The 72,089-nt window shown below is 37.6% G+C and overlaps 1 protein-coding gene and 1 pseudogene across 1 annotated transcript in view; both read right to left on the reverse strand.

The window, feature by feature from the left end:
• Positions 1-17,652: 17,652 nt before the first annotated feature.
• On the reverse strand, positions 17,653-50,616 carry LOC103009840 (hyaluronan synthase 2-like; annotated as a pseudogene).
• Positions 50,617-69,410: 18,794 nt separating this feature from the next.
• HAS2 (hyaluronan synthase 2) overlaps positions 69,411-72,089 on the reverse strand; it is a 26,290-nt gene continuing 23,611 nt past the window's right edge. The window contains exon 4 of the mRNA XM_028168202.2: positions 69,411-71,052. Within this exon, the coding sequence (XP_028024003.2) occupies positions 70,123-71,052 (930 nt within the window). The 3' untranslated portion in view covers positions 69,411-70,122. The remainder of the gene's footprint in view (positions 71,053-72,089) is intronic.

Raw genomic sequence — 72,089 nt, forward strand, 5'->3', positions numbered from 1 at the left:
AGAAAGAGAAAGAAAGAAAAAGAAAGGAAGAAAGTTTGCTGTAATTTTTATTGGAATTGTGTTGAATTAATAGGTTAATTTGGAGAGAATTAGTGTCTTATCAATACAGAATTTTCCAATCTATGCATATAGTGTCACTATTTATTTTAGGCTTTTAAGATTTCTTTTAAGTGGGTCTTGCACATATTTTATTAAAATTATCCCTAAGTATTTCATGATTTAAAATTTTTCAAATTTTTCATTGCTAATATGTGTAAATACAGTTAATTTTTGTATATTGACCTTGTATTCTGGAACCTTTGCTGAATTTACTTATTAGTTGTAGTAACAGTTTTGTAGATTCCTTAGGCTACATAATAATTTCATCTTCAGTAAAGACGGTCTTAACTTATTTTCCTCAACTCAGGTTTTATAGACTGATACTATTTTTCTAATATTATTTTTATTTATTCTTTAAAATATAAAATCTTGTTCAGGATATATATATATGAAATTTTTAAAATTAGTTTCTCTCAGAATGTGATGATCTTTTTCAAACTGTTTATTCAGGTCTTTATCAGTGAAGGAAATTTTTTTCAGGTGCATCGTTGATTATCTCAACTCATCTAACATCATTCTATTACCCTAGTGTTAATAACTGTAATTCTTAGACTGGGTCTGTGTTCTTTGTCTTTTATGGCATCTTCACTCATCATTTTCGTCATTTTTTTTCTTCCCCAAGATTTCTTATATTTGTACTTCTCATCACTGATCTATTCTGGTCAGAACCTCTCTACCAAATAAAACTTCCCGATTTTTGTTTTACTCTCTACTGTTTCTATTGTGTGTTTTAATGCAACTATCTTTATTTTAATTGAATATTTCACCTTCTTCCTTTATTATCTAAGTGTAGTGTCTTTTTTCTCATTCTCTTTTTTCTTTTTCTCAGATATTATCTCTGTAGAAATTTTGCTTCTATTTCATAAGGAATCTCTCACATCCTGTTGTAAGATGTTATTTTAAAGTTTCTTTTTGCTTTCTATATCAAATATATTTTAGAGGTAGGTCTTTCTTCTGAGCCTTGAGAAAAATGTATTTCCTCACTTTTCATGTATTTACTGGGCCCATGGTTTCTGATGTTGGGACTGCTTTTTGTTTTTTTATTTATTTTTTATTAATTTTGAAAGGAGAGCTCTATCCAGACATGATATTTGCCAACAAATCTCTGTGTGAATTGCCCTTGGCTTCTCTCAGTGCTCATTTGGCTGTTAGTTCAAACTTGTGTTCAGATTAATAGCTGGGGTGAAGAGGAGGGTTAAGGGGGATAGTTCGATAGGCTTTATATTTGACCTCATTTCCAGGCATGAATTCCTCTGCTTTAACTCTGCTGACTTGAAATGAAATTCTGTCTAATCCCTAGTGCCTGATTTTTTATCACTCTGCCTAAATTCCCCAGTATGTTATCTTCCCGAGATAGGGATCTTCCCATGTCTGCATTGCCCTGTTCCCGACTAGCTAACTTCCAAAATTGCTTTATTATAGAGACATAACTCCCAGGAGTCAATGTTCATGGCTTTCTATAAAAGGAAGATAAGGATGGTTTATGTTTACAGGTTTGTGTCTGGTAGTTTGGGGGTAAAAGAGAAGCATAAAGAAAAACACTCTGACCCCCAAATATAGGACTGAACATTAGAGAAGCAATTGCCTGTTTTTTTGGGTTTTTTTCATCATAGTTTAAACAGAACTTGAAGTCAGCTCTGTTTGACTACAATGTTCAAGTTCAATACAGTAGACACTGCTTCTAAAAGCTGATTCATTTTCTTAAAAAAGTAGAAACAGAAACTTTTCTGCCCCATTTATACTACCAGATGCACAAAAGAAAAAGACACATTCCTAGCCCTCAAATATACAAACATCCATATATAAAATAACAACACAACTTGTGTGGTAAATTTTAGAGTAGAGATAAGGTAAAAGGTTACATTTTTTAATACAAGTATTAAACCACCCATTTCCATAGTACAGTAAACTCCTCTTTGTACAGTACACTCTAAAGAAGTGGGTATTTGGGATAAACAAGAGTTGCAGTACATTAGGTGTGGTCTGATTCATGCCCAGACAGCAGGAATATCACTCCCCTTGGTCTGGTCACTACAGTCCTGTTAATTCAGCCCCAGATCAAATTATCCTCTTGGCAGCCTCAACACACTGGTGACTCACGTTGGGCTGGCAGCCGACTCAAATCACTAATCCCTCTCACACGTGCAGCTGTTTAGTTACATCTCCCCCCATCCTGGCTTGGTGCAGTGCTTCTCAGAGGCTGAATGCTGTGTTTTCATATTCCCTAAAATCGTCTCATTTAGAAGTATGGAAATTTCACACACTGCATAATCAGCATGACATAGGGATGAAACAAGCTCAAACAGTTATTAATTTGCTTTTCAAGGTGTAAGCACTAGGTAAATTAGAAAGAGATGCCCAAAAAAATCAGGAATAATGTCAGTTTCCCCCAGCTTCTCATGTCTAATAAGATAACAGTTTTCTTCTGTCCTCCTCCTGGAATGAAAGGATTATGTAAATTTTCTGCATCCATATTTTCTCTGTAAAGTTTCCAGCTATGGAACTTTGAGGAATTCACAAACACAAGGCGGAGAGGTACTCTACTTCCTCTAGGTTGGTCACCTACTCCCCCTCAAATATAATTTTAGATGCCCTCTTCTCCCAAAAAGACTGAGCTACACTAAGGGGGAACTAACACTTTCTAAGCATCTGCTCAATTTATTTAGGTTTAGGCACTTTATTTATATATGATATTTATATCATTGTCATGACAACCTGGTAAGATACACATGACTCTGTTTTATGGTGACACAATTAGAGGTACAAGGAGAATAAGGATATTGTCCTAAGTTACACAGAATATAAATGAAGGAGGCAGGATTTGACCATCAAATTATCTGGATTTAAGGCTTAGTTTATTCAACAAACCATGGAGATATTCCCAGGCAATGCAAATAAAGCAGCCAAGTGTAGGAGAAAAGCTCTAGGGTGAAAAAAGTGAAAGGACATTTACTCTGAAGGAAAGATTAATGAGGTAGTGTGCTTACTTTGGTCTTAGTTTCTAAACCAATGCCAAACTCATAATACATCCTCAGTAAATAATAGACATTATAAATTAGCCAGGAAATGGTCAGGTATTTTTAATTTTGCTTGTCAATCCAGTCACTTTCAATTAATTAGCAGAAATGTATAAAGTTCTTACTTTATATTCAATACCTCCTGGGGTATCATGGGGCATGGGGTAAAATAAGACAATATGATTTTAGTGAAACCCAATATGCATGACCAATATTCTCCAATTTAATCAAGTAGCAAAATGTATAATACTGATTCTTGATGCTATGGATATTTAGAGATAGAGCACTTGAAGGATTTTGCGGGGGAAGGTATCATGGAACACATAGTGCTCACATGATGTGAGTTTTTGAAGGTTAGTGCATTTCATAAAAGGAAAACACCATGAGGAAGGAAGGCATAGGTGCAGAATGTCTTGGGAAAAGGAGAAACAGAGACATAGGAGTGATAGGAAATGATTATAAGTTAGGGTAATGTTAACTGCTGTAACAAACAAATGTATAATGCATGGAGGCTCTTACTGGAAGCTTTTTAGAACCAGATACATAAGTGGTGTTTAACATATTTCCCTTCACATTCCATTGACCAGAACTCAAATATGTGATCACACGTAACAGCAACGGATTTTGGGGAATGTTGTCTATCTGTATACACAAAAGTGTTCGGGTTAATAGCTAGCTAGTCTCTGCAGCAGAAATGAGCTAATGAGCTAAATGAACTAATTTTAAACACACACACACACACACACACACACACACACACACACACACACACACATTGAGACCTGATCTCTTTGCTTCAGTTTTTTTAATTGTACCACGGAGCTAAAACTCTTGATAGCATGCTCATAGGCTTGATTTTAGGAGGAGCAAATGAGAGAATTAATATAAAATTGCTTTGAAAACACTAATAATTTCTAAAAATTTTTCTGGTTTGGGGGTTGCTGTCTTCTCAGATGCCAGCAAATTGTTATGCTGTAGCCATATTTCTTTGTAGCTACAAGAAGATGGAGGACATAGCAGTAAATTCAAGAATCAATTGTATCAAGGATTTTGCACTGGGAAAAGTAGGAAATTATCCTTTTAAGACTACTTCCCATAGATCCAAGAATTTGCCAGCCATATGTTGGGTACTAGTTAAATATTTGTTGAATATATGAATACTGTCTTATTCTCTTAGAACCCAGAAAACCTGTATCAGTGTCATATGTATAGGAGAGAATTCTGTGAGTGAAGATGTAAGACAAAAGGAAGGAAGGGTGAGAGAGAGAGAAAAATAGAAAGAGGAAATGTAGAAGGATTGGAGAATGCTGCCTTGCTTTACCCCTGTAATTTTTGTATATATCATAGTATTTTACCTTGATTATTTAAAAAAAAATGTACTGAGAACAGACTTTGAATGTATAGATGAATAGAAAAATATCTATAATGACTCTCCAAAAGCCATCATCTAGATTTAACATCGTGATATGAGAAAGAAAGGTAGGGCAATGGGGCAATTGTCTAAATTAAAAATGACTTAAAAGACTGAACAATCAAATGCAATGAATGGAAACTTATTGGATCATAGTGTGAATAAAACATCCATGAAACACATTCTGAGACAATGAGGAAAAAGTAAATATGAACTAGGATGGTGTTAGATGATATTGATAAAATTCTAGTAAGTTTTAATGGGTGAGATAATAATCTCATTTAGGAAGAAAATGTCCTTACTTTTTCAAAATAAATACTAAGGTGTTTAATGGTAAAATATCATGATGTCTAATATTCCTTTTAAAAAATTCAGCAAAATAATGAAGTAAATATGACAAAATATTACCACTTGTTCATTGGCTTGCTGAAGGGGCTGGGGCAGTTGTCCTGAACATCTTGGTCTTCAAAGCATGGGATAAAGGGATAAAAACCAGGTAAATTACAAAGCAGAGCTTGGGACAAACTTTACCAGAAAAAAGTGAAAATGAGAAAGTGAAAAAAGGTAGCAGTGAAAGTTCGACTAGTTCAATGTAATCTAATGGATATTTACTGACCAGTAAAGCACTTATTTTATACAAAGCACTGTTAATCATTCTGGAGTATTCAAGGGTTAGTAAAGAAGTCCCTTTTATCAAGAAGACAAATGATGTCCTGAAAAAGTCACAAAGTGGGAGTTCCCTGGCAGTCCAATGGTTAGGACTCAGATCCTGCAAGCCTCGCAGTGGGGGAAAAAAAAAAATTTGGAGAAAATATTTGCAAATCGCTTACCAGACAAAGGATTTATATCCAACTCTCAAAACTCAAAAATAAGAAAACACACCCCCCATCCCCAGAAAAATAAAAAGTTACAAAGTGCAGTAGGAAGCATCAGGAAAGGTCTCCTAGGACAGGGGAGTGGAGGGCGAGGAAGGGCATAGAGGTGGAGAGATCACCTTAAGTAAACATGTTCACTCATTCATTCATTCATTCATTCACTGAATACTTGTTTAGCCCTGGGAATGCGAGATAAATAAATCAGGCCAATTAAAAAGATTCATAAGGTGTCATATAATCTGTAACCCAGGGCAGATTTTTCTTCTATCTGAAATTGAGTCAAGTTTTATTCTCAGAATGACCTCTGTATTCATATTACACTAAGGCTGCTGTAACAAGGTAGCAAAAGCTGAGTGGCTTAAAACAACAGAAATGTATTCTCGCTCAGTTTTGGAGGCTAGAAGTCTGAAATCAAAGTCTTGGTAAGACCACGCTCTCTCTAATGCCTCTGGGGGAGAATGCTTCACCCCTCTTTCTAGTGTCTCAGCTGGCTGGCCATTCTCAGGATTCTCTGACTTGTAGATTTCAGTCTCTGCCTCTGCTCTCACATGGTCACCTCTCCCTGGGTCCCTCTCCTCTTCCAATGAGGACACCAGTTACATTGGATAAAGGACTCACTTGACTCCAGAATGAACTCATCTTAATTACATTGGCAACGATCCTATTTCCAGATAAGGTCGCATTCTGAGGGTTAGGACTTCAATATATCTTTTGGGGAACAAAATTCAACCCATAAACACCTGTAATCCTAAAATCAATTACTTCTATAGAAGGTGTGCATTGGGTTTCACTCACTTAGAAGTACAACAGTTACTCCTCAGAAACAATTTTCTCAACCTATGATGAACTCCAGGTCTCTGGAGGGACTTGTCAGGCCACGACTCTGAGATGAGATGCATGGGAATTGTAGGTAGTCCCTGACTTTTTGTGGTCAGTGTGGTCTTCTCTTAATTTATATTATTTAAATATAAGAACACATTTTAGGGTGTTATGATGGACCCAACTTACATAGTAACATACCTGAGTCGATGCTTTAAAGAGCAGTCCTCTAGAGCTTCATTTAACAACAAATTTGTGCATCTGTTTCACGAGAACTTATCACCACTCCGAGGTTTCTTGGCAACTGAGCTATTTTTACCTGCAGAGAACTAAAGAGGAGCTGAAGGGTATTTAAAACAACAAATTCCCAACTGTTTGGAAATTTGAGTCTATGTCCTTGTGTAATATCTTCCTGGACAGCTGCCTCTGTTCTAACAGCTCTGGAACCCTGCCTTCGACTGACCAGACCCTTTGAAGCCTGCTGTGCAGGGTCTTTGGAAGTCATCAGGCAACTCACGCCTCGTATCTACAAGATGCTCATTATATGTTTATCAGTGAGCGATGCTGCGAAGAGACAGGGCTGCTTCTTACCTTGGAGACTCTCTGCAGTTTATTTCAATTATGTTTCACACACAGTTACTGATTACCGCCACAGCTGCATTGCACTACGGGCCTGGATTAAACTCTAGCTCAGGGATCCTCTGCTTGTGGTACTCAGAAGGTGTCTTAGCCTCTTTAATGCTCAAATGTCTTCACTGGTAAAATTGTAAAATGATACCCATCCAGCAAATTTGTTGGGGGAATCACCTGATTATAGGGCCTGAGTATAAGTCAAATCTGGGGAAGGGGAATAGAAAAGTTCTTGCTTTGACTCTTTTCCTTTTTCTCTCCTTCCCTTTCTTGTTACTGTCACTCAATGACTGTAGGGCCATAAGTAGGGTTTTATTTTTAAAGAGGTGGGAGCTTTCTTCCATTTCCATCCATTCAAGATGATGAGAAACTCCACTGTCATGCATACCTGTGCTCAAGAAGCTGACCTGGGCTTGGGAAGGATAGATGTATATTTTCTCAAACTGCGTCATTATCACCATCATCACATTCTCATAACCACCATATTGTCATCACCCTCATCAATAATTACAGCTAGCACTTATCAAGTGTTTTTACTATGGTCCAGGCCTTGTCCTAAAGCCTGCATCATTTATGTAGAGCTCACTTAAAGATCACCATACCCTTTTGAGTTAAGCACTATTCATTTCTACCAAAGTTGGAGAAGGAGTACAGCATAGTAATTGGGCCATTAGTCACTAGAGTTAAACTTTAAAGTACAGTTAGTATGCTGATAACTTCCAAATTTATGTTCCCAGCTTTGATTTGTTTTCCAAATGCCAGGTGCCTATAAATACCTCTGCTTGGATGCCTAATAGAAACCTCAAAATCAACATGCTTGATCTTCTCTCCAAAGTCAAATCTACCCACAATCTTCCCCGTCTCCACTGATAACACTGCCATCCTTCTGGTTACTCATAATCTCAGATGATCCTCGATTCCTCTCTTTCTCTCACAATCCTCATCCAGGATGCCAGGAAATACTATTGATTCTAACTTCAAAGTGTATTCAAAATCTTGTTTCCACGACTCCTATACAAACATCCCAGTCTGACATACATCACTTATTAGGTGGATTACTGCAACACCCTCCAAACTTGTTATCCTGCTTCCCTTCTTGCACTTCTGTGGTCTATTCTCTAGAAAACAACCAGAGTGGTTCCCAGGGCTTAGGGAATTGGTGTGTGTGTATGAGATAGAAGAGTGTGGTTATGAAAGGTCAACACAAGGATTCTCGTCACGATGGAACCGTTCTGTATCTTGACTGGGGTGGTGGACACATGAACTCACACATGTGGTAGAATTCTGTAGAACTAAATACACACAACACACACACACACATAAGTACAAGAAAAACTGGGGATAAGATAAATGGGTTGTATCAATGTCAATTTCCTTATTGTGTTATTGTACTATAGTTTTGCAAGTTGTTACCATTAGGAGAAGAGGAAAACTGCATAAAGTGTATAGGATTTCTCTGTATTGTTTATTTTTTCTTTTTTAATTGAGAGAACATGACTAGGCAAGTTGTTTTTTCTTCCAGTTTTATTGAGATATAATTGGCGTACAGCACTGTATATGTTTGAGGTGTACAGCATGATGATTTGACTTACATACATCAGTAAATATTTACCAAAGTAAGTTTAGTGAGCATCCATCATCTCATGTAGATACACAAGAAAAGAAAAAAATTCCTTCTGATGAGAACACTTAAGATTCATTTTCTTAACAACTTTCAAATACAACATGCAGCAATGTTAGTTATACTAATCATGTTCTACATTACAACCCTAGTACTTATTAATCTTATAACTGGAAGTTTGTATCTTTTGACCACCTTCATCTAATTCCCCCTCCTCACTATGACAACCACAAATCTGATCTCTTTTTCCATGAGTTTGTTTGTTTGTGAAGTATAATTGACTTACAACATTACGTTAGTTCCTGATACACAACATAGTGATTTGATATTTTTAAACATTACAAAATGACCACCATGAATAGTCTAGTTACCATCTGTCATATACAAAGATATTACACTGTTATTGACTATATTCCTCATGCTGTACATTTCATCCCCATGACTCATACTTGTGACTTTGTAACTGGAAGTTTGTACCTCTTCATTTCTCTCAACTATTTCACTCATCCCCTTCTTCTCCTCTCTGGCTACCACTTAATTGTTCTCTGTACCTATGACTGTTTCTGTCTTGTTACGTTTGTTCATTTGTTTTGTTTTGTAGATTACACAAATAAATGAGACTGTATGGTATTTTACTTTCTCTGTCTGACATATTTCACTTAGCATAATACCCTCCAGGCCCTTTCATGTTATTGCAAATGGCAAGATTTAATTCTTTTTTATGTCTGAACAATATTCCATTGTATATAAATACTACATCTTCTTTATCCGTTCACCTGTCAATGGACATTTAGATTGCTTCCATATTTATTGTAAATAATGCTACAATGATCATAGGGGTGCATATATCTTTTCAAATTAGCATTTTTGTTTTCGTCAGGAAAATATCCAGAAGTAGAGTGGCTGGATGGTATGGTAGTTCTATTTTTAATTTTGTGAGGAACCTCCATACTCCATACTTTCTATAGTAGATGCATCAATTTACATTCCCATCAACAGTGTACAAAATTCCCTTTTCTCTACATCCCCACCAACACTTACTATTGATATTTGTTGTCTTTTTGATGATGGCCGTTCTGACAGGTGTGAGGTGATAACACAGGTTGAGTTTCTTAATTTGCATTTCTCTGATAATTAGTGATATTGAACATCTTTTCACGTGTCTGTTGGCCATCTGTATGTCTGCTTTAGAAAAATGTCTATTCAGGTCTCCTGCTCATTTTTTAATTGATTGTTTGCCTTTTTGAGGTTGAGTTGTATGAGTCTTTGTGCATTTTGGATATTAACCTCTTATTAGATATATCATTTGCAAATGTCTTTTCCCATTCAGTATTCTGTTGGGCCATTCCATTTCTAGAACCTCTGAGGGATAGGCTGAGGTTTTAGTTGAAACTGCATCTTAGCTCAGTTCCTTCCTCTGTCCATTCCTGCTTTCCTCAGTGTCTTCCAAGTAGTTTTTCCTAAAAGCATTCTCCTATAAACCATCTGCAAAAAAAAAAAAAAAAAAAAAAAAGTCTCAAAGTCTGTTTGCTAAGGAACTGAATGTAAGTCATACTATAAATACTCAGCACGATTCTAGGTGCTTATCTCTAGACTGTAGGAAAAATTTACAACAACAAAAGACCTCAGTCTTGGACTATGCTAGAAAGTCCAAAACTCTTTTTTTAATTTTCATGAGTTGCCACTTACACTCTTGGAGTCATTCAAAAGGAGCAGCAGAGGCCCAGGTGGCAAGGGCGGCTGTAACGAGCATGTCCATTGTGCAAGTGACAGTGGAAATGGTGACCGCAAGAAACGTCAGCAAGAGCAAAGCAATGGAAGTGACGGTAACATGACAGCTGCAACAGAGCAAGAGAACAGCTTCAGAGGTAGCCTGGGGGAGTGTCTCCAGCTTACAGGGCAGCATCACACCTCCTCGTGGAAGAAAGGGACTTGGGCAGGCACTGCAGACACTAGGTGTGCAGTAAGAAGAGGAGTTAGTGAAAAATAGAGGGAGTTGGTATTCTAGCAGTCATGTTCATGAGGGTTCACCACGATGCTCATTATTATTGACTTGTGGATTTACCATTAGAGTCTGGGACAATGTGTGTGACTGACATTTGTGAAATAGTCTGCTCTGCCTCTCTCCCCTTATGTATTCTGCCCACCATGGTTACCAGGCAGAGGAAGGTGACCCTGCTTCGTAAGGTGTATCTACTCAGACGAGGGGGTAATGAGCTGAGGTGAGCCAGTCACAATTTCTTCCTCGGTGTCTTTAAAATAAACTTCTTTTTAAGTTAAATTAGCTCTACATTGTTTTCTCTAACTGGAATCCAGAGGAGTTCTGATAACGTGTTGGGTTAGGGATACAGAAGGAACGCAGTATTCGTGGAGCATTACTGCGTGCCAGGCCTTCAAATAACTAAATTTATCAGCTGATTATAGTCTAAGATAAAAGCAAGACACTTAATACTGAAAATATTCGTATTTGGAAACTATGGTAAATGGACATTAATAAATCATTCCAGTTCAGATCAATTCAATTTGGTTACTAAGGGAAGTAAACTTTCCAGATTGTCATCCTCATCACTAGGTGCACTTCAAACCTTCAACAAAGCTCTTTACTGGGCTTTATTTGTGATCCAAATGAGTGATTTTAAATACCCACTCTTCAAACTTTTCAGAATTGAAATATATTTTTAGCTTTTTGTAAAGTCAAACCTTGAGTCACAGTTTAGTAGTCAGTCAGTACTGTTGAAGAGCTCTGTCCAAATTTAGCCAAAAGGTATTCATGTGACCTAAGCTGGACCAGTCAGAATCTCCCTTGGGAGCATTTGAATTTTGAGTGCAGAGCACCACTAAGGCAGAAACAGGGCTGATGCCCACTCCTTGGGGGAGGAGGGCCTGGGAAAGAGTAGGAATCAGGATGAGAATTCTCCTTTTATTATCCAGAGCTACTATGTCTCTACCTTTTTCTTTGCCTGGTTCTCTGGTTTTTCATCATGAGTAACTTCAGTACATTCCTATTCTGCTTTAATTAGCTGGTCTAGTTCTGTGTATTTGAGAAAAGGATTATTTAAAGATGAGGAAATCTTATAATTCTTATAATTCATCTTATAATTCACATCTTTAGCCCCAAAGCTATGCTTTTCACTGTTCTAATCCTGGATGCATCAGTCTTTTATATTCTCTAAACTACATATTGTTAGATATACAGACATCTTCGTAGTCCGATAATCAAAGTAACATGAATGGATTCTATTATTTTAATACCTTGCAAAAATGTATGTATAGAGGTATGATTTCACTTAATGTTGTTAATATTTATACAAGAAAACAATTGTAAAGAGGTTATTAGAGATTGAAAAAGATTTGAAGAGAATCAATTTGTTTTGAACTCTGCCTTCATGTACTATTGGACTTTGATGAAATTTCTTGTACTTCTGAGTCCCAATTCCCTCATCTATGAAATAGGATTATTAATACATCATTTATAGACTTGTTTAGTGTTAAATTAAACCATGTATTCAAACTGCTTGTTATTTGGTAGGAACTCAACCATAGTAACTTGTTACTTACTAACTGTAATAAATAACAAGATCAATTATTCGCTCACTTGATCAACAAATACAAATTCCTCAGGCAATAAGCATTGCATGTTGGTAACATATGTTTACAAAGATGAGTAAGATATTGTCCTCTTCCTTGTGCAGATCACAGCCTATTAGAGAGAGGAAAAGATAGACTTTTAAATAGTTAATTTAGTATATAAGGACATTATTACTGAAAAATATGTGTATTTTGGAAATAAAGGATTGAGTCACCAACTCATATTTTGTGACTGTAAGAAGGGCTTCTCAGAGGAGGTTGTGATTTCAGCTGGAGCTTGTAGGATGTTGAGACAAACTGAATAAAGTTTAAAATTAACCAAGTACTTTGAGAGATTGGGATTGACATATATACACTAATATGTATAAAACAGATAACTAATAAGAACCTGCTATATATAAAAAAATTAATAAATTAAATTAAATTAAAAAAATTAATCAAGTACATGGATAGGAACTAGTTGAATTGAAGTGATTATCTAGTAATTTTTATTCCACTGTACCATTCACATCTGTCAACTTAGATTAAACAAGAAAAAAATAGTAATAATTTTATCAGTAGGTTTAGGGTAAAAAAAGGAAAAAGTCCAAATGATAGAAGAAAAGAGAAGGTGAGGCTAAAACTGTAAGGGCTCATATTTATTAGATTCCAAAAGTTCAGCTGGGTTAGAAAAACTCTAAAGAAAAATTTCCCTGTTTACATACAGATTCTCACCCAGTCATAGTTCTGTAGACTGCCTGTTATCTGGTCTATGAAGAAAATGACTTAAACATGGAAAGGAAGGATAGATAATACCTATGGCATCATTGGATTTGTCTCTTGCCAAATAGTATCATTCCCATGTAGACGCTTTCTTAACTGGACTTTGTCCAGGTTGGGCTTCCATCCATGCAGTGGGATATTAGCTCTGTGTGCCTAGAAATAATGCTCTGAACAATTTGGAAGGTTGCCACCTAATGGGGTCACAGCAACATAAGAAGCTTCAGTCATGGTCCTGGAAGATCAACGGAAGCTTTCAGCCCTCTTTACACTCCCTAATATCTAGTTATGTTTCTTCCCCCCAAAATTTCCTGAGGGAAGACTTCCTGTCCCCAAATCACCAACCATTGCCTAGATTCTTGGCTATACTGGGTGAGACTACTCCTGGGTGGGGCTAAAAATTAGGCAAGTAATAAAATATTAGGCCTCTTGGAGGAGGTGACCTAAATGACAGGAAGAAACCAACCGTGCCAAGTTCATAGAGAAGAGTCCCTTAGGCAAAATAAAGAGCAACAGGTAATGATCCTGAAGTGGGAACAGGCTTGTCTTGGCTGGGAAACAGAAAGACTGCCAGTGTGTAGTGTTAAGGAAAAAAGAAGTTCAACAGGAAGTCATGGAAACAGACAGAAGGCAGATCGTGTAGGACTTTGTGGAGCAGGGCGTCCTGAGATAGAAGACATTTGAAGGCTTCTAAGCACATGAGTGACACGCTCTCACAGTGGCTGTTTCCTGGAGAAATACAGAGGAGCAAGTGCGGAAGAAAGATAGATAGATAGGTGTCTCTGGCAATAGACACAGGATGATGGCAGCGTAGCTAGGGTGGTAGCAATGAGGATGAAGACAAGTGTCCACAGTGACTCAGGCCCTAATCTGACCTGTGCCATGGGAAAATCTGAATGTCTCCTTCCAATGCTCAGAGCTAACAATGAGAACTCAAATCGGAAGAATTTCTCTGAATTTCTGACATCCTATGAGGTTTGTAGAGGGAAGTTCTTAGACATTTATAAACGAAGAAATTGGGGTGTCCACTCACAGTCAACCAGAACACGGACAGTGGTGCCAGGACTCAAATCCATCGGATGACAATGCCATACTCTTCCTACTGGCCCACCGACCACACTTTAGATGTTCCGAAGCATTTATTTTGTCAGATGCAGAATTGTCTGTACTGAGTTCTTCTGGAGGTCAGAACAGACAGTTATAGCAGTTGTCCTGCTTTGCGTCTAAAGGAGAAGAAGGCCACCTATTTCTAGAGAAAATCTTAAGGCTGTAGCAAAGCCCCAAATTGGGTGACTTAAAATGCATTTTTGAGAAGTAAAAGTCCTTGGTATTTAAGTAAATATTCCAGGCCTGGTCCAGTAGTTTGCTGAGTAAAGCGATTTTAGGATAGAAGTAAGGAACAAAGGAAGGGAAAAAGAAGGAACATTAAGGAAGTTAGTTGTTTAAGAAGGAGGGGAGAAGAAAAGAAAACTTTATTGAACCCCTATTATGTGGCAAGTATTTTCCCTAGGTACTTTTCATATACTGTCTTGATTACACAATAACTGAGAGGTGAAAGTCATTAGGTCCAAACTTTTTCTGGCCTCATGTTCTTTCAAAGTGGGTAATACAGCAACAATTTGTTTGGGGGGCAAGAATTTTAGAATATCCATTTTTGACATGTTATTATATCTTTTATTAGTGCTAAAAATTTCAGATACTGTGATGACTATTCAGGGTGACTTTTTGTTTAAAATCAAAATATCAAAAACGCATAAGCCTGAGCGCTTGTAATTTACAACTCCTTTTGGTGGGAATGGATTCAAGTACAGTCTCAATATGTCCAATTTAAGAATAGAGTAGCTGCCTGGAAATTGCATATTTGAGGTTTTCTGCATGATAAAGCGAGCCCGAAACACCTGGGTAAAAGAGAACAAAAGGCTAGATCCAGGGTTTACAGACAACTGTGAAGCCTTGACCAAGGTGCTAAAACCAACTGAATTGCAGTTTACTCCTTTGCGATAAGGATCCTGGACTCTCTCCACTCTCCTTCTTTCTTAATACCTTACTTCAGTCCAGCAAAGATTTGAGGAAGCTGACTTGCTCTAAATGAACTTGAAGTTTTCTTTCTGCACTAATTCTGCTAATAGCTTCCTAAAACTGGCCAATCAGCTTTGATTCCAAAAGATCCTTCTTCCAGGATTTTTAACTCCTTAAAGCTTTCACCTATGTTTAGTTTTGCTTGTTTTGCTTTTTAATTAAAGAGACATATCGGGCTTCCCTGGTGGCGCAGTGGTTGAGAATCTGCCTGCCAATGCAGGGGACACGGGTTCGAGCCCTGGTCTGGGAAGATCCCACATGCCGCGGAGCAACTGAGCCCGTGAGCCACAATTACTGAGCCTGCGCGTCTGGAGCCTGTGCTCCGCAACAAGAGAGGCCGTGATAATGAGAGGCCCGCGCACCACGATGAAGAGTGGCCCCCACTTGCCGCAACTGGAGAAAGCCCTCGCGCAGAAACGAAGACCCAACACAGCCGAAAATAAATAAATAAATAAATGAAAACTAGTAAATTGGCCACATAAGATCTTAAAAAAAAAAAAAAGGAGACATATCATGCGTTATCTGGAGACACAGGGTGTCTAGTTATATGACATACTGTTATTGCCTCTGTTCTTCTGAGAGTGAACATGCATACTAGGATTTTATCCTGATTTAGTTAAATTTTATTGCATTTGATTTTATGACTCAACAATCAACAATCCAAGACAGAGAAGAAAATGCAATCTTTCCCTTCGTTTATACAGCAATTGTGCCTCTTTTGAGTCATTGCTGTCATACACTGCCAAAGTTGTTTCAGAGATCAGGCTCACCCACTCACTGTACTTTTCCCAACATATCAGGATTAAACTCCTTGCTGCCCTGAATAGCAGAGCTAAAATAAGTCACTTAGGCTTGTCTTAGCTACAGTGTGGAGAGCTTTCTGACAGCAAATGGGTAAACCAAACTCTTTTGAGAAGACCCTGTTTCTATAGCTCAGGGGGGAGACAAAAGATCCTGCGAGCTCCTCCCTCTTTCCCCGTGGTCTTCACATCTGTAGCTGATTACTCAAGTTATAAACAGGTTAAGCTCTGAGTGTTGTTTCTTGATCATGAGTGAAAACAAATCCAACTTGTGGTGTCAGACATGATATAGCAGCATTGTCTAAACTATGTACTGCAGGGTAATAGTGTTAATCCAGATATTAACCAACATCCTTGTGGAAAGGATACCATAGCTATCAAAGTGTAAATATTTCTGTATAAAAAGGGCCTGTCTTGCTGATTCATAAAGCTCATCAGCAGGCTGAAGGTTTGTGAGAATTTCTTCAGTGAAGAAACTTGATATCCTCAGTGTTTCCTAAACACGCCTAAGGATAACACCCTTTTATTTCATGGAAGATCTCTCATCATCTCAGGGCACTGGAAAAGCAAGCACTTACTCCATTAAGAGTTTTCCTTCTAAGCACGGAGCCTGGTATATAGTAAACTCCTAATAAATATTTGTAGAAAATCAAATAAGTACATGAATGAGTGAAATCCTATAAAGTGAGGATATTTATTTATATGCTCACACTTGTGCTGTCAATAACTTTTTTCTGATAGAAACACATTTAACATCACCTAACCCATGTTTATTGAGTTCCTGCTAGCTAAGTGGCTCTATGCTAGGAGTTGAGAACTGCAGAATTTAGAACAACAATATCACATGAGGACGAAAGATAGTAAGTATATGGTGCTACAGAATATAGGTGGCAGGGGTGCAGGGAAGATTTCAGGAGAAGGCGGTATCTGAGTTGAGTCATAAACAACAAATGAGAGTTAGCCATGGAAAGAGGTGACTCCACAAATATATCTGATGTGCATGTATAGGAAAGTCCTCACGTGTGCCGTATTTAAGCAACTATTAATTATATATTAATACACATATATATTTTGTGTTTTGAAGACAAAACTTATTATCAGAAATGCTTTTTTTCAATAGCAGGACTAGCTTTATATTCTAGAAAAACAGGTAACATACGAACAAGTGTCAAAAATACTTATCCAAGTTGTATCAAGGAAAACATGAAGCACAAACCAAAATAGGAAATGCAACATTTAACATTTAATTATTAAGTTAAGAATATGATTTTTGTCTGCGTTTGTGAATCCTCATTATAGGAATTCTAGTGAATTGTCATGTCACCTTTCTCATGACTAAAAAAGAGCCTCCTACCATAAATGTTCCTTTCCTTAAACTGATGAAACTCCACCATCTCTATCTCTCTTTCTGCCATAAGTTATAACTCTATCTGGGGATAAAGGGATTCTTTATAAATGAAAAGATTGGAGCTTGATTTTTTTTTAATAGAAATCAGACTCTGGCTCTTTCTTAAGCTGTACTGGGAGTTTCATTCCCTCACCCGTTTATTCAGTCCACAAGATTTTATTGAGTTCCTACCACATGACAAGCTATCCTAAGCTCAGAGGATGGGATATTTATACAACCTCACACAGTTCCTTCTTCCATTGAGTTTATCCTATAATAAGAGAGACAGATATCAAGCAAGGAATCATAGAGGTGGAAATTAAAAATAAGCACGATGACTTTCAATAGGAGAATATACTAGAGAAACAATCATGGAAGGAGTGCCTGAGAAAATAATGACTAAAGTGAGGCTAAAGGATAGGTTGAGTTAATTTGGGAAATTCCCTAGCGGTCCAGCAGTTAGGACTCCGTGCGACCACTGCAGGAGGCCTGGATTGGACCCTGGTTGGGGAATTAGGATCCCACAAGCCTCATGGCCAAAAACAAACAAACAAAAAAAAGAGTTAATTAAACAAAAGTAATAGTGGGAAGGAAGTTTGATTGGGAAGAAGTTTTGGAAATGCCCGCAGAAGGGTAGGAGCATGGCTTGATGGAGAAACTCAAAGAATTCCTTGAAGGCAGGCATAATCTCTTATTTTTGAAATCCCAGCAAAGCCTGGCACATAATCACACTCAAAATCTGTTTGTGGAATGAATGTCTTAACTTGGTAGACAATGACAAGGTAACTCTCTTTCTTGTGACAGAGGTATCAGCTCACTGCCCAAATCTAAAAGAAAGTTCAGACTTCATATCACAAAGCTTTTTCTGTAAGCAAAGTATGAAAAATGCCACAGATTTTCCTTAAAGAAAATTCATTACTTGAGTCCATCCTTTCTTCCTTCTTCTTTCATGCATTCATCTGCTTATTCACCAAATTGTATTGAATACCTAACTCTACTGGTCACCATGAAGGATTCAAAAATGATGAAAATGTAGCGTCAGCTTCAAAAACTTTTAGTGTACCAGGATATTATCATGTGCACTGATATTCATAACATAATACAGAAGAAAAAAACCAGAGCTGCAAGGCAGAGATAGAATGAAGTATTATGAGAGTGAAGAGGAGCGAGAGATAACTTTAAGTTGAGATATTTGGGGAAGAAAATGGTAGTAGAATTATACCTTGAATGAAGGATATAGAAGAATTTTTACAAGTAGATATGGGGAGTGGGAGGGGAAAAGCCATTTCAGGTTGAGAACAAAATGGGTAGAGAAAAAGGGTAAAGTGTGTGCAAGAGGAAGCAAAAAAAAAAAAATCTAGTTTGTGTTTTTAACATAGTTCTGCACAGTACCAGCTACAAGGCAAGGTGGGCCATGTCAAAAGTCAAACTGGAAAATTGAAGCTCTGGATTAGCCAGGTTAAGTGTACCTGGTGCAACAATTTTTATGCGCCAGTTCTTGACATTAAACCTTGATATAAATTCTACGTAGTAAACATATTTATGTAGGCCAAGAGCAGGAGAGATGAAAAAATTATGTGTGTAATTCAGAAAAAAACTCCTCCCTAGAAAGTAAAAGAGGACAATTAAAGCTGAATCTGCCAATTTTTGATCTACATTCTTTATATTTATTATAATTTAGCCAACTCAACCATGTAAACCTCATACTAACATGTAAAGTGAACTGGAAAGCTGAAAAAAAAGGCAGGAAAAATATGTTCAATTCATAGACAGGATTAGGTAAATTCAGATCACAGAACAAAATGATGTACTGAATTGTATTTATCCAAATTATACAAATGAATTTTTTTCACTTTCCAGGTTACCTAACTTGGGAAAACACTGCCAGAATCCCCCCAAATTATTCCTTTTTGATATTAATATGTCATCCAGTGCTGGATGCCTAGTGTTTTCTTTCAATGACTAGCATTCCTTCTTTTTAATCTTATGAAAAAATTGTACTTTTCTACTCCCTGGACTTGCTTCTCAATGATTTCTTTTTTGTACACAAAAGTATGTATTCTACTCCTGAAGCGTGACAGGCTTTTTGGCCTTTTCTAGAAGAAATGAAAAAAAGTTAAAATATTGAAAATTTAAGCAGTTTTTCAAAGAAATAAACTACAAATTTTTAAAAGGTACAGAGAGAGAAAACATTTTATTCTTTCTATAATGAGCAGCATCAATCAAGCTCCACATTCTGGGTAGGAATTTTAAGTATGATTTTTATTCATAATGTATTTTATTTTTTAAAAAGGAAGCACAGGTGTATTTTGAGGGAGAGGTAAAATATAGAAAATGCAAAATTTGTTTTAACAATTGGTATACAATATTTTGAAACAGTGTAATTATTTAAAAATACAGCATATGGGGGCTTCCCTGGTGGCGCAGTGGTTGAGACTCTGCCTGCCAATGCAGGGGACACGGGTTCGAGCCCTGGTCTGGGAAGATCCCACATGCCGCGGAGCAACTGGGCCCGTGAGCCACAATTACTGAGCCTGCACATCTGGAGCCTGTGCTCCACAACAAGAGAGGCCGCGATAGTGAGAGGCCCGCGCACCGTGATGAAGAGTGGCCCCCGCTTGCCACAACTGGAGAAAGCCCTCGCACAGAAACGAAGACCCAACACAGCCATAAAATAAAAAATAAAAAAATTAATTAATTAAAAAAAAAAATACAGCATAGCCAACAGCCTGTAAAGTTTCTTTTGGCATTTCATTTGGTAAAGTTAAGTAGAAAGTCTTTCTTAAATAAAAACTAGCTGTCAACACAGTCCATAAGTTAGATTGTATATGTTTTTTGTTTTTTTTGTTTTAATTTTATATTGGAGCGTAGTTGATTGACAATGTTGTGTCAGCTTCTGGTGTACAGCAAAGTGATTCAATTATACATACACATGTATCTATTCTTTTTCAAATTCTTTTCCTATTTAGGTTATTACAGAATATTGAGTAGCATTTCCTGTGCTATATATACAGTAGGTCCTTGTTGGTTATCTATTTTATTTTATTTTATTTTTAATATTGCTACTTTTTTAAAAATTTTATTTTATTTATTTTATTTTTTGTTGCATTGGGTATTTGTTGCTGAGCGCAGGCTTTAATTGCAGCAAGTGGGGGCCACGCTTCGTGGCGATGCGTGGTCTTCTCATTGTGGTAGCTTCTCTTGTTGTGAAGCACGGGCTCTAGGCATGCGGGCTTCAGTAGTTGTGGCACGCAGGCTCAGTAGTTGTGGCTCGCGGGCTCTAGAGCACAGGCTCAGTACTCGTGGCACACGGGCTTAGTTGCCCCACGGTATGTGGGATCTTCCGGGACCAGGGATTGAACCCATGTCCCCTGCATTGGCAGGCGGATTCTTAACCACTGTGCCTCCAGGGAAAGTCCATCTACTTTAAATGTAAGGGTTGTATATGTTGAAAGAACTTTTCCTCGAGTTTCCAAAATCCTTTTCTTCCATGATAACCCACATAAAGCATGGCTAGTGAGGTATACAGGGCAGAACACTGTTAGACGGATGTGCTGTAGGGATAATTGCATAACCAGAATTCTTTTGACTTTTACAGAAATAACAGGGTAAATCTGAGCTTCCTCTTGTTGAGGAGGCATAATAATTTGGCAGAATCAAAATAAACCCATAGAAATGTCTTTGTAAAAGTCCCAGCAGCAGTGATATGTCTCCTTTGTTGCCATAATCTGATGCCACAATTCTGTACAATCAGCACAGCTCCTAGAGGAAGAAGGTTTTGTGTATGTCTGCAAACCTCAATGCAAGATTATATATCAAGCATCATGTCGTACTGTTGTTTCTTCTTCCTCCTGCCACATTTTTTGATGAAAACCACATACAGTGTCAAAACCACTACCCAACAGCATACATAGATGGATGATGAAATAGTTAGAACTTTCTTTTTGGATTCTGAGAATGGCTTTTTAGATTCCTCATAAATGGTGAAAATCAAGCCACCCAGAAGGATTACAGACCAAACCAATACTGGAATGAGTCCCATGAAATTAACAACAATGCTTTTCCTTCCAGATGTGCCCCATCAGGTTTGTTTATGGTTAAAATTGCAAACATCTTAGCAGGAGGTAAACTTGACATGTATAACACTGAGTAGAAGGACATGAAGAGCATGGCAATATTTCCTCTAAGGCAGGTAGCAAAGGATGATTTTATGAGAGCTACTAACTTGACGGTTAACAAGAAGAGACGGATGTTCCAAACGTTACCCCTGTAGAAGAACTGGATTACTGTGGCAATGAGAAAGAAAGGGAAGAACCCAGTGATGACTGCTTCATAGGTCATCCACAAGTGATGTTTATGAAACCACATGGCATTGTACAGCCACTCTCGGAAGTAGGACTTGCTCCAACGGGTCTGCTGGTTTAACCATCTGAGATATTCTATAGGTGTTTCGGTAAGGCACTTGGATCGAGCTGTGTATTTTGTTGCATAGCCAGACTCAGCACCCGGTTCGTTAGATGCCTGTCATCTCCAAAAGTACATTGTCTGCCCAGAAATGTCTGATTGTACCAGTCTTCCACAAATTCATGCAGTAAGGAGTTTCTGTACATTCCCAGAGGTCCACCAATGCACTGGACACATCCAAAATAAGACCGACAGACCTTTTCTATGTTAAAAGCCATCTAGTATCTTACACTGTTGAGGAAGGAGATCCAGAAATCATACTTGTTTAAAATCTGCAAGAAAAATAAAAGTAACTAAAAATAATTAAATAAAGGTAAAACTCAGCTAAAAATTCCAAAAAAAATCTGCACCATCTTGAGGTCGTTACCTAGTGTTTTGTTATTTTATTTGCCTATTTTGGCTTTCTTCCTATTTTTGACATGGTCATATTTTATTTTCTCTGATTCTGTATTACTGGATTGATTTGATAAGTGGAGTGCATGTATTGGGACTCATTGATAATAAATATTTTTTTCTACTTCATCATCCTCTGTAATTTTTTGCTATGATTTTTGTTCCTGTTCTTGTTGTTATGTTATAATATTGAGGGTTTTTTTAGGCTTAATTCTCAGCTCCTAAGTTCTCTCCCACTCTTTCTTACTATCTAATATTTGAAAAATTTTAAGTCCTATTCTCTCCCACTCTGGTTAATTTCCAACTCATGCAATTCTGCTAATTTTCCTTCTCCTTCCTCCTTACTGTTTTGCAATGCCAATGATAAAAAGATTTGCTCTGGCTTCTACCCAAAACTTGAATCCTGAAATAAGGCTCTATACAAAGGCTGTTGAAAATTACAGTTTTTTCTTGGCAATATTTCATAATTATCTCCTCTGTCTCAACTTTGTTCAGTTTTCATCTGAATTTTGCATGCTTCCTTTTTATCACCAGGCTACTTCTGTGTCCATCTAGTGTGTTTTCTTTCCCTTCAGTATTACCATGCATATACATATGGGTTATACAGCAATGCAATGCAATTTAAAACTTTAAATTTAAAGTTATATTTCCATATGCTTCTCATCTTTTGCTAAAAGCTAATTGCGCTTTTGCAAAGGAGTCATTTTAAACCTCACATATTTTCACATATTTGTTTTCCCGTCCCATACATTTCAATATTAATACTGATAACAATTAATAACAATATTAATATTTGTTTCACTAATTGTTTCCACACTGATAGCAAATAATAGGAAATAAATAATTGGAAAACCATAGGTTTTAAATACATAGGTATGAGATGTAGAATCCATTCCCTGCCATCCTTCCATTTTTTAACCCTTGTATTAAATGAGTTCCAACATCATTTTATCAGAACATTAAGTTACGGCTCAAGAAGAGATGGTGGAAACCATACACACTTACATTATATTTCAGATGACTTATCAGCCACCACATACATGGGTTATGACCCAGGATTAAGCAAAGAAATCATAAATTATTTTAATTTAAACAAGAGAAGACACAGTAAAGTGTGTTCGAGGCACGTTCTAATGTGTCTCCAGCACCAAAAACAATACGTGGCACAAAGCTCGGTGTGTAGTAAACATATGTTCAAGGAGTCAACGAGTGAGGGTGCTACTAAAAGTGACGCATGCAAAAAGTGAAGCCATATGCACCTGGACATCTCCTCTGACACCTCCAATGCTGGGGTCTTCTTCTAAGACTTTTACCATCTCCGCAGTTGAGGCAGGGTCAAGCATGGTGTCTGAATCACAAACCTGCAAAGAAGAAAGTAAAAAGTCAATTAAAGAATAGAAGACAATAAGTGTGCTCAATATAGTCAAAATTGGACATATATATGATATCTTCAGCCTTATTGTCGCAAGGCCCCAATAAGCAAGTGTCACAGGGATGACAGAGTTTGTTATATCGTGGCAAATACAAAAAAACTTGTTTTTCAGCAAACTCAATATTTAAATTCATGACATTGCTTTATAGAACAGCTGAAATGATGGGTTAGGTACGGCTCGGAAGGTGACCAGCTTTTCCTGGTTTGCCATGGTTGCTCCCAGTTTTGGCAATGAAAGTCTCATGTCTTAGGAAGCATCCTAGGTTTCCAGGACCTGGAAAATATCTTGGGTTGGTCACTCGAGATGTCTTTTTTTTAATTGCTCTAAATAAGGCTATTAGGCAACTTGTCCCACAGGTCTGAAAGATATCGAAAACTTCTATGACAGTATTGAAAGGGAGGCAGGTTTAACAGTGATTTTTCTCCAGTTTTAACATGGTGAATAGAAGACAGGAAGGCAATTCTCTTAAAATTGGTTGTATAATTCTAAAGCAAGATGTCCATATGACCTTGACTTAGCAAATGACACTCTGTCAGAAAGGAAACTTGCATGACCTTCAGATCATTTTTTATCCTAGAGTATTAAGTATTCATCTAGCCCTTTGTACATAAAAGTAGCTGTAAATAACTTAAGCAGTTGTAGAAATTCTAATTGTTGTTCTTAAAAACAATCTTGATATGGGTCAAAGAACACAATTTTGAAACCAAGAAAATTATTGGGGTTTTTCTATGTCATGAACCCCTAACAGACATTTCTGTTTGCACTTTTGTAGACGTTAGAATCTAGTCCTGTTAATCGTATTGGAGGTTTTGTTACATAGCTGTAAACTGGATTAAGTCCAGAATTCTTCTAGTTTCCTCAAATATATGGCTAAGACTCTCAAACGAATGTTGCCAACTTTTTCCCACTCATCTGCTTTGGAATCACTAAGAACAAAGACTGCCCTTGAATATCTCTGGAGGGACTATACCAGGTCTTCCTCACTACTCAGATGGCAGCCAAACTTCAAGAACTTGAACCTTAGGTCTACATCTCCCCGTAAAGAAAGGCTCCTTCAGACTCTAGGAACTTCACACTAGCTTGAAACCTCAAAATCAAATTGATGAGGAAGAGAAGTAGCTGACATCAACATAATTTTCTTCTGCCAGAAGAAAGATGCCAGATCAAAACTTCATAGTTTAACCAAATGTGAAACACTCTTTTTCTCTTCCTTTCTTTTCAATACTCTGGCATTAGCTTGGAAGGATAATGCAGTCAGTCACCCATCTCCCAAGACATTGCTAAGGGGGATAACCTTAACACTTCTGGGGAAATTGAAACTCAGTTACCCAAGATCAGTGAGCAAAACACTTGGCTTAAAAAGATGACTCCTTTGATGAGGTCTTTTCTTGGACTTATTTGGGTTTTTTTTTTTTTATGGCTGTGTTGGGTCTTCGCCTCCGTGCGAGGGCTTTCTCCAGCTGCGGCAAGCGGGGACCACTCTTCATCGTGGTGCGCAGGCCTCTCACCATCGCGGCCTCTCCCTGCGGAGCACAGGCTCCAGACGCGCAGGCTCAGCAATTGTGGCTCACGGGCCCAGCCGCTCCGCGGCATGTGGGATCTTCCCAGACCAGGGCTCGAACCTGTGTCCCCTGCATTGGCAGGCAGACTCTCAACCACTGTGCCACCAGGGAAGCCCGACTTATTTGGTTTTGATTGGTTTGGGTCTTGAGGACCATGGCTCTAAAGTGCTCTTCAGACATTGGGAATTATCCTGCTTATAATAGTCACCGCACTCTCCCTGGTGTGTTGTATTCTCTCAAAAGCTTTAAATACATGTTCACAGTCACTAAGTGCCAAGCAAATGTTCCTAAAAATATCTCCTAATTTTTTTAAAGAACAATTCCTTAAATTTTGATCACATTTCTGTTAAGGTGAGAGTCTGATCTAAATGTGGAAATTGTTAAGAAGAAACAACAGGCCCAAAATGGAGTCAGTTGTGCTTGGCCCCATGTCAGCAAACCAAGACTTAATATTGAACCTAATTATAATTTAAGCCTCTGCAAGGAATGTGACTTTCAAGCAGTCAATATGGAATTACCTGGTCAGCACTAGTGAGGAAATCTGCCTGATAGAACCCCTAGCTTCTCCCAAAAGAAGGTAACCTTGCCTGAAACAATCCACTTTTTGCTAGAAACTTCCTTTTTCCAGTCCTTTCTGCCAGAAAACAAAACAAAACAAAACAAAACAAAAACAAAAAAACCAAAACCCTTCCATTATGTACAGCTTCTCAGACCTCCTATCTGCTAAGATGGGATGCTGCCTGACTCATGAATCATTAAATAAAGCCAATTATTGGACCTTCAAATTTACTCAGTTGAATTGTGTTTTGTTCTTTAATATTATTCTTTTCTGGGAATGTAGCAAGGCCATGGTAGATATAAATTGATCAGAGCTAACAAATAATGGACCAGTTTCACATCCCCATCCAAACAATAAATTGACATGGTTGGCAGATATGGGGGTATTATCTGTAATTCCCATTTTTTTGCCAACAAGTCTGGCAGTCCTAGATGGAATTTAATCAAGACTTAGCCTAATTATTTATATCACAGGCAATTATTTTTACAGTTTTTTCAATACTTTATAAAAATAGTAGGGATTTGATATACCAGTTTTGAAAAAAAAAAAAAAAACTAAGAAAATAATTTGTAGAAGCATAAACTCTCACAGTTGAAGGAGAATTTATACATATGTAGCATGACCCGCTCACATAATAAGTTAAGGAATCCCAGCATTTTAAAAACTGCGTCTGTGTCAGTTTTACTAATTGGTGTTTTTTTCTAAAAAGATTATATATGAATAAAAATGTTGGTGAAAACAGCAATTTAAATGCATTATTGGAACATATGACTTAAGGAGTATATAGGGTATCCGGTTATAAAAAGTGAACTCATCACCTCTCTAGATTTAACTAATTATAGCAATTTTAGGGTTAACTTCTGAATTTTTAATTTTATATTGCTTATTTAGAAGCATAATAAATATATTATCTAAATAAAACCCATTTATTGTTTTCTTGGCCTTCTATATTGGCCCAGCATGGTCTCACTTTTCTAGGGGAAAAAATTTAGACAAAAACTAGGCATAAGTTTTTCATTGTAGAAAATAAGATTTTTCTAATACTTCAGTTTATACTCAAGGGTCCCAAGCCTCAGAAACCTAAACAAATTCCTACAATAGCGATGTTTTGCCTCTCTCTTGCCTTGTCTGTCACTGTTTTGTATACAGCTATAAGCCTGGCAGGCCAGTAACTAGGGTAGTAGAAAGTGAAGGCATAATTTCAAATCCACTTTTCAACCTCTCAGCATCCAGAGTTTATGGCCACACCCACCTCTATTGACTCAAGCTGGGAAAGGTAAAACCAGAAAGCTAAAATAAGACTAAAAACAACAGGAAGGGGGCAACCAAGGATTAATGTTCAAATAACTCCGCCTGCTTGTGAGATAAGCAAGCCAAGGGAACTGCCTCTCTGAAATGACTAAACTTGAACCAAACTTCTGAGGTTCTGCATATTTAAATTGGTCCTGCCCCTCCCAGTTTCCAACAGCAAAGTGCCAGAAGTTCTCTGAGAGAGATTGTTCACATGGTGAGTTTAACTGTCAGAAGGGAATGCTCTCAGAAATCTCCTGGGAGGGGTTTGTTATAGTGGGATCAAAGAGTTTTCTAAAGAAGTTCAATTTCTGGATGTTCTTTAGTGACAGAATGCCAACTAGAAAACCACCGTCTACGACAGTCTGTGAAAGCATGTATGTTCATGGATATAACAGTGTTAATTTGTTTGTGTGTAAAGGGTATAACTCTAGCCCTTCTTAAAATCAGTCTAGTAGAAACAGGATTTCTAGCTGTCTCCTCACCAATTAATGAGAAGTGTGCAATTTCACGAATGTAGGCTGTTTAGCTCTGGGCTAGAAACTGTGGGAGAAATACACCAGTTCACAAGGAGCTTAACCTCACACTGGGAAAAACCACAGGACTGATTTGCACACAGGAAACAATTGGAGAACAAATCAAAATGTCTTTCTGTCCACACTGAATGTATCACTGTAATTTGTTGAAACTACATGATCACCAGTCGTAAGATTTCTCACTAGGAGATATGGAAATGAGGCAAAGTCACCAAATTTTGACTAAAATGAGTGGAAAATGTCAAGACAAGAAGACATTTTTGGGAGGAACCAGCCACCTCAGTCTTAACCACAGAATCATCAGCTAAATTGCTTAAGACCATGGCTCCCACTCCTTCACTGTTCTAGCCAAGAGACAGTGACGCCCCTTTCTCCGAATCTAAAACAGGAGTTGGCAAACTAAGGTCTACGGACAAGTCTGCCTTCGCACCAATTTCTATATGGCCTGGGGGTTAAAAATAGCGTTTACCTTTTTAAATAGCTGAAAAAAATTGAAAAAGAATTTTTTGTGACACATGGAAATTACATGAAATTCAAATTTCAGTGGCCATAAATAAAGTTTTATTGGAACTCAGTCATGCACATTCAGTTTCATATTATCTATGGCTGCTTTCACACTAAAACAGCAAAGTTGAATAGCTACAACACAGACCATATAGCCTGCAAAGCTTAATGATTTCTATCAGGCCTTTTACAAGCAAGTATGCCAACCCTGAGCCTAAAAGAATTGGTTGGGGGGCCAGGGGGTGGGTCTCTTTCATAAAAAAACAAAGAACAAACTAAAAGAACAAGTTGAGATAAAGCATGTTCTAAGTCCCAATTTAACTCTACTAGAGGTTTTTAGGATTGCCTCTATCTCCTATTCTTATAATAGGCCAAGATTTGACTATTATAGCAAATCAAGAGGCCACAATGAAATCTTGAGTTCTGTACCTTACTACTTTTATGACCTTGAACAAACTGTTACCATCATCATGATACCACAGTGACACACTGTATGTAAAAGTACTTGGTAAATTACAAAGGCTCACAGAAAAGTCATATATGCCATTAGTATAGGGTAATAATCTTTCATTGTTTATACTTGCTGAGTAAACCCACTCATTACCATGAACAGTGACTCAGTAAAGAGAATCACTGAAAGGAACATGAGCATGGATTACATATCAAGAATATCTTATCACAATGAACAAGTTCAAATGTATCCAAAACATCTATAGCAGTTAGATATATAAATTGCTATAATTCTGTTAAATAAGCTGTTAGACTGTAAGTCCATTCCAGTTTATCTCACTGATCTTAAAGTTAATCTACCTCACAACAATTTAAATAAAAATATCCTGTAGAAATATTGTTATTTATTCTACCATATGTTTTTCAGCTTCTAAGACCCAAGTCTAAAATGCTGAGTATCCATGTTTCACCTTTTTTTAAACATATTTCCTTTCAGATTGACTGGTGGATTCTCCACCTCTGCCTGCCCCGAACTACTTCAAAGGGCACTGAGAGCTACGCAGCAAGAGGAAACCTTAAGTATTCTGGCTGCCTTCTATGAGGAAACAGGTTGAAAATAAATCAAGACCCTTTCTGTTGCTACTGCCTTCATCCTTTGCCTGCTTGTAAACCTCAATCCTTTCTTCATCTTGACCCTTCATCTTAACCTGAACCCAGCGAGACTATTTCTTTCTACCACATTTGAAATTACTCTTGATTGTGACCCCACTACCTAGCTTCCCTGCCACCACTTAACCACAAAATAAATGGAAAGTCCTCCTTGCTCTTCCTTCCCCTGGGACATTTCTCTAGTGAAAAGGGGTCAGCCAGAACAACAACAAGAAAAATTCACAAATAGTTATTTACCAGCAAACCCAATATGGTTCCAGCCCCCTGAAGTCCTAAGAGTACCAGCCCAAAGTAAACACATTACTGAAAGGAAAAGAAAGCACTATGCAAATCCTTGGAATCAGACAGATCTGAGTCCCAATCCACCATCGACCAGTTATATTCATTTGGACTAGCTTCCTAACCTTAGACTCCTTACCTCACCTTTCTAAGTCTCCATCTCTCGGGTGAAAAATATGGATAATTATATCCACATCACAGGTTTATTGTGATGGAGAATTAGGTAATGTATGTATAGCGCTTAAAAGGGCTAGCTCATAGTAAATGCTCAATAAAAGGAAGGCATATATACTAAGAAGTGATAAATCAAAACCAGAGGCACAAACTAAGGACACTAATCCAATGAGGAAAGGAGTTCTTATCATCACTGTAAATAAAATATGACACAGAGAGCAAAAACTAATGCCTGATCCAATGTCCAACAAACATAAACATGTCAGTGTACCTGAGAAGGCAATGGAAGAATCCTTAGATTGGGCCATCTACTAAGGCAAGAATTATATTAGAGAGCAGTTTACAGCTGATTATGATTCATTTATAGCATGAATTATATCCTTGGAGTACAATGTATGAAAGTTCCTGTAGTAAAGGCTGGACCCATGGAAACTTACAAAAGTATTTGTTGCATATTGAGTCAGCATCTCTTCATTGACTTTGACCCTGCTGAATGTGATACTACTTAAAATAGAAACATAATCTTTCGTTTTGGAAGTACATAAATATATATGACACAGTTTTATCTGTTTAATATAGGCCCTAAGAACTGCATTGTTTGATGAAAAAGAGTACATATGACTGGTAATTTGTGTGGGACCATATGCATGCAGAAGATGGGGGAAACCAAAGAACTGGGACAAAAAATAACCTTCACGAAAATAGAATATTGCACACAGTTGACCAAAAGCTCAATCAAAATTCACAGCGCATGGTCATTAATTATATTAAACAGACTTCTAGGACTTTATCAATATTACATGATATTTTCATTAAAAAAATCTTTTTCTATTTATTTGCATTCTGGATAAATAGAATTTACATGTAAGCATGCAGCTAAATTTACCAGCTTCAGATTAAGCAGCAAATACATAATGGCAATGATGGGAGTGACAAATACAAAATCATAAAATCTAAGAATTTTAGAGCTAAAAAGCCCATTTGAAATTAATGAGTAAAATAATTTCAGAAAAAAAAATGTCCTCACAGGAAAAGAAAAAATAATCTTTCTTTTGGGAGAGAGATGGGGAATGGGGAGGACAATCCTCTCTTAGAGTATTTGGTTTATGGTATAAGATCTCAAATCTAGCCAATGGAAAGCCTCTACTTCTGGACACCTAAACCATTTGGCATTTCTTTATTACTCTTCTTGAAAGAGATTAGGAAGATATATTCCTTCTTTGGTAGAATGAATTACCCAAATTGTTATAAAATAATTCTTGTCTCTGGTCAACCTAGAATATCTTCAAAACATTGAATTTTTTAAAAAAGGAATCATTTGGTTATTCTCCTTTCCTTTTTAGGAAGGCTTAAACATAGTGAAGTTTATAGAAGGTGTAAAACAAAGGTGACAAGCCAGCTGGAAAAGTGAGAAACCAAATGTTGTCACCTCTAAGTCTTAAGCAATGAAACACCCTTATTCCAAATGTTTGGAATTCTTATTCTAAAAAAGGGAATCAGGAAATCCTATAATGGTGGCCCTTAAACACCAATCTAAACAACTAAGTTGAATCTAGATTCAGATTTTCCCTTTCCTAGTTCAATGTGCTCTTAATCTTATCCTATAAAATGAAGAATACAAAGAAACATAGTATATAACATTCTCAACATCGGCCCTCAGAATATTTAAGTTACTCTTAGACTTCCTATATAGAACAGGAACCAATCAAATATTATATACATTCAATTCTCATTATTCACAGTAGCTATGTTCTACCAAGTTTCTATGAACAATGAGTTAGCAAATATCAAAATTTTCTTCCAGCAGAAATATAGTGTTAGAGTCCTCCAAGCCTCCGATCACAATATTTTTGTCTAGTGATTAATGTCTAAACTTTTTTTATTTGTGTTTCTGTTTTAAAACACACACACACACACACACACACACACACACACACACACATGATTCATTAACAGTGAACTCATGTCCAACTATAACTACACTATAACTCATGCCTGAGTAAAGCTCATCTAACAAACCTATTTTCTCCATAAGGCAATTATAGTCTTCGTGTGTTACGAACCCTGGATAGCACTTTGCCGCTGCAGTTGGGGACCATTTTAAACAAAAACATGGTATTAAATAAACTAAAGGTGTTACTCGTTTACTGTCTAAAAGCTGAGACAAGAAGGCAAGCATAATCTTGTTTGACTTTAGCAGGGAACGTGCACATCGGGCAAATCAAATCTTTTGCCACTCTGCACGTGTCTGCAAATGACTACAAAAGCACTGCAACTGTTGATTTTGGGGTAGCGAATACAATTTAGTGAGTAGGTTAATTTACAAATACAGAATTCATAAATAATGTGGGTCAACTCTACTATTATGAATGATTCAGTCTTACTTTTCTCCTGCTCAATGAATCTTGGATACCTAGGATGCTACCCGATTAAGTTAATAATAAAGTTGTCTCCTATATACTTTCTTTTTAAAAAATATTCGTATTTACAATAAGTCCCCTACCTATGAACGAGTTCTGTTCCAAGAGCGTGTTCAATAAGTCCAATTTGTTCGTTAATTCCAACAAAGTTAGCCTAGGTACCCAACCAACACAATCGGCTATGTAGTACTTTACTGTAGTAGGTTTATAATACTTTTCACACAAATAATACATAAAAAACAAACAATCACAAAAAATAAAGAAAACATTTTTAATCTTACAGTACAGTACCTTGAAAAGTACAGCAGTACCAGCTACATCACTGCTGCTTTTACACTTGCTTCTGGACATCCTGGGGTTGAAATAAAGATACTGTTCTACTGTACTCTATACCGTACTGTACAGTAAAGTACACAAAAGCACAACCACTTGTAGAGGATGCACACACATGACAAGGTACGCCAGACACATGAACTAACTTATGTGATTGGACATGTGAACACATGTTTGCATCTTTGAAAGTTTGCAACTTGAAGGTTCGTATTTGGGGGACTTACTGTATTAATACAGTTGTCTCCTATATACTTTCCTTTTAGAAAATGTTCATATTTACAGTATTGTATATTTTCCACCTGGGAAATCCCTAATGCACACTTCATGAGATAATTTTTCTCTTTCATCACACAGACTGATAGCCATTTACATTGTAAAATCCATGTTCAGTGACAGGAGATATGTTAAAGCAATTAAATAATCTAGATGTCACAGGATACTTAAAGTCTTCTGATATTGTAGATTAAAAAATGATGCAAAAAGGCAAGTATAACATAATTTAAAATTTCTTCTTTTAAAGAGTTTTTTTGGTGTGGACCATTTTTAAAGTCTTTATTGAATTTGTTACAATACTGCTTCTGTTTTATTTTTTGGTTCTTTGGCCACAAGGTGTGTGGGATCTTAGGGATCACCGACCAGGGATCGAACCCACACCCCCTGCATTGGAAGGTGAAGTCTTAACCACTGGACTGCCAAGGAAGTCCCTCAAATTTTTTTTTTAAAAAGAAGGGGACTGTTTTACCTTCCGGTTGTTGTTTCATCTATATTTTTATTTTTTCTAACATACCTGTTAGTTTTCTAATCTTATTTTATTTTTTACTCTTTGTTATTGTTCTGCTCCTTTTTTTCTTTTTTTTTTTCTTTTTTTTTTTTGCCACCCTGTGCGGCTTGTGCGATCTTGGTTCATGAGCCAGGGGTCGGGCCTGAGCTTCTGCAGTGGGAGCTCCGAGTCCAAACCACTGGACTAACAGAGAACCTCAGACCCCAGGAAATATTCATCGGAGTGAGGTCTCCCAGAGGTCCTCATCTCGGCACCAAGACCCAGCTCTACCCAACAGCTTACAAACTCCAGTGCTGAAAGCTTCAGGCCAAACAACTAGTAAGACAGGAACACAATCCCACCCATCAAAAAAAAAGAAGCAACAACAAAAGTCACAGATGAAGGAGCAAGGTAAAAACCTATAAGACCTAATAAATGAAGAGGAAATAGTACCATGTGTAAAATAGGTAGCTAGTGGGAATCTGCTGTATAGCACAGGGAGTTCAGCTTTGCTCTCTGTGACGACCTAGATGGGTGGGAGGGGGGTGGGGGAGGGAGGCCCAAGAGGGAGGGGATATAGGTATACATATAGCTGATTCACTTCATTGTACAGCAGAAACTAACTCAGCATTGTAAAGCAATTATATATCAATTAAAAAATAAATTTTAAAAATTAAATTAAATTTAAAAAAAAGAAGGGGAAAGAAGAGAGATATATGCTGGAAAGTGTTATATTTGACAATCTATGTTTGAGTCAAGTATTCGCTGCAGATGATTTTAATTTTGCTTATTGTGATTTGCTACATTTTTAAAAAACACACTGCCCTAATCATGTGTTATTTTGGCAAATAAAAAAGCTAACATAAATACTAATTTGAAAAGATAAGAAAGACTTTTGCCCTACCTTGAGCCATATGTAGACAGATCAGAATCTGTCCTTCCTTGAAAAAAAAAAAAGTTTCTCCAGAAAATACTTTGATTCAAAATTAAGAAAATCTTCCTCATTCTCCTCTTTATTTCTCATTCTCCACATCTTTGTTTTGTCATTTTGTTATTTTTCTTCTTCTGTTTTTCTATCTTCTCTGTCTCTGAAAGGAGCCACTAGCATCATAGATGAATTCTCTACCACATTGCATTTATCCTAGAATAAATCTTCCCTCAGTATTCCAGGTCAGTATTAATTATTTGAGGGGCTATAAAACTGAGACAGTAGTCAGTAGAGAAGACTGGAAATGACAGCTGAGAGAGATAGAGGAAGAGGTGATAATTGATAAAGATGGGTCTGGAATAGACCAGAGGATGCCTACCCAGAGAGCCCAGGAGAGTAGATGGAAGGGTACCTTTGAAACTGTAAGCAGGAGAGAGTAAAGAAGATCTTGACAGCCTTCAGAACACGTATTTTTGATATTCTGTTTCATAGGAGGCAAGATCACAGGTAGTCAAGCAGGGAAGAGTTTGGGTAAGGCCTTGGCAGAGTGGTGAAAATATGAAATAATAGACATGAGAACAATAAGCAAAACATTTACTCAAGATCAAATCAAATGAAAAGAGTGCTGACCAGTGCTGAGGATCCAGCTGCAACTGGAAACCAATCATTCTGGCCATCTCTCTGCACAGCTAAACAGTGTTCTCTAGCCAGGTTAGCAAGTATGAGCAGATGGTCAGTTTCTTCCCCTTGCCCCCATTCTCTCTTGTGCATTAGCACCTGAACTTTGCTTCCTTCCATCCCTAACCAACTTGAACTCCACATTCAATCACTTGTAATGCTCAGGAGCCAATAACCTCAACTCCTCCCCCTTTGTCTTTCTGTGGCTTCTGCTCTGCAACTCTTGGACCTTGGGTCAGTCAGAATGGAAGATGAGAGTGTATTTTTTAATTCAGTATTTATTGAAGTATAGTTGATTTACAATGTTGTGTTGATTTCAGGTGTACAGCAAAGTAAATCTGTTATATATATATTTAAATTTTAGAAATTTCCACTGCTATAGGACGAGGATGGTTAAGTATCTGGGAATTTGATGAAGGATGACCGAATGGAATTTACTGGTCTCAGAACGCCAAAAGATATTTTTACCCTGTTTAGATGGTTGGAATGGGCTGAGAGTCTACAAAGGTTTCAGGGCCCAGTTAACAGTTGCTTCTAGGGTCAGTCTATCTGGAGGCTTCACCCTGAAGGAAGGAAATTTCTCAAGCCTGGTTAGGTCTGTAGCAGGAAGCCTATTCTAACATTTCATATTTTATATTATTTTTTCCTGGACGGGTACAATGTCAAATTGTCAAGAATACAAGCAAAATTCAAAACAAAAAAGATGGGGGATGTAGATTTGGGAAGAGCAGGTTTAAAAAAAAAAAAAAAGGAAACCCCACACAATGACTTCTTGATTAGAAATAACAAATGTAACGATGGTTTTAACTAGAATTAAAGGGAAAATATCAAAATAGATGTTCTCTCCTTTTAGGTTTCATTCTTCAAATCCTCTGCAAGTTTCCAAGTCATCCCTTCCTTTAAATATTTCATTTTATTTTCTCATCTGGGCCTGAAGTTGCAAAAGGCAAATATGTAAAAATGTCCTGAGTTAATTACAACTACCTAAATTGTGATAGTTCTAGAAATTAGAAGAACTTGGGAGTGAAACTCTATCAACTCCCTAGAAGGGAGATTAATATGCAGATGGTATCAACTTAAGAAATGCTTCAAAACTCTCCAGAGATTAACCAAATTCACTCTGTGGTGGGCATTGACATGTACTATAGTTTTGAAGTAAGGACTAGATGATCATATAAGAAAATAACAATAGTATTGTCAGCAAACTTTTTAATAATATTAACAATACCATTATTAACAACTTTTGTTAAGCCCCTTTGGATACATGATTTGAAATAATTATCTCAAACCCTTTATGAGATTAGTTTCTTGTATCCAGATAACCGAGGTTTGGGAGGTGGTCTTGCTCAAGGTCAACCACCTACTAACAACTGTGATTAGAATCTCAGTCAATTGACTTTAAAGCCAGAGTCCATTTTTATCCCATTACACAAAGAGACCCACTGGGCATCACTTCATGCCCATAAAGATCCCTAAAAAATATGATGGGTCCTCTGAAAACTAGAATTTTACTGTCAACAGAGGGCTAAGTGTGTTCAGTGGATTTTGTAAGCCAGAGACATTTCTCCCTTCTTGATACTATTATGACCAAAATCTAATAAAGTATCTGCAGAAAATTACAACTAGAAAACTTACAGGAGAGATTGGTTCAAGATGGTGGAGTAGAAGGATGTGTGCTCACTCCCTCTTGCAAGAGCACCAGAATCACAACTAACTGCTGAACAACCATCGACAGGAAGATGCTGGAACGCACCAAAAAAGATACACCATATCCAAAGACAAAGGAGAAGCTGCAGTGAGATGGTAGGAGGGGTGCAATCACAATAAAGTCAAATCCCATAACTGCTGGGTGGGTGACCCACAAACTGGAGAACACTTATACCACAGAAGTCCACCCACTGGAGTAAAGGTTCTGAGCCTGACATCAGGCTTCCCAACCTGGGAGTCTGGCAACAGGAGGAGGAATTCCCAGAGAATAAGACTTTGAAGGCTAGCAGGATTTGATTTCAAGACTTCGACAGGACTGGGGGAAACAGAGACTCCACTCTTGGAGGGCACACACAAAGTAGTGTGTGCATCAGGACCCAGGGGGAAGGAGCAGTGACCCCATAGGAGACTGAACCAGACCTACCTGCTAGTGTTGGATGGTCTCCTGCAGAGGCAGGGGGTGGCTGTGGCTCACTGCGGGGAAGGACACTGGCGGCAGAAGTTTTGGGAAGTACTCCTTGGCATGAGCCCTCCCAGAGTCTGCCATTAGCTCCACCAAAGGGCCTGTAGCCTCCAGTGCTGGGTTACTCCAGGCCAAAACACCAATAGGGAGGGAACTCAGCTCCACCCATCAGCAGAAAAGCAGATTAGTTTTACTGAGCTCTGCCCACCAGAGCAACACCCAGCTCTAACCACCACCAGTCCCTCCCATCAGGAAACTTGCACAAGCCTCTTAGACAGCCTCATCCACCAGAGGACAGACAGCAGAAGCAAGAAGAACTACAACCCTGCAGCCTGTGAAATGAAAACCACATTCACAGAAAGATACACAAAATGAAAAGGCAGAAGACTATCTACCAGATGAAGGAACAAATAAAACCCCAGAAAACCAACTAAATGAAGTGGAGATAGGCAACCTTCCAGAAAAAGAATTCAGAATAATGATAGTGAAGATGATTCAGAACCTCGGAAAAAGAATAGAGGCAAAGATTGAGAAGATGCAAGAAATGTTTAACAAAGACCTAGAAGAATTAAGGAACAAACACCTAGAAGAATTAAAGAACAAACAAACTGAGATGAACAATACAATAAGTGAAATGAAAAATGCATTAGAAGGAATCAATAGCAGAATAACTGAGGCAGAGGAACGGATAAGTGACCTGGAAGCCAAAATGGTGGAACTCACTGCTGTGGAACAGAATAAAGAAAAAAGAATGAAAGGAAATGAAGACACCTAAGAGATCACTGGGACAACATTAAATGCACCAACATTCGCATTATAGGGGTCCCAGAAGGAGAAGAGAGAGAGAAAGGACCTGAGAAAATATTTGAAGAGATTATAGTTGAAAACTTCCCTAACATGGGAAAGGACATAGCTGCCACCCAAGTCCAGAAAGTGCAAAGAGTCCCAGGCAGGATAAACCCAAGGCGAAACACGCCGAGACACATAGTAATCAAACTGACAAAAATTAAAGACAGAAAAATTATTAAAAGCAACAAGGGGAAAACGACAAATAACATACAAGGGAAATCCCATAAGGTTAACTGCTGATTTCTCAGCAGAAACTCTACAAGCCAGAGGGAGTGGCACGATATATTTAAAGTGATAAAAGGGAAGAACGTACAACCAAGATTACTCTACCCAGCAAGGATCTCATTCAGATTTGACGAAGAAATCAAAAGCTTTCCAGACAAGCAAAAGCTAAAAGAATTCAGCACCACCAAACCAGCTCTACAACAAATGCTAAAGAACTTCTCTAAGTGGGAAACACAAGAGACGATAAGGACCTACAAAAACAAACCCAAAACAATTAAGAAAATGGTAATAGCAACATACATATCGATAATCACCATAAATGTGAATGGATTAAATGCCCCAACCAAAAGACACAGGCTCGCTGGATGGATACAAAAACAAGACCCATATACATGCTGTCTACAAGAGACCCACTTTAGACCTAGAGATACATACAGACTGAAAGTGAGGGGATGGAAAAAGATATTCCATTCAAATGGAAATCAAAAGAAAGCTGGAGTAGCAATTCTCATATCAGACAAAATAGACTTTAAAATAAAGAATGTTACAAGAGACAAGGAAGGACACTACATATTGATCAAGGGCTCAATCCAAGAAGAAGATATAACAATTATAAATATTTATGCACCCAACATAGGAGCACCTCAATACATAAGGCAAATGCTAACAGCTATAAAAGAGGAAATCGACAGTAACACAGTAATAGTGGGGGAACTTAACACCTCACTTACACCAATGGACAGATCATCTACACAAATGGACAGACCATCCAGAGAGAAAATTAATAAGGAAACACAAGTTTTAAATGACACAGTAGACCTGATAGATTTAATTGATATTTATAGGACATTCCATCCGAAAACAGCAGGTTACACTTTCTTCTCAAGTGCACACGGAACATTCTTCAGGATACATCACATCTTGGGTCACAAATCAAGTCTCAGTAAATTTAAGAAAATTGAAATCATATCAAGCATCTTTTCTGACCACAATGCTATGAGATTAGAAATCAGTTACAGGGAAAAAAATGTAAAAAACACAAACACATGGAGGCTAAACAATATGTTGCTAAATAACTAAGAGATTTGATCAGAAGAAATCAAAAAAAATACCTAGAGACAAATGACAATGAAAACATGATGATCCAAAACCTATGGGATGCAGCAAAAGAAGTTCCAAGAGGGAAGTTTATAGCAATACAAGCCTACCTCAAGAGAAAAGAAAAATCTCAAATAAACAATCTAACCTTACACCTAAAGGAACTAGAGAAAGAAGAAAAAACAAAACCCAAAGTTAGTAGAAGGAAAGAAATCATAAAGATCAGAGCAGAAATAAATGAAATAGAAACAAAGAAAACAATAGCAAAGATCAATAAAACTAAAAGCTGGTTCTTTGAGAAGATAAACAAAATTGATAAACCTTTAGCCAGACTCATCAAGAAAAAGAGGGCGAGGACTCAAATCAATAAAATTAGAAATGAAAAAGAAGTTACAACGGACACCGCAGAAATACAAACTTCATAAGAGACTACTACAAGCAACTCTATGCCAATAAAATGGACAACCTGGAAGAAATGGACAAATTCTTAGAAAGGTTTAACCTTCCAACACTGAACCAGGAAGAAACAGAAAATATGAACAGACCAATCACAGGCACTGAAATTGAAGCTGTGATTAAAAATCTTCCAACAAACAAAAGTCCAGGACCAGATGGCTTCACAGGTGAATTCTATCAAACATTTAGAGAAGAGCTAACACCCATCCTTCTCAAACTCTTCCAAAAAATTGCAGAGGAAAGAACACTCCCAAAGTCATTCTACAAGGCCACCATCACCCTGATACCAAAACCAAAAAAAGATACTAAAAAAAAAGAAAATTACAGACCAATATCACTGAAGAATATAGATGAAAAATCCTCAACAAAATACTAGCAAACAGTATCCAACAACACATTAAAAGGATCATACACCATGATCAAGTGGGATTTATCCCAGGGATGCAAGGATTCATCAATATATGCAAATCAATCAATGTGATACACCATATTAACAAATGGAAGGATGAAAACCATATGATAACCTCAATAGATGCAGAAAAAGCTTTTGACAAAATTCAACACCCATTTGTGATAAAAACTCTCTAGAGGGTTTCCCTGGTGGCGCAGTGGTTGAGAGTCTGCCTGCCAATGCAGGGGACACGGGTTCAAGCCCTGGTCTGGGAGGATCCCACATGCTGTGGAGCAGCTGGGCTCGTGAGCCACAATTGCTGAGCCTGAGCATCTGGAGCCTGTGCTCCGCGACAAGAGAGGCCGCGACAGTGAGAGGCCCGCACACCGTGATGAAGAGTGGCCCCCGCTTGCCACAACTAGAGAAAGCCCTTGCACAGAAACGAAGACCCAACACAGCCATAAATAAAAATAAAAATAAAAACAAAAAACAAAAAACAAAAAACAGAAAACTCTCTAGAAAGTGGGCATAGAGAGATCTTACCTCAACATAATAAAGGCCATATATGACAAACACACAGCAAACATCGTTCTCAATGGTGAAAAACTGAAAGCATTTCCTCTAAGATCAGGAGCAAGACAAGGATGTCCACTCTCGCCACTATTATTCAACAAAGTTTTGGAAGTCCTAGCCATGGCAATCAGAGAAGAAAAAGAAATAAAAGTAATACAGATGGGAAAAGAAGAAGTAAAATTGTCACTATTTGCAGATGAAATGATACTATACATAGAAAATCCTAAAGATGCCACCAGAAAACTATTAGAGCTAATCAAAGAATTTGGTAAAATTGCAGGATACAAAATTAATGCACAGAAATCTCTTGCATTCCTATACACTAACAACAAAAGATCAGAAAGAGAAATTAAGGAAACAATCCCATTCACCATTGCAACAAAAAGAATAAAACACCTAGGAATAAACCTACCTAAGAAGACAAAAGACCTGTAAGCAGAAAACTATAAGACACTGATGAAAGAAATCAAAGATGACACAAACAGATGGGGAGATATACCATGTTCTTGGATTGAAAGAGTCAATATTGTGAAAATGACTATACTACCCAAAGCAATCTACAGATTCAGTGCAATCCCTATCAAATTACCAATGGCATTTTTTACAGAACTAGAACAAAAAATCTTAAAATTTGTATGGAGACAAAAAAGACCCTGAATAGCCAAAGCAATCTTGAAGGAAAAAAATGGAGCTGGAGGAATCAGGCTCCCAGACTCCAGACTATACTACAAAGCTACAGTAATCAAGACAATATGGTAGTGGCACAAAAACAGAAATATAGATCAATGGAACAGGATAGAAAGCCCAGGGAAACCCACGCACCTATGGTCAACTAATCCATGACAAAGGAGGCAAGGATATACAATGGGGAAAAGACAGTCCCTTCAATAAGTGGTGCTGGGAAAACTGGACAGCTACACGTACAAGAATGAAGTTAGAGCACTCCCAAACACCATGCACAAAAAAAAACTCAAAATGGATTAAAGACCAAAATGTAAGGCCAGACTCTATAAAACTCTTAGAGGAAAACATAGGAAGAACACTCTATGACATAAATCACAGCAAGATCCTTTTTGACTCACTTCCTAGAGAAATGGAAATAAAAGCAAAAATAAACAAATGGGACTTAATGAAACTTAAAAGCTCTTGCACAGTAAAGGAAACCATATACAAGACAAAAAGACAACCCCCAGAGTGGGAGAAAATATTTGCAAACAATCAATGGACAAAGGATTAATCTCCAAAATATATAAACAGCTCATGCAGCTCAATATTAAAAAATCAAACAACCCAATCAAAAAATGGGCAGAAGGCCTAAATAGACATTTCTGCAAAGAAGACATACAGATGGCCAAGAGGCACATGAAAATATGCTCTACATCACTAATTATTAGAGAAATGCAAATCAAAACTACAATGAGGTATCACCTCACACTGGTTAGAATGGGCATCATCAGAAAATCTACAAACAACAAATGCTGGAGAGGGTGTGTAGAAAAAGGAACCCTCTTGCACTGTTGGTGGGAATGTAAACTGATACAGCCACTATGGAGAAGAGTATGGAGGTTCCATAAAAAACTAAAAATAGAATTACCATATGACCCAGCAATCCCACTACTGGGCATATACCCACAGAAAACCATAGTTCAAAAAGACACATGCACCCCAATGTTCATTGCAGCACTATTTACAATAGCCAGGTCATGGAAGCAACCTAAATGCCCATCGACAGATAAATGGCTAAAGAAGATGTGGCACATATATACAATGGAATATTACTAGGCTATAAAAAGGAGCAAAATTGGGTCATTTGTAGAGATGTGGGTGGACCTAGAGACTGTCATACCGAGTGAAGTAAGTCAGAAAGGGAAAAACAAATGTCATATATTAACACATATATGTGGAATCTAGAAAAATGGTACAAGAGGGAAGAGGTATGGGAACATATGTATATGTATAACTGATTCACTTTTTTACAAAGCAGAAACTAATACACCATTGTAAAGAAATTATACTCCAATAAAGATGTTAAAAAAAAAGAAAAGAAAAATGGTACAGATGAACGGGTTTGCAAGGCAGAAACAGAGACACAGATGTAGAGAACAAATGTATGGAAACCAAGGGGGGAAAGCAGGGAAGGGGTGGTGGAATGAATTGGGAGATTGGGATTGACATATATACACTAATATGTATAAAATAGATAACTAGTAAGAACCTGCTGTGTAAAAAAATAAAATAAAATAAAATTCAAAAAAAAAAAGGAAGAAAACTCACAGGAACCCTACTAACATTCTAAAAAAGAAAGCCTCAATGACAGCTAGGAGAGGAGAAACCCAAGAGTGTGCAGGCAGGGAATTAGTGAGAGACACAGCCTGTCTGATTTTCATGCAAGCAAACGACATCACAAATGTTTTCAAAGTTCAAGTTGCAGTGAATGAGGTAATGCTGTTTGGAAAGTGAAATAAACATGACTTAGGTTTTGCTCTGGAAAGTTGATCTCCCCCACCCTTTTTCATTTTCCTATTCTTTTTCTCTGTGTCTAAATTTTAAATTCCTTATCCTGTTAAATCAAAATTGTTTTCTCCATTCTCATTTTGCCTAGTCTCTGTGAAACACTTCCTTGGGCCTGCAGATTTTCTCAAGACACTTCTGCTGGGACAGACGCTATTTTTTTGCAAGGCTGGTGATTTTAAGATTGTGGAAAATAATGTTGGACTTGACTTAGCACATCCAAGGTGGCAGAAAAGGTAAGATAGGGGAAGAGAAGGAAGGACGAGTCTCCTGTTCAAAATAATCTTGATTTCCAACCAATAACACTGCACAAGTTAAGCATTTTCATTGTCTTAACCATTTCATACGATTTTTTTCCTCTCTTTTGGAATGTGCTTTCAACAGTCATGCTCTTTTCAGATGAACTGAAAGAAGTACTGTGTCAAAGGACAAGTCATAGCATATGACTGGAGAGCTACAAAAGATGCCTTATTTAAATGTATGTTTGTCCTGGCAGATGTGGAAACCTACCTGTACGTAATCCACACTTCGTCCCAGTGCCCTGAAGGCCCTGTACATGACTTCTCTTTTTCCACCCCATTTTTGCATGATGCAAAAATGTCTGTTGGACAAAGCCAACCGTGTGACAAGTTGTGAGCTTTCTTTATGTGACTCACCCATCTCACCAGGACCCTCACGTGGAAGTTGTTCTTCCAGATATAAGTGGCTGATTTGTCCCTGCCCATGACTTTACTGAAGATGTCCATCATGTAAAGGTTATCTTCCGAGTTTCCATCTATGACCATGACAACTTTAATTCCAGGGTAGGTTAGCCTTTTCACGGATTGCAAACATTTCCATAAGTAGTCTGGATCTTCTTGATACGCAGCAATGCAAAGAGCAACAGTTTTGTTCAAGTTAACGGGGATATTTCAGTATTTTTTTCATTCTTCAGTGCTCCAAAAAGGCAAACAGGTTTTGAATAAGGACGTGTGGTTCCAGATATTCTCAGGAAACTTAGAAACTTCTCACAATGCATCTGTAAAATAATCACATGATGCACTTGGTTAACCACTCTTGTCCCAGGCTTGCTACATACATGGTATCACAGGGAGAGCATTGGACTAGAGGCACTCCAGGAGTTCTAACCCTGAGTTTCTTTCCTTTTTTGTTTTTTAAACTTTCTATTTTATATTGGAGTATAGCCAATGTTGTGATAGTTTCAGGTGCATAGCAAAGTGACTCAGCCATACATATACATGTATCCATTCTCCCCCAAACTCTCCTCCCATCCAGGCTGCCACATAACATCTAGCAGAGTTCCCTGTGCTGTACAGTAGGTCCTTGTTGGTTATCAGTTTAAAATATGGCAGTGTGTACATGTAGATCCCAAACTCCCTAATTATCCCTTCCACCCATCCTTCCTCCCTGGTAACCATAAGTTTGTTCTCTAAGCCTGTGAGTCTCTTTCTGTTTTGTAAATAAGTTCATTTCTTTTTAGATTCTGCGTGTAAGGGATATCATACAATATTTCTCTTTGTCTGACTTACTTCACTCAGTATGACAATCTCTAGATGCATCTATGTTGCTGTAAATGGCATTATTTCTTTCTTTTAAAAGGCTGAGTAAATTCCATTGTATATGTATACCTTATCTTCTTTATCCATTCCTCTGTCGATGGACATTTATAACCCGGAGTTTCTCACCTAAGTAGCTGTGTGACTTTCTGCACCTCAATTTACTCATCTGCAAAACAGGTATAAGGATGCCCTTTCAGCACGCCTCAGAGGACTCTTTCAAACATCAGATGAGATGATGGTGCAACATACCACTGAAAATCATAATGTGTTAAACAAATATATGGATGCAGTATTTTTAGTCTATTAGATTATCTTTCTAAGGATGCACTCTATGTATGGGGTCATAGATAAGTGTATAACCTGAACTTCCTAACAAGTAAGACACTTTCTTCCTGTACCATGGTGTTCCCCCACCCCCAATACTGACCAGTGAAAAATCCACAGGTTTTGCTAAATTTCCCATGTGTAATTCCATCTCACCTCTTATTCAAATACCTCAGCTCACACTTTTTCCATGCACCCAGCTGAGGTTAAAAATCAGCATAATTGGATTCTAGGACTAGCTCTTCCATCAACTACCTATATGACCTTAAGCCAGTCACTTTATCTCTCTGGGCCTCAGTTTTGTTTTGTTTTGTTTTTAATTTGTTAAATGAGGGAGTTTAGCCTTGATTATTCCCAGAGGCTCTGTTGACATTAAAAATACTTTAAGCCTAGATATCCTGCACAGACTTTTATCAAACCCCTGCGATTCTGAATTGCATTTCTTTGTTTGATGGCTGTATCCCCCAAACCACTTGAGGGGTCTATGAATGAGCCATGTGTCCTTGGACAATTAATATCCCTGAACATCAAATATTTTGGGGTATAATTAACTTTGTTCATTTTAATGATTTTAACCAGGGCTGAGTGTCTAGAAGAAGGATGGATGGAGGCTGCACTGTGGGAAGTCTCCTCATCACAGTCACCTGAACAAGGAGGGATACAAAGAGCAAACTGATATTGGCATCTACTCTCTCAGCCTCATTTCCGCATCTGCAAAATGGGAATGATACCTTTTTGCAGGCTTACTGTAACCAGGTACTTGTGTGTGTGTGTGTGTGTGTGTGTATATATATATATATACACACACACACACACACACACAAGTGCTAGCCCATTGAAACTGATACATGTAAGTTCCAATGGGCTATTAATGGGTTCAATGTCTTAACATAAAGGAAGAGTAACTTAAGTTATGAAGTGTACTTGTCTCTCTTCCTCATTATGTTCTAAAATCCAATGAAGACTGGATCAGTGTCTTTTTTACTTGTAGACAATATTTAAACACACAAAAGAACAAAGAACAATAAAGGATGTTGAAAGAATGCTTGTTTAGTGAATACATTGCTCAAGATCACGTCTGATAAATAGCAGAACTGGCTCCGGAACACAGGTTTTCTTTATACCTAACCTAAACTCGTGTTGGATGGGAGGAGGGGGGACGAGGCCTCAGATCATATGTAGAATGGAATGATTAGAATTGAGAATATTAACTTAGGCAGGTGACACTAGCAAGGCATATGGAAATGTACTTCTTTGTAACAAGACATATACTGCTTGTGGCCATTTGCCTGCTAATGGTGGATTAAAAAGTATGGTAAACAAAAGGTTAAAAAGCAGTGATTCCCAAATGTTGATGTACATCCAAATCACCAGGGAATCTGTAAATACTACTGATGTGTGGCTCCCGAAACATTCTGAGTTCATTGGCATGGGGTGCTACAAGGGCTTCAGGAGTTTTTAAATCTCCTTAAGTAATTCTAATCGCAACAAAGTTTGGCAATCACTGGGTTAAAGTCTATGAAAACTTTCATGATCTCATTTGCATTGTTATACATCCCTCAGGTGTATTGCCTCTGCTACTGTCCTCAACTAGAAATCCTAAGACAAGTACCCAAATGAAGCGTCCCAGCAGTCTTCACATTAGAGCATATGACCCTCCCCTTCTCCCTTTCTGACCTCCTCTCCCTCTCTGGCTTTGAAGCTGGCCTTTGTCTTTCCAGTCCCACCGCACTTACTCTAGCAGAGACCTGGACCCGAGCTTGCAGGGTTAGGAAATACACCTTTCAAAGACCTTGTCACCTGAGCTGTCTCTGGATCCAGAACTTTACGTTTCAGATTTCTCTTCATTTGCACCAGCTGTATTGATCAAAGACTTGCTAAGATGTCCATTCTCCCAAGTGCCCTATTGGCTCCTGAATTTTGCCATCCTAAACTTCATCCTAAAGTTCACTGTGGCAAAGGGGAAATTACAGGAAGACTTGGCATGGAATCCTAGCTCTACATGGATCCTCCATCAGCTCTTGGACACTATCTCTACACACCATTTCCCGTGTAGCCGTATGCACCACAGTGCCAAGTCTCTACGTGGAACCTTCCCTGATCTCTCTCAATCAGATGTGATTTCTCCTCAATTTGAGGCCCCATAAAACTTGACTAACCCAGCTGCGGCATAGTCCAGCTGAAGAGTGTTATATTCAAGAATTCCTGTATTAAATTTCATCCACTCTCCTTACTAACACTGTGACTTTGAGTGGGTTACTTAACCTTTCTGAGGCAAGATTCTTTTTTTTTTATTTAATAAAGTTTTCTTTGTGTGTGGGGTGCAGTTAGATATAATGTATGTCAAGTATCTAACTCAATGCCTGATACATATTAGACGTGTAATAAATAATAGCTATTATTTTACTTTTTATGGGCCAGATCATATTTTTCCTTATACTATGGTTATTTAAGAACTTCTTTGAGAATGCTTTTTGTATTATGGATTCCACCAATATGTGAGTTGCATCTTATTCCTTTTTAAATCATCTGCGGTATAGACATGTGCATTTAAGAAACATTCTTTTCTAAATATTTTCTTACTTAAATTGAAGAAATATTTAAGAATGTGACTTTGTTGTATTTATTTTGACTCATATATCAGTGACATTTTTCTAGATTGTGGGTAAGGCAGTATATATATGAGCTCCACATAGATGACCCTCAAAATATTATTGAATAATTTAAGGTATGTGCAGTGGGATGTTACTTAGTCTATGCAGATTGCTGCTACAGAGAGGAAAGGATTAAAACCAAGCTGGGGTGATGGAAATGATTTTCCTGCAGGGAGCTGTCCCCCCATTCAGCTGTCATACCACCTGCCACTGGTTCTGTCCTTACAGCCCCTCAGTGAAACAGCCTGGATGTGCATGGATCAAAAAAAGAACCCCGAAAGGGACAGTGGGGTTTATATTCTACTCTCCAATTATATTAACTGATAGCTCCCACATTATATAAAAGTCAAGCAGTTCATAATGTAACATGTTGCTTGTTCTTAGGATTAAAAATGTAACTGTAATATAGCTTTGCCAAAGGGGATCTCCACATTGATTCAGAGGTAAGGCTTTCCCAAAGTGCTAATAATAGAAAATAAATAAATCAGTGGAAAGTATGTGTTTAAAAATTGAAGAAATATTGCTTTAAAAGAAAATTTACCTGGTAAGGAAACCAAGTATGAAAAAATATTTATGAAACTTAATTTTGTGGGGCTATTCTATAGATTTTAAAAAATGATGTTTCAAAATGACATACTTTCTAGTAAGTCTCTTATTCATTTGTTGAGCAATTCCTGTTTTCCAAAGATAAATACCGTCTTTGCTTTAGGGAGAGTGACATTCAAATTTGATGCTAGTCACCAATTTAAGACCTTGAATTTTTATAAGCACCATAATTTTGTCTGATAGTATAAGGATTCAGATCTAGGTACAATACAAGCAACTCTGGTAATAAACATTTGTCAATACATCTACAATACATTTTTCTAATCACCCAACTCAGATATTGTATAAATAAGAAAAAGAGAATGATACCAGAATTACAATGCTATGATTCAGAAATATCTACCTAGAATTCTGAATTTGTCCCAAATTCTCATGCATACACTGCATAATATACGTACTAAAATAGGTAATTTAAAGAGTTAAACTTTTATTAAAAATATAAAAGAATAGGCAAATACTAGGAAAACTCTTGATTTAGTGTGATAGTTATTTTAAAAAGAAAATAAAACAGTATCTCAACTGTTTGAGTAACCTTATTTAGCCTCTAGAAAAATGTAGTAAAAACTAATGTAAAGAATGAGTGAATTTGCACACTGGAATGAAAGGGAAAAGTTTATAATTTAAGAGTTCTTTTCAACGCTATTCTGCAAAATTTTAAATTGTATCTACAAATCGTTTGATGGGTATAACTATGTGTTCTAGCCAGTTCTATATAAATACACATTTTAATTTTAATTCTTTCATCATTGGCATGTTTGAATGTGTGCTGACCCTTAAAAATTTTGTTAAAATGACCTTTAAAAAATATCATCATCCTGTTTAAAATCTCCAAAGGTACATTATCATATGCCTTCGCTGCAATGAGAAATCTACAGGGAAAACAAACAAAAAAAGCCAAACAAATAACAACAACAACAAAAACAACCTTGAAATCTACAAAGGGCAGTGAAGTTGTTCTGCCTCTTTTCAGTCACCTCCCTTCTTCGACTACCAACCCCTTTGCTTTACTCTAAAGCTGAGCTGAAAGTCAACATATAGTCAGGCGTCCAGTTCGGGGGCAGCCCTCGGTGGCCCATCAGGATTTCCAGATCTATTGCATCACACTTCCTCCCTGGCTGTGACATCAAAGGCAATCCCGGTCCAGCCAAGAGGACTGGAGGAGTGTAGCCTTTCTGAGCAGCTGTGCCGGAGACACCCGGCAGCAAAGGTCTTCAAGGGTGGGCAATTAATTGGGCAAAGAGAGGCCCAAAGGGCTCCACTACATGCACCTTCTGGGAGCAGGGCTGTAGCAGCTCTCGATCGGTGAGTCCAAACACACTTAAGTCTGTGCAATAGGACCCGGGTCTTGTAAACCCTCCTCCCCAGACACCACGTCTCAGCTCCCAGCCCCTCTTTCCAGCCTTAATTATCCTTTCAAAGCCATTTTCCCTTCGTTGCCCTTCTACAGCCAGAGGAAAAGCTTCTCTCGCCTCTCCATCCTCGCCCTCACACAGACCCTCCTTTTGGACACGCCCACCCCCCCACTCGTGCACACGGACCCATTTCGGAGCCCTCGCTCGCGCTGAGCGGGAAGCAGCAGACAAATTCCACCCAAGGTGTTGATTCAAGTTCGTTCCCACCCAGACTCTGGCTCGCCTACCATGGTGGGGGAAGGGAGGCCGTGACTCTGAGATGAGGTGGAGAGGAACCGTTACCTACACCCTAACTTTACCTGGTCAGTGTGGTCTTCTCTTAATTTATATTATTTAAATATAAGAACACATTTTAGGGTGATGTGATGGACCCATCTTGTATTGGGCAACATGAGTTGAAGCTTTAAAGAGCAGTCCTCTAGAGCTTCATTTAACAACAAATTTGTGCATCTGTTTCACAAGAACTTATCACCGCTCCGAGGTTTCTTGGCAACTGAGCTATTTTTACCTGCAGAGAACTAAAGAGGAGCTGGAGGGTATTTAAAACAACACACTCCCAACTGTTTGGAAATATGAGTCTGTGTCCTTGTGTAATATCTTCCTGGACAGCTGCCTCTATTCTAACAGCTCTGGAACCCTGCTTTCGACTGACCAGACCCTTTCTGAAGCCTGCTGTGCAGGGTCTGTGGAAGTCATCAGGCAACTCAGGCCTCGTATCTACAAGATGCTCATTATATGTTTATCAGTGAGCAATACTACGAAGAGACAGGGATGCTTCTTACCTTGGAGACTCTCTGCAGTTTATTTCAATTATTTTTCACACACAGTTACTGATTACCGCCACAGCTGCATTGCACTACGGGCCTGGATTAAACTCTGGCTCAGGGATTCTCTGCTTGCGGTACTCAAAAGGTTTCTTAGCGTCTTTAATACTCAAATGTCTTCATTGGTAAAATCGTAAAATGATACCCAGCCAGCAAATTTGCTGGGGGAATCAGCTAGTACAGGGACTAGCTATACTAAGTCAAATTTGGGGAAGCAGTTCTTGCTTTGACTCTTTCCTTTTTCTCTATCCCTTCTCTTTCACCGTCACCCGATGACTGTGGAGTCCTAAGTAGGGTTATATTTTTAAAGAGTTGAGAGCTTCATTCCATTTCCATCAGTTCAAGGTGATGAGAAACTCCACTGTCCCGGATACCCGTGCTCAAGAAGCTGACCTGGGCTTGGGAAGGATAGATGTATATTTTCTCAAACTGCATCATTATCGCCATCATCACATTCTCATAACCCCTATATTGTCATCACCCTCATCAATAATAATTATAGCTAGAACTTAATCAAGTGTTTACTGTGGTCCAGGCCCTATCCTAACCTGTTTATGTAGAACTCATTTAAGCATCACCATACCCCTTTCCGTAAGGCACTACTCGTTTCTATCAAAGTCGGAGAAGCAGTACAGCATAGTAACTGGGCCATTAGTCACTAGAGTTAAACTTGCTGGGCTTCATCCTTGTCCACTGAGTGCTAGGCTGTGACCTGGGACATGTTATTAATCACTCTGTGCTCTATTATTCTTAACAAAATGGGATGATGAATATGATGTGTACCCGCTTCATAAGAATATTATAAAGATTACAAGAGTTGAAATCATATATAATGCTTTGAACATATTTCAGAGAATAAGAATTACACAAATGTTTACAGATTTTAGATGCAGAAACAGACTCGGGGTTTAACTGACTAGACTAGGTTTATGCAATTTTTAAACACTGGTGCCAAGATTTGGCCATAGGCAATCTGATTCTGCAGCTTCCATCCAAAACTTCTGTACTCCTCATCTAAACAGAGTTTAATCACTAAACCCGTCAACCACTGGAGAACTGGCAAAATGTCATCTAAACCTAAGGGCCTGGGACTGACACATCCCCACAGGCTGGAGTGGAAGTGAAATACAACTTGGTTTGGAGATTTCCATGATACTCTCTAAACAGGGTAGAGACACATTGATTTAAAACTCTTCAAATCCTGGAGATTGAATTGCAGACAAGGTCAAGAGCAGGGATATGGGAAGCTGTCATTTGCCTTTTGAAGCCTCAGCTCAGATGGAGATTGAAAGGACAGACAAAAATCCCTCCTTGCCTTCCCTCTCCTCTTGGGTTCAGTAGACAAAGACTCAGAACAGCCTGTTCTGAGTGTGTGTAGAGAGCAGAGGTTGGACACCCAGGGAGGCTTAAGTTACTAAACTGAATGTGGAATCTAGTCTCTCTGTTGGAGATAGCCAATGGTCTGGCTGCCCGGCCTGGGTAATTAGCCTGGGTGATGAAATCAACAGCTTTGTCAAGCAGAGTTTCTCATAATCCCAAACTAAGTACTCACCTGGCAGCTCTTCCTAGGGTGCATTTAACAACAGCTGTGATAGAGAAGTTTGAGTACAAAGTGCTAACCCCATATTTTATAAGAACAAACACACACTTTTTTCCTCTTTGTTGTTTTTTTATTATGTCCTTTGAGCCAAGCTTTTCTGAACTTCAAGAGTATTTCTTGTGGTTGTTTTTTTAATCCCTTTTATTTATTTATTTTTGCTCAAATCTGGCACCCCAAGTATTGCATGGCAGAGTTGATTCAGAAGCAATCTCCAAGCCTTCTACTTGGGGGTCCAACCAGCCCTAAATGAAAACCATCAGGGCCAGCACTGGGGGAGCCTAAAGTTGGAACACAAGACTTGTAATGGAGACAGGTTGCCAGAGACCCTCTTCTTTGTTATAAAGAGCTCAGGATACTCAATTAGGTATTCCAGAATGCCGTGTTCTCTTCTGAGCCTCTAAAAAGCATAGTACACTGCATATAGCTCCTTGATTTATTTTTAAATTTGGGACTTCGATCTTTTTCCAAAAATGAAGACAGAGAGTTAGGCATCATTAAGAAACCCTTTCACCTAAGCAGTAATCTTGGAACACATGAAAGTCCTGCCTGTAGGAGTTAAGTCAGCAGTGTCAGTCCCTCCCTCAGAGCACGTCTCATCGTTTCACTGGCTCCCTTTCCACAGCTCCTAGGCTGAGACCAGACTGGCTGTGGCTCTTTATTTAGAGCATGGGCTTGTGCTGAGTTTGTTCACTGCTTCTTGAGTTCTGACCTTTGATATCCAACTCACCTTCAGGGTGAGCAAGCCGTGACCTGGGTTCAAAAAACACCCTGGCACACTTTCACTTTCCGAATCTCATGTACGAATAAAGGATTTCATACTTTACTTCATTCATTTGATTTTTTATTCCCAAGATCTTCATAAAATCGATAAAGACCTATGATTGTAAAATATTCTTTGCAATCACCTTTCCTCATCTAAGAACTAAATACACATAAAACACATATACATGAGTATAAAAAAAAAACCTGTGGAAATCTAAATAAGATAAATGGGTTGTATCAATGTCAATTTCCTTATTTTTTTTCTCCCAAGTCTTTTATTGAATTTGTTACAATATTGCTTCTGTTTTATGTTTTGGGTTTTTGGCATGTGGGATCTTAGCTCCCCAACCAAGGGATCGAACCCACACCCCCTGTATTGTAAGGGGGAGTCTTAACCACTGGACCACCAGGGAAGTCCCCTGTACTATAGTTTTGCAAGTTGTTACCACTGGGGAATGAGGAATACTGGGTAAAAAGAATAAGATCTCTCTCTACTCTTTTTTCTTTTTCCTTTTTTAATTGAGTAAAAACAAACTAGCCAATCGAGTTTTTTTCTCTTGCAGTTTTATTGAGATTATTTGACATACAGCACTATATAAGGTTAAGGTGTACAGCATAACAATTAGAATTACATACATAATGAAATAATTAACACATTAAGTTTAGTGAACATCCATCATTTCCTGCAGATGCAAAATAGAAGAAAATGAAAAAAAATTTTTTCCTTGTGAAGGGAACTCTTAAGATTCACTCTCTTAACAATTTTCATATATAACATACAGCAGTGTTCATTAGATTAACCATGTTCTACATAACATTCTCTTGTACTTATTTATCTCATAACTGGAAGTTTGTACCTTTTGACCACCTTCATCCAATTCTTCCTCTGCCAACTCCCTGACTCCGGAACCACAAATACAATCTCTTTTTCTATGAGTTCTTGTTTGTTTGTTTGTTTGTTGAAGTATAATTGACCTACAACACTATGTTAATTCTTGGTTCACAACATAGTGATCTGATATTTCTATATGTTAAAAAATGATCACCATGATTAGTCTAGTTAGACTCTGTCACCATACAAAGATATTACTTTATTATCTACTCTATTCCACATGCTGTACAATTCATCCCCATGACTCATTTATTTTGTAACTAGATGTCTGTACCTCTTAATCTCCCTCGTCTATTTGAGTCATCCTCCAACCCCTCCCCTCTGGCAACCACCTGTTTGTTGTTTGTAACTATGACTCTGTTTCTGTTTTGTTATGTTTGTTTATTTGTTTTGTTTTTTAGATTCCACGTATAAGTGAAATCATGGTATATGTCTTGCTCTGTCTGACTTATTTCATTTAGCATAATACCCTCCAGTTTACTCCGCATTGTCACAAATGGCATGATTTCACTCTTTATTATGGCTGAGTAATATTCCATTGTATATAAATACCACATATTCTTTATCCATTCGTCTACCAATGAGCACTTAGGTAGCTTCCATTTTTTGACTGCTGTAAATAATGCTATGTTGAACATAAGAGTGAATCTATCTTTATGAATTATTGTTTTTGTTTTCCTTGGGAAAATGCCCAGGAGTGGAATTGCTGGATCATATGGTAGTTCTTTTGTTAATTTTTGGAGGAATCCCCATATGGTTTTCCATAGTGGCTCCACCAATTTATACACCCATCAAGAGTGGACAAGGGTTCCCTTTTCTTCACATCCTCATAAACACTAGTTATTTGTTGTCTTTTTGATAATAGCCATTCTGACAGGTGTGAGGTGATATCTCATTGTGATTTTGATTTACATTTCCCTAATGATTAGTGATGCTGAGCATCTTTTCATGTGTCTATTGACCATCTGTGTGTCTTCTTTGGAAAAATGTCTATTCAGATTTTCTGCCCGTTTTTAATTGTTTTTTTTTTTTGACATTGAGTTCTATGTGTTCTTTATATATTTTGGATATTAACCTCTTATCAGATATATCATTTGCAAATATCTTCTTCCATTGAGTAGGCAGCTTTTTAATTCTGTTAATAGTTTACTTCACTGTGTAAAGCTTTTTAGTTTGATGTAGTTCCATTCATTTATTTTTGCTTTTGATTCCCTAGCCTGAGTAGCCAAAAAAAAAAAATCACTAAGACCAATGTCAAAGATAACACTGCATGTGTTTTTTTCTTGTAGTTTTATTGTTTCAGGTCTTACATTTAAGTCTTTAATCCTTTTTGAGTTTTTGTACGTAGTGTGAGAAAGTAGCCTCCTTTGATTCTTTTGCATGTAGATGTGTAGTTTTTCCACAACCATTTATTGAAGAGACCGTCTTTCCCCCATTGTATATTCTTGTCTCCTTTGTCATAGATTAATTGACCATATAAGTGTGGGTTCATTTCTGGACTCTCTATTCTGTTCTATTGATATGTGTCTTTTTTGTGCCAGTGCCATACTGTTTTGATTCCCTAGCTTTGTAGTATAGTTTGAAATCAGGGAGTGTGATACCTACAGCTTTGTTCTTTCTCAAGATTGTTTTAGCTGTTTGAGGTCTTTTGTGTTTCCCTACAAATTTTAGAATTATTTATTCTAGTTCTGTGAAAAACACCATTGGTATTTTGATAGAGACTGCATTGAATCTGTAGATTTCCTTGGGTAGTATGGTCATTTTAACAATATTAGTTCCTCCAATCCATGCGCATGGTATATCTTTCCATTTGTTTGTCATCTCAATCTTTCATCAGTGTCTTACAGTTTTCTGAGTACAAGTCTTTTACCTCTCTAGTTGGATTTATTCATAGATATTTTATTCTTTTTGATGCAGTTGTCAATGGGATTGTGTTCTTAATTTCTATTTTTGATAGTTCATTGTTAGTGTATAGAAAAGCAATTGATTTCTGTATATTAATTTTGTATCCTACAACATCCCTGAATTCACTTATTATTGATAGTTTTAATAGTTTTTTGGTGGCATCTTTAGGATTTTCTCTGTATAGAATCATGTCATCTACAAACAGTGACAGCTTTACTTCTTCCTTTCCAATGTGGATTCCTTTTATTTCTTTTAATTTTGTGATTGCTGTGGCTAGGACTTCCAATGCTATGTTAAATAAAACTGGCGAGAGTGGACATCTTTGTCTTGTTTCTGATCTTAGAGGAAATGCTTTCAGCTTTTCATCGTGAGGATATTGATGGTAGGTTTGTCATACCTGGTCTTTATTATGTGAGATATGTTCCCTCTATACCCACTTTGTTGAGAGTTTTTTATTTTATCATAAGTGGATGTTGAATTTAGTCAAAATCTTTTTCTGCATCCAATGAGATTACCATATGATTTCTATTCTCTAATTATTTAATGTAATATATCACACTGACAGATTTGGGTATATCACTTGTATCCCTGGGATAAATCCCATTTGATCATGGTATATGATCCTTTTACTGTACTGTTGAACTTAGTTTGCTGATATTTTGTTGAGGATTTTTGCATCTATGTTCATCAGTGATAATTGTCCTACAATTTTCTTTTTTGTGGTGTCCTTGTCTGGTTTTGGTATCAGGGTGATGCTGGCTTCATGAAATGAGCTCTGAAGCTTCCCTTCCTCCTCAATTTTTAAAAATATTTTGAGAAAGATTGTCTTTAATTCTTCTTGAAGTATTCTGTAGGATTAATATGTGAAGCTGTCTGGCCATGGACTTTTGTTTGCTGGGTTTCTTTTTTTAATTGCTGATTCAATTTCATTACTGGTGACTGGTCTGTTAATATTTTGTTTTTCTTCCTGATTCAGTCTTGGAAGATTGTACATTTCAAGAATTTATCCATTTCTCCTAAGTTTTCCCTTTTATTGGCATATAATTGTTTGTAGTAATCTTTTATGATCCTTTGTATTTCTGTGGTGTTGATTATAACTTCTCCTATTTTATTTCTGATTTTTTAATTTGGACCCTCTCTATTTTTGTCTTGATGTGTCTGGCTAAACTTTTATCAATTTCGTTTAGCTTTTCAAAGAAGTAGCTCTTAGTTTCATTGATCGTTTCTACTTTTTTAGCCTCTATTTCATTTATTTCTGCTCTGATCTTTATTATTTCTTTCCTTCTACTAGCTTTGGGTTTTGTTTGTTCTTCTTTTTCTAGTTTTGTTAAGTGTAAAGTTAGGTTGTTTATTTGAGATTTTTCTTGTTTCCTGAGGTAAGCTTATAGGCTTCCCTCTTAGAACTGCTTTTACCATGTCCTAAAGACTTTGGATCATTGTGGTTTGTTTTCTTTTGTCTCCTGGAATTTTTTTGATTTCCTCTTGTTTTTCTTCAGTGACCCATTGGTTGTTTAGTCGCATATGTTTAGCTTCCATGTGTTTGTGTGTTTTACTGTTTTTTCTTACAGTTGATTTATAGGTCATAGTCATGTGCTCAGAAAAGATGGTTGATATGATTTCAATCTTCTTAAATCTAGTGAGACTTGTTTTGTGGCCTAGCATGTTATCTATCCTGGATAATATTCCATGTACAATTGAGAAGAATGAGCATTTTTGTTTGTTTTGGAATGGCATGTTTCATATATATCTATTAAGTTCATCTGATCTAATATGTCATTTAAAGCCAGTGTTTCCTTGTTGATTTTCTGTCTGAATGATTTGTCTATTGATGTAAGTGGGGCATTACATTTTCCTACTATATTGTTGTGATACTGTCAATATCTCCCTTTATGTTTGTTAATATTTGCTTTATGTATTTGGTGCTCTTATGTTGGGTCCATATATATTTACAGTTGTTATATCTTCTTGTTGGATCAATCCCTTTATCTTTATATAATGTCCTTCATCTCTTGTTGCAGTCTTTGTTTTACAGTTTATTTTGTCTGATACAAATATAGCCACTCCAGCTTTCTTTTAGTTTTCATTTGCACGGAGTGCCTTTTTCCCCACCCCTCACTTTCAGTCTGTATATGTCTTTACATCTGAAGTGGATCTCTAGTAAGCAGCATATATATGGCTCTCGTTTTTGTATTCATTCAGCCACTCTATGTCTTTTGATTGCAGCATTTAGTCCATTTACATGTAAAGTAATTGGTAGGAATGTACTTATTGCCGTTGTGTTAATCATTTGGGGGTTGTTTTTGTTGTTCTTTTTTGTTCCTTTCTTCTTGTTTGCACTCCTCCCTTATGATTTGATGATTATCTTTAGTGTTATATTTGGATTCTTTTTTCTTTTGTGTGTGTGTATTATTCTAGACTTTGTTTTGTGGTTACCATGGGATTTATATACATGGCCTGGTGGTACAGTATTTGGAGCTCACCAGGACCTTGGGAGTTCTGGGGCTGGTGGGGGTTTGCTGGGGGGTGAGGCTGGATACCAGCATGGCTGGCTGCAGTGCCCAGGGGGTAACAGGGCTGATGCAGGCTTGCTGGTGAGTCAGTCCAATTCCCATATACCTGGTTTTGAGTTCTGGGATATCTCAGAGCTGGTGCTAGTGCACTGTGGCTAAGTAAGTCCACACTGCTAATAGGCTAGAGGGAGGACTCCAAAATGGCACTTGCCATCATCAGTGTCCTCGTGGCAGAACAAGCTCCCAAAAATGGCTACCACCCATTAGGGAAGTCCTAGCTGCCTCCTGCCTCTCTGAAAAGTTCTCTAAGTTCAGCAAGTGAGTTTGACCCAGGGTCTATTCAAATTACTGCTTCTGCGCTAGGTCTCAGAGATTATGAACTTTTACCTGTGCCCTTTGAAAGCAGAGTCTCTGTTTCCTACAACCTTCTGGCTCTCTTGTACCTAAGCCCCACTTGCCTTCAAAACCAAAAGTTCTAGAGGCTCATATTCCAGGTGCAGGACCCTGGGGCTGTGGAGCCCAATGTGGGGCTCAGACCTCTCCCTCCTTGGGGACAACCTCTGCAATTGTAATTATCCTCCCATTTGTGGGTTACTTACCCAGGGGTGTGGGTATATTAACTATCTTCTTACCTGTATCTTCATGGTTCCTTCTGTATATCTTTAGTTGTGGAATATCTTTTCTTCTAGTCTTCAGACTAGAAGACTAGAACTATCATTGTTCTCAATGATAGTTGCTCTGTAAATAGTTGTAACTTTGCTGTGTCTTGGGAGGATGTGAGCTCAGGGTCTTCCTACTCTGCCATCTTGGCCACTCCTCTCTGTATTATTTCTAACAATGGTATTAAAATTACAATTATCTTAAAATGAACATTTTAATTCAAAAAAAATGTTAGCTCCAAAAAGAAATGTTTTGTGGTTAACAGGTACAGGTCATTCTAGTCAAGCTCTTATTGACTGTAGTATCAACAACTCTTAGAAAAAGGATTTATCTTATATGAGAAAGGATTATCTTGACTTATTTCTTAAGTAAGAGGGATTGGAATTGATTAAGCTGTCTTTCTCCACAAAGGATTCTCCTGCCGTATAATAAGAGAACATGCACAGATTTTCTTTGTTGCACTTGTGAGTTATCCTTGCCTATGCCTGCCTAGCTTGGTAGAAAGGATTCTTGAATTTGTATTTTCAGAAAACCTGAATTTAGGTCTAGGCCATGGCACCAAAATTTGCTTTGCTTCTCTTTTCAGATTCAGGGTTCTCAGCGTTCTTAGTTTACTCTTCTGAAATACAAGAGGATGTGGAGATAAAGAATGACAATGACTAGACAATCTCTCTAGTTTCAGCTACATCTAAAAGGTTGTGACTCTGGACTTCCAGTCCTAGCACAAATGTTCTTTATAGGCACAAATAACCCTCCACATTTGGACTTTGAAGAAAACAGCTGGAGGCACCATTCTTACTTTTGTGTAATAAAGCACATTTTTACAGAGCAGATTTGGGAACAAGCTCTCACTCGATTTTCATTAAAGAATAGCCAAGAGTGTCAATGAGATCCCTCCAGGAGGCCCTGAAATTTTGTCCCAAGTTTTGGTAATAAAATGTAATATTTTTATCACAAGTTGGTTAGAGCTGGGCTTGCTGCCTTTTGGAGAGATTGGCATCAATTTACAACCTCTTCAGGAAAAAAAAAAAGTGAGAAGCAATTGAGGGAAAAATGAAATGGGCCTTGTACTTATAAAGATCTATCCTGGGTAATCTGGCAAGGAGAAGGTCTTCTGATAAACAGGAAAATTCTGACTGAGAATGGGGAGAGAGGAAGAGTATTAAGAGAAGTATTCTTTCAGTTGAGACATGGACTTCAACATTTATTGAAGTAATTTTTACTAAAACATAGTCAGAAGTACAAATTATATGAGAATTTTCTGGGCTGTTGTTGAGATGTACAGACTCCTAAGGTCCACCAAGGGTCTATTAACCAAAAAAGCTCTAATCACCTCGAATCTGCGTTCTTAATGAGCACACTATAGTAGAGGCAATTCCTATTTCCATGCTTTAGGACAGAGGTACTTATGCCCCCAGCTACTAATAGTACTATCTGTTGTTAAATGATAGTTGAGATACTCCCTGGGAGTTTCCCAACTCTGAATTCTTTTCCCCTGTCTCTACTCCAGAATATCTTTCACCCAATTACTGATTGATATGGAGGGGTATTAACAAAAACATGGGCCCCTTGCCTAAATTTAGGAAAACTCTGGAGGGCCATTCCATTTCTAGAAGCTCTGAGAGATAGACTGGGGCCTTTCTAGAAGCTCTGAGAGATAGACAGAAGACATCTGAAAGCTTCTAAGCACACGAGTGACATGATCTCACACTGGCTGTTCCCTGGAGAAATACAGACGAGCAAGTGAGGAAGAAAGATAGATAAATAGGTGTCTCTGACAATAGACACAGGATGATGGCAACATGGCTAGGGTGGTAGCAGTGAGGATGAAGACAAGTGTCCACAATGACCAGGCCCTAATCTGACCTGTGCCATGGGAAAATCTGAATGTCTCCTTCCAATGCTCAGAGCTAACAATGAGAACTCAAATCGGAAGAGTTTTCTGAATTTCTGACATCCTATGAGGTTTGTAAAGGGGAGTCCTTGTAGTTTTACAGGTAGAGAAATTGGGGTGTCCACTCACAGTCAACCAGAACATGGAGAGTGGCTCTAGGACTCAAATCCATCGGATGACAATGCCATGGTCTTCCTACTGGCCCACCGACCACACTTTAGATGTTCTGAAGCATTTGTTTTGTCTGATGCAGAATTGTCTGTAATGAGTTCTTCTGGAGGTCAGAACAGACAGTTATAGCAGTTGTCCTGCTCTGTGTCTAAAGGAGAAGAAGGCCACCTATTTCTAGAGAAAATCTTAAGGCTGTAGCGAAGCCCCAAATTGGGTGAATTAAAATTCATTTTTGAGAAGTAAAAGCCCTTTATATTTGAGTTAAATGGCCCAGTCCTTGGTCTAGTGGTTTGCTGAATGAAGAAATTTTAGAAAACAGTAAGGAATGAATGAAGAAAAAAAAGAGGAAAGGAATATTAATGCAGTTAGTTGTTTAGGAAAGAGGGGAGAGAAAAGAAAACTGTATTAAACCTCTATTATGTGGAAAGTATTACTTCTAGGTACTTTTCATATGCTATCTTAATTACACAATAACTGTAAGAGGTGAGTGTCATTCCCATTATCATTTAGATGAAGAAATGATGCTCCAAAAAAGTGAAATAATTTTCTCAAGTTTCTCCAGCTGATAAGTAGCAGTGTAATCATTTGAATACAAGTAAATCTGTAAGCAAAGCCCGAATACACCATGAGTCAGAGCTCTAAACTTGTTCTGGCCTTGTGCACTTCCAAAGTGAGTAATAAGGTAAAACTTCATTTTAGGGTGAGAACTTTAGAATCTCCATTTTTGACATGTTATGATATTTCTTAATGGTGCTGAAAATTTCAGGTACTGTGGTAGACTACCCAGGGTGGCTTTTTATTTAAAATCTAAATATCAAAGACTCATAAGCCTTAGAGCTTATAATTTACAATTCCTTTTGGCGGAAATGAATTCAAGCATAGTCTCAATGTCAAATTTAAGAGTAGAGTAACTGCCCAGAAATTGCAGATTTGAGGTTTTCTGCATTACAAATCAGGTCCAAAACATCTGGGTAAAAGAGACCCAGATGCTAGCCTCAGGGTTTATAGCCAGCTGTGAAGCCTTGAGAACAAGGTGCTAAAGTTAACTGAATTGCAGTTTATATTTTGAGATAAAGATCCTGGACTTTCTACCCTCTCCCTTTCTTTCTTTGCACCTTTCCCCATTCCAACAAAGATCTGAGGCAGCTGAGTTGCACTGAATAACTTGAAGTTTTCTTTCTACACTGATTCTGCTAATAGCTTCATAAAACTGGCCAATCAACTTTGATTCCAAAAGGTCCTTCTTTCAGGACTTTTATTTCCTGAAAGCTTTCATCTGGTTTTTTTGCTGTTTTTTTTTTTTAGTTAAAGAGACACTTCACATGTCTGGAGAGATGGGATGTGTACTTACATAACATACTCATGCCTCTGTTCTTTCTAAGATTGAACACATGTAGTGTAATTTTATCCTGATCTGGTCAAAAAATGATTGCATTTGATCTTGTGACTCAACTCAATCCAAGGCAGAGAATAAAATGCAACCTTTCCCCTATTTTATAAAGCAACTGTTCCTCTTTTGAGTCATTGCTGTCATACATTGCCAAAGTTGTTTCAGAGATCAGGCTCACCCACTCACTGTAGTTTTCCCCAACATATCAGGATTAAACTCCTTGCTGCCCTGAATAGCAGAGCTAAAATAAGTCACTTAGGCTTGTCTTAGCTACAGTGTGGAGAGCTTTCTGACAGCAAATGGGTAAACCAAACTCTTCTGAGAAGACCCTGTTTCTATAGCTCGGGGGGAGACAAAAGATCCTGCAAGCTCCTCCCTCTTTCCCCGTGGTCTTCACATCTGGAGCTGATTACTCAAGTCATAAGCAGGTTAAGCTCTGAGTATTGTTTCTCAACCTTGAGTGCAAACAAATCCAACTTGTGGTGTCAGGCATTGTATACCAGCATTGTCTAAGCTATATACTGCAGGATGATAGTGTTAATCCAGATATTAACCAACATCCTTGTGGAAAAGATACCATAGTTATCAAAGTGTAAAGATTTCTGTACGTAATGGGCCTGTCTTGCTGATTCATAAAGTTCATCAGCACGCTGAAGGCTTGTGAGAATTTCTTCAGTGAAGAAACTTGATATCATCAGTGTTTCCAAAACACGCCTAAAGATAACACCCTTTTATCTCATGGAAGATCTTTCATCATCTCAGGGCACTGGAAAAGCAAGCACTTACTACCTTAAGCGTTTTCCTTCCAAGCACAGAGCCTGGTATATAGTAAAATCCTAATAAATATTTGTAGAAAGTCAAATAAGTACATGAATGAGTGAAATTCTATAAAGTAAGGATATATATTTATCTGCACAGACTTGTACTGTCAATAATTTTTTTCTGACAGAACTACATTTAACATCACCCAACCCATGTTTATTGAGTTCTTGCTAGTTAAGAGGCTCTATGCTAGGAGTTGAGGACTGCAGAATCTAGAACAAGATGATGGTAACACAATATCATATGTGGAAGAGAGATAGTAAGTATACGGTGCTATGGAACATATGTGGCAGTGGTACAGGGTAGATTTCTGGAGAAAGTGATATCTGAGTTGAGTCTTAAATGACAAATGAGAGTTAGCCGTGCAAAGAGGTGACTCCACGAATATATCCAATGTGCACGTATAGGAAAGTCCTCACATGTGCTGTATTTAAGCAATTGTTAATCATTTATTATTATCCATATATTTTATGTTTTGAAGACAAAACTTACTATCAGAAATGCTTTTGTTGGGTAAGAGGACTGACTTTATATTCCAGGAAACCAGATAACACAGGAACACATGTCAAAAATACCCAAAATATATCAAGGAAAACATGAACCACAAACCAAAATAGGAAATGCAGCGTTTAACATTAAGTTATTAAGTTAAAAATGTGATTTTTTTCAGGATTGTGCATCCTCATTACAGGAATTCTAGTGAATCACTGCTTCACCTTTCTCATAACTGAAAAAGAGCCTCCTACCCATAGATGTTCCTTTCTCTTAATTATGAAAGCCTCACAATCTCTATCTTCTCTTTCTGCCTTAAGTTATAAGTCTGTCCAGGGATAAAAGAGTTCTTTATAACTCCTGGAGAGTTCTTTATAAATGGAAAGCTGGGAGCTTGATTTTTTTTTTATAGAATTTCAACCCTCTGGCTGTTTCTCAAGCTGTACTGGGAGTTTCACTCCCTCACCCACTTATTTAGTTCACAAGCTTTTACTGAGTTCCTACCATGTGACAAACCATATACTAAGATCGGAAGATGGGATGCAGATACAATCTCACACAGTTCCTTCTTGCATTGAGTTTATCCACTAATAAGAGAGACAGATATTAAATAAGGAATCATAGAGATGAGAAAAAATAAGTACTAAAAATGTTCTATTAGGTAGAATAGGGGAATGGACCTCATTATGGTAGTTGTGGAAGGCATCCCTGAGGAAGTAATGACTGAACTGGGGCTGAAGCGTAGTATAGAAGATAATTAAACAAAGATGATGGTGGGAAGGAAGTTAGGTTGGGAAAAGCTTTTGGAAATGCCCACAGGAGGGTAAGAGCGTGGTTTGCTGGAGAAACTCAAAGAATTCCTTGAAGGCAAGCAAAATTTATTATTTTTGAAATCCCAGCAAAGTCTGGCACATAATCACACTCAAAATCTGTTTGTTGAATGAATGCCTTAAGTTAGTAGACAATGCCAAGGTAACTCTCTTTCTGGTGATAGAGGTACCAGCCCACTGCCCAAATCAAAAAGAAAGTGGAGTTCTCACATCACAAAGCTTCTCCTGTAAGCAAAGTGCAAAGAATGCCACAGATTTTCTTTAAAGAAAATTCATTACTTGAGTCCATCCTTTATTCCTTGTTCTTTTATGTATTCATTTGCTTATTCACCAAATTGCTAGTCACTAAGGAGGATTCAAAAATGATGAAAATGTAGCGTCACCTTCAAAAACCTTTTGGTCTACCAGGATATTAGGATGTGCACCGATATTCATAGCATAAGGCAGAAGAAAAAGCCTGGACTACATGACAGAGATAAAATGAAATATGAGAGTGAAGGGGAGCAAGAAATCCCTTTAAGTTGAGGTATTTGGGGAAGAAGATGGTAGTAAAATTATGCCTTGAATGAAGAATATAGAAGAATTTTGACAAATAGATATGGGGAGGGAAAAAGCCATTTCAGGTTGAGAGCAAAATTCAAACAAAGATGAAGGACAAAGTGTGTGCAAGAGGGAGCAAAAAATCTAGTTTAGTTAGACTGCAAAAATAGGAAGATGAAGGCTTGCAAGAGAGGATATAAGTAGATAATCATCAACCCTGAATCTTTTTTTTTTTATTTTTTAATTTATTTTTGGCTGCGTTGGGTCTTCGTTGCTGCGTGTGGGCTTTCTCTAGTTGTGGAGAGTGGGGGCTACTCATCATTGCGATGCACAGGCTTCTCACTGTGGTGGCTTCTCTTGTTGTGGAGCACGGGCTCTAGGCACGCAGGCTTCAGTAGTTGTGGCACACGTGCTCAGTAGCTGTGGCTCACGGGCTCTAGAGCACAGGCTCAGTAGTTGTGGCACATGGGCTCAGTAGTTGTGGCTAGCGGGCTCTAGAGCACAGGCTCAGTAGTTGTGGTGCACGGGCTTAGTTGCTCTGTGGCATGTGGGATCTTCCCGGACCAGGGCTCGAACCTGTGTCCCCTGCATTGCCAGGTGGACTCCTAACCACTGAGCCACCAGGAAAGTCCCCGAGTCTTTCTTAAACATTTAATGCTTTTATCTTGTTGACACTGAGATTAAGTTAAACCTTTGTATTCAGAGTTAGACCTTAGAAGGATAATTTTGACAGAAATGTAGAGAATCCATTGGATGAAACTGAAGTGGGGGAAAATGAAGGATTTAGGAAGTGTTTTTAACAGTTCAGGTAAGAAATACAGAACATCTTAACCAATGTGAGAGATGAATTTGAAGAACAAGGCAGAGGTGGAATCAAATGGTCGTAGTGACCTGCTGGTTACAGGGGGTATAAAAGAAGGCAAAGATAGTATTTGGGCAACTGGCAGGATGTCATGCTATTCATTAACTGAGGATGTGAAACGAGAGGCAGATTTGGAGGAAATATGATGAGAGTAGCCAAGCAAGTGACTGGAAGAACAATACCAGTTTATTATAAGCGCACTTGAACCAAATCATGTTATAACCATAATTGTTTATGTGGGATATTCAAATCCAAAACACCATAAAGTAGTTCAGTTTACAACAATGGTAGCACCCTATTCAAAAATATCTGCATATACTACGATCTTTCAAATTTAAACATCACATTCTAGTGTTCCTCCCAGTTGGATTATTGTCTTCCATGACCCACCCTGAAATTTACTTTCTGTATTTAAATCTCCACTCTTACTTAAAATACAGCCTATACCTTAATTAAACTTGTCAATTCTGTTTTAAAATCACATATCAGAATCACACCTCTATTGCCCATATTAATTCCCATATGATTCTTTTCATCTAAAAGTCCCTAGTTCCCACCCAAATTTGCACATCTTTAAGAATCACCTCAATACCATGCTATCTCGAAGCCTATCTTTACAGAACTAATTGTACATTTCATTCCTTCTATTTTTATACCCACTATTTACACTCCTATTATTTCATTTTGTATCAAAAGCTCATATAATTATATCACTCTTGCACAATTATAAGCTTTTGGGGTACAGAGAAAATGTACACCTCTTGATTTCTTGATTATGACAGGTGTTCAGTAAACTTAGTTAAAACCAGATATCTACCAACATACATATATGATAATAAAAGTAGAAAAGTTCAATAGGAAAATACAAATGTTTGAATTGAGATATCATAGAAATTATACTTAGTCTAAGGGAAACAATATAAAATACTAGATTAAAGCAGCACTTCTCAAACTTGAATATGAGTAAGTTTTGGGGATCTTCTTAAAGACAGATTCCAGGGCCTAGCTTGAAATTTTGATTCAATGGGTCTGGGGTGGGGTCACGAATTTACATTTCTAACAAATTCCCAGGTTATGCTGATGATTTCGAAAGAGGAAGACGTTTTGAATAGCGCTAGTTTAAAGGGTCAGTCTGACATCAGAATGCCTGGACTTAAATTCCAATTCACTAGCTTTATGATTTTACGTCTCTCATTTAATTTTATCAGTGAGAACTATTGATAAAATAGTTGACCCATAAAATGTGTTTCTGGCAGTACCTGACACATGGCATGTGCTCAAAAATTAGGTGTCGGTGTGAGAATTCAATGGTACAAAGAAGTCAACAGATTCCTAAAGACCAGAGTGGTTAAACTATGGCCTGCAGTCCAGATCTGGCTCACCACCTATTTTGGTAATGCTAGTAAACTAAGAATAGTTTTAAAATTTTTAAATGATTGAAAAGTACCAAAAGAAAAATATTTTCTAACATGTGGAAATTATACAAGATTCAATTTTAGTGTCCATTAAATAATGTTATTGGAATACAGCCACACAGATTTGTATACATATTGCCAATGGATGAAGAGTTCAGTAGTCACATGACAGACCATATGGCCAGGAAAGCCTGCATTGTATACTATCTGGCTCTTTACCTTAAAAAGTTGACAACCTCTAATACAGCACCAAGTGACTTTTATCAGTAAATTACTGGGACTAGAAGCATCACTATTTTGGTGTCTAGAGTGGCAATAATGTTCAGTGGCTATAGTGTTCTGTTCTTAACGTAACTGTACCGAGGTAATAAAGGATTCTTAGGAACCAAACAATAAAAAGGATTGGGAAATAAGATGAATTTGAGGGATAAGTAGTAAAATGAATTAATTACCACTAAAGCTCCTCAAACCAGGAAATGCTATTAGATGCCCCAACCCACTTTTTAAAGAAAGCAATATTTATTGTCCTTTTCTGATCATAAAAGCAATACATGATTACGGTACTTGGAAAATACAAAAATGTATACAGAATATAAATCGGTCATATTCCCAAGAGTAAAGATAACCACGTTTAAACATTTTTGTTTTTACAAAATTGGGATGTTAACTGTACAAAATGGTTATATATTTTTAATGTAACATTTCTCCAACAACTTCATATTCTGAGAACATTATGTTTAATGGGTAATAAGATTCCATTGTTTGGAAATGCCATAATTCATTTATTTATTTCCCTCATCATTAAATCTTATTTTAAGTTTTTGTTATTATTTGTAAATAATGCTATAACAAACTTGCCTATGACGTCTCTGAAAAATTGGTGAATTTTTTCCCACTATGACAGATTACTATAGTAAAGCAACTTTTGCCTAAATTTGGGCTGTTTTCAGGGAAGGAGAAGAAAGAGAAGATTAAAGAAAGACAAGGGTTGTGTTAGTTGGGACTCTCTCTCTCTCTCTCTCTCTCTCTCTCATTTTTCCAGATTTCCAACTATACCAACTTTGGAGATTTCTACCTTCTGATTAGTAACATTAAACGACTTCCATTATCTTTGACCAACAATGTTTATTTTTCTATATACCCCATTCTTAAATCCATACCCTTACAATCAAAATAAAACATTTTGTTTCGTTTTGTTTGAATTCCCCCTTCCCTTAGAAAAAAAGGCAATAATCTTATCAAAAATATTTTATTTACAAAAAAATTCAATTATACTATACATCCTATACTGGAAATACATTGAATAATTGCTAAAATAAATACAGGCAATTAATTCAATCTTTTATAAGAATGAGAGAATTTGACATTTGAATGTTATCAAAGCTTAACTTAGAACATAAATAGTTAAAAAGGCAAACTCAAGTTTTAGTTTCATTTAATGGCATGGTCTGTTTGTTTTCCACAAGCTCTCCAATCAGTGAGAGTCTAAGTTGTAGAACGTTATATACTTTTTTGTGCTCTGAAGGTAGAATGTGCAGGTTTTTTCTTAGACAGGATGGATGAAATATAGACGTCTACATAAAAAGGAAGCAGAAAGGCAGGAAGCACATGGTTGAACACTTCACATTTCTGCTTCATCACAATACTTTTTTTCTGCAACTCTTCATGTGTTCAATTGTTTTTAACACAGGTCTACACAGCACTGGCTACAAGGCAAGACGGGTCATGTCAAAAGTCAAACTGGATAACTGAGGCCCCAGAGTAGCTAAATTAACCAGGCCGAGGGTCCATCAATTTTTTTTTATGTGCCAATTCTTGATACAACTATTAAACCTTGATATCATGTCTACTATGTAAACACATTTATTTAGGTCAAGAACAGAAGAGATGAAGCAATTATCTGTATAATTCAGAAAAAATCTTCCCTAGAAAGTTAAAGAGTACACATGGAGCTTGATTTTGACAATTTTGAATCTATATGCTTTATCCTTATTATAATTTATCCCACTCACCCGTATAAACCTCATACTAACATGTAAAGTGAACTGACAAGCTGGGAAAAAAAAGGTAGGTAAAGTATGTTCAACATATAGACAGGATCCAGTGAATATAGGTCACAGAACAAAATGATGAACTGCAGTGTATTTGTCCAAATTATACAGACAATTTTTCCCACTTTCCTTTTTACTTGGCCTGGGAAAACACTGTGAGAATCTTCAAAAACAACCTTTGATACCCAGATTTTATCCACTGCTGGATGCCTAGTGTTTTCTTTTGAGAACTGGCATTCCCTTTTTTTCAATCTTATGAAAAAATTGCACTTTTCTACCCCTTTGGCCTTGATTTTCAATGATTTCTTTTTTGTGCACACAAGTATGAATTTCTACTCCCGAAGTGTGACAGGTATATTGGCCTTTTCTAAAAGAAATGAAAAAAAGTTAAAATATCGAGAGTTTAAATACTTTTTCACAGAAATAAACTATTCAATTTTAAAGGTAGAGAGAGAGAGAAGCATTTTATTCTTTCTATCATGAACAACATCAGTCAACCAAGCTTCACATTTTGGGTAGAAATTTTTTAAGTATGAATTTTTTCAGAACCTATTTTATTAAAAAAAAAAAGGAAGAACAGGTGTATTTTGGCAGAGAAGTAAAATATAAAATATGCAAAATTTGTTTTAAAATTGGCATACAAAATTTTAAAACACAGTACAATTATATAAAAATACAGCACAGCCAACGGCCTGTAAATTTCCTTTGGCATTTCATTTGGTAGAGTTAAACAGAAAAACCTTTCTAAAAAAAAATTAGCTATCAACACAGTACATAAGTTAGGTTGTATATGTTGAAAGAACTTTTCCTTGAGTTTCCAAAATCCTTTTCTTACATGATAACCCACATAAAGCATGACTAGTGAGGTATATAGGGCAAAACACTGTTAGGCGGATGTACAATAAGGAAAAAGTGCATAAACAAAGAATTCTTCCCATTTTCATAGAAATATCAGGTTAAATCTGAGTTCTTCTTGATGTATCATTTTACTTTGGCAGAATTAAAATAAACCCATACAAATGTCTTTGTTCAAGTCCCAGCAGCAGTGATATGTCTCCTTTGGTGGCATTATCTGATGCCACAATACCGCACAGTCCCTAGAAGAACTAAGGTTTTGTGTGTGTCTGCATCTGTAACTGCAAACATCAGACGTAAGATCATACATCAAGCACCATGTCATACTGTTGTCCCTTCTTCCGCCTGCCACATTTATTGATGAGAACCACATACAGTGTCAAAAGCATGACCCAATAGCATGCATACAGCAACGTTCCAACAATTAAAACTGTCTGTTTGGATTCTGAGAATGGCTTTTTAGATTCCTTATAAATGGTGAAAATCACACCACCCAGGAGGATTGTAAACCAAACTGATACTGGAATGAGTCCTATGAAATTAACAACAATGGTTTTCCTTCCAGATGTGCCCCACCCAGCTTTGTTGATCGTTGCAATTGCAAACATCTTGGCGGGAAGTAAACTTGACATGTATAACACTGAGTAGAGGGACATGAAGACCATGACGATATTTCCTCTAAGGCAGCTGGCAAAGGATGATTTTATGAGACCCACTAACTGGACAGTTAACAAGAAAAGAAGGATGTTCCAAATTTTACCCCTGTAGAACAGCTGGATTACTGTGGCAATGAGAAAGAAAGGGAAGAACCCAGTGATGACTGCTTCATAGGTCATCCACAAGTGATGTTTATGAAACCACATGGCATTGTACAGCCACTCTCGGAAGTAGGACTTGCTCCAACGGGTCTGCTGGTTTAACCATCTGAGATATTCTATAGGTGTTTCGGTAAGGCACTTGGATCGAGCTGTGTATTTTGTTGCATAGCCCAGACTCAGCACTCGGTTCGTTAGATGCCTGTCATCTCCAAAACTACATTGGCTGCCCATAAATTCTTGATTGTACCAGTCTTCCACAAATTCATGCAATAAGGAGTTTCTGTACATTCCCAGAGGTCCACTAATGCACTGGACACATCCAAAATAAGACTGACAGGCCCTTTCTATGTTAAAAGCCATCCAGTATCTCACACTGCTGAGGAAGGAGATCCAGGAATCATACTTGTTTAAAATCTGCAAGAAAAATACAAGTAAAAATAATTAAATAAAGGTAAGCCCCAGCTAAAAATTCCAACAAAATCTGCACCATTGTGAGGTTACTACCTAGAGTAATGTTTGTTTTTTTATCCTTCTATTTAGCCTCTTTCCTTTTTTTAACACGATTTTACATTATTTTCTTTCATTCTATATACTATATTAATTTGATAAGCTGGGTGTATGTGTTGGGACTTCTTTTTTTTTTTAAATGAAAGCTTCTTTCTTTCTTTCTTTCTTTCTTTCTTTCTTTATTTTTGGCTGTGTTGGGTCTTCGTTTCTGTGCGAGGGCTTTCTCTAGTTGCAGCGAGCGGGGGCCACTCTTCATCGCGGTGCGCGGGCCTCTCACTATCGTGGCCTCTCTTCTTGCGGAGCACAGGCTCCAGACGCACAGGCTCAGTAGTTGTGGCTCACGGGCCTAGTTGCTCCGCAGCATGTGGGATCGTCCCAGACCAGGGCTCGAACCCGTATCCCCTGCATTGGCAGGCAGATTCTCAACCACTGCGCCACCAGGGAAGCCCGGGACTTCTTGACAATAATTTTTTTCTACTTCATCACTCTCTGTACTCTTTTGTTATGTGTTTTGTTTCTTTTTCTTGTTATGTTATAAAATTGAGATTTTTGTAGGCTTTAGTTCTCAGCCCTTAAATTATTCTCCCACTGGCATTCCAGTGGTTAAAGACTTCGCCTTCCAATGCGGGAGGGTGTGGGGTCCATCCCTGGTCGGGGAGCTGGGATCCCACCCACATGCCTCACGGCCAGAAAACCAAAGACATGAAACAGAAGCAATATTGCAGCAAATTCAATAAAGACTTTAAAAACATGGTCCACATCAAAAAATCTTTAAAAAAAAATTATTCTCCCACTTTCTTACTATCTAATATTTGAAAGTTTTTAAGTCCTATTCTCTTCTCTTTTCAACTCATCCAACTCTATTATTCTCCTTCCTCCTCAGTTTTAGCAATGCCAGGGATAAAAGGGTTTGCTCTGGCTTCACCCCAAAACTGGAATCCTGA

The sequence above is a fragment of the Balaenoptera acutorostrata genome, chromosome 17, assembly GCF_949987535.1.
Source record: "Balaenoptera acutorostrata chromosome 17, mBalAcu1.1, whole genome shotgun sequence".
NCBI lineage: Eukaryota > Metazoa > Chordata > Mammalia > Artiodactyla > Balaenopteridae > Balaenoptera > Balaenoptera acutorostrata.